Below are 70,344 nucleotides of genomic sequence, written 5' to 3'. Positions count from 1 at the left end.
GAGTTATGATCCAAGCGTGTGTTACAATTGTGGACAACAGGGACATTGGCGAGCAGAGTGTCCTGAGCACATGAGGATGAGACACATCACACGTCTGACTGAGGAAGGCAGAGGGAGGGGCGGACCCCAGAGACGGAGCACCCCATCACGGAGGAGAAAGTAACGCACCCTACACACACTCATAAACGGAACACATAGCTAACACAACTGCACACACACACACATCTTAGATTGCATGTCGAGTTATATTCAGAGATTCCCATAATTAACGGTGACGATTTGCCATCCGGTAACACTTGTAGTTGACTCAAGAGCATTTGGCATTGTGTTTGAGCTCAACATCAGATGGCACACACAAAAAAAAAAAAAAAGAGACTAAATTGCAATTATTTTAGATGTTTAACTACAGTCCAAAAACCCTCCTGTATGTATATGGATGAAAACTATTAGCATACCTTGATGCATTAATTACTCATGACCATGTAAAAATTGCGCATACACACACGGTAGAAGATTACATGCATGAACAGTCATTACATTGCACATCCCATGTAAGCACAGGGTGAGATAGAAGGTATGTGGACGTATGGCATGACCAAAAGTTGGAGAAAGAGAGATTATGGTTGAAGCATGTGTATTGGTCAGAGGAGGCTGCTGCGGTGTCTGTATCTCTCTCTCCTTCCCAAAGGAAAAAAGGTGTTCCTCGATTCTACTCCACATTTCATTGGCTAAACCATCTCACTGGGATACAGGATCTTGGTCCATGGTTGCAACAGCGTCTCGGCCTAAAGTTCAGACCGGGTGCAGAGGATCCTCATGAAGAGTATAGCGCTAGTGGTAATGTAGATCGCACTACGTTGATCACACGAGTAAGTGTACACAGAACAGTAGAGCTCGTTGAGGAATACACATAACACGCAGACTTGTATAGCCTCCCAAACAAGAAGACATAAGTTGGTTTGTTTTTTTTCTTTTTTGGGCGCGGCTATAAATGGATAGGATGTCCAGTGGGTTACCACAGAAGTCAGGTGTATTCCACAGAAGCGCTTAGGAACATCTACATAATTTATAACTCCCTGCAGGGTCGGCCCATCTAAATTATGTGGCTGATATGATGATTTGCAGCCCATCAAAGGAGGCTTGTAAAATTGGTACAATTTCGCTACTTAAACATTTGGCAGAGAACGGACATAAGGCTTGCCTACGAAAAACTTAAATTTGCTCTAGAACAAGTGACTTATCTGGGACATGTGATCACAGCTGAGGGCAAAATCCCTCTCTCCCAAACGTATTGGGGCAATTCAATTGGTACCAAAAAAAAAAAAAAAACGAATGATGAGTTTTTTGGGGATGACTTCATACTGTAGACGGTGGATCCCTATTTATTCAGAAAGAGAGGCACCTCTCTCGTTCATGGTCCACGGTAAAGGCCTTAGCGCGCATGACAAACTGACTTGGACTACTGAAGTTGAAAAGGCTTTTCAGGACTTAAAGACTTCCTTATCACAGGCCCCGACTCTGGGCCTGCTGAGACCCGACTTACCGTAGACTCAGTTCATAGACCAGAAGGACTGTTAAATGACATCAGTTTTGTGTCATCTTCATGGAGGACAACTTAGGCCTGTTGCCTACTTCTCCTCAAAACTTGACCCTGTTGCTTCGGGTCTTCCTCTGTTTGCGAGCAGTGGCAGCAGCCGAGAGAGACATTTTAGCATCATGTGACATTGTGGGCTTCTGTGATGTCCCACTCATGGTCCCACTTACTGTCTCTCATATCTTATATGCCCAGAAGACTTCTCACCTCTCTGCTCAGAGATGGTTCAGGTATCCTACAACTTAATGTAATTGTCAAACGATGCAATGTCCTTAACCCATCTACACTTCTTCCAACTGCAGATGACAGAGAGCTTCATGACTGTGTCGAAGTCTTGCAGCAGACATGCATACCAAGGCCTGATCTGTTGGACACACCTCTTCCCAATGCAGATCTTGAGCTGTTTGTAGACGGCTCCGCTTCTCGCTCACCAGACACGGGCAGCGGTCAGGTTGGGTTTTCAGTGGTTACATCACACAGCACACTTGTTAGTGGCAGGCTTCCTTCACACTTCTCAGCACAGGCGGTAGAGTTGATTGCACTTGCCGAGGCATGTAAAGCAGCTGAAGGTAAAACAGTTAACATCTTCACTGATTCACGTTATTCTTCTGGTGCGGAGCTCTTTAGAGACACAGGGGGTTTCTTACGTCATCTGGCAAGCCTATTGCACATCATACCCTTGTGTCGGCTTTTCTGGATGCCATTTTACTACCCAGAGCCATTGCAGTCATTAAACGTGAAGCTCACACCTCTTCTCTTGACCCTGTATCTGTAGCAAATAGGGGCGCGGATGCGGCTGCGAAGAAGGCAGCCTCGCAGGGCTTCCTTTTCCCCCTGGCTCACATGCCTTCCACACCGACCGATCCTAGTCCTTATGCCGATCTTTCAACACTTCGGCCTCTTGCCGGTGCACAGGAGCGTTCCCTGTGGAAACGATCTGGTGCCATTCTTGAGGGCGGAATCTACACAGGGCCGGACAGTAGGCCCTGTTTGCCACGTGCTCTCTTCCACATTTATGCTAAGTTGTCTCACGGAAAAGATCACGTGGGCAAAGGGGGGATGTGCACTGCTATAAATGAGCATGCTGAGATATTGTGCTAACCTCTCCCCTTCACTCTCAGCACTGCACGAAGAGGTGAAAGCGGCGCTTCCATCCACAGCTACAGCAATGCAGCACCACCTGAAACCAGGAGACTGGGTCCTCATTAAGGATCACTGGAGGAAGCACTGGAAGCAGAGACGCTACACGGGGCCCTTCCAAGTACTCCTGACCACGGAGACGGCAGTTAAGGTGGAAGGGAAAGCGACGTGGGTTCACGCCAGCCACTGCAAACGCATCCCGGATCCAGGAGGCGAAGGAGCACCTCCATCTGGTTCCGGTTAAGGGGTTGCAGGGTGGAGAGCCCTCCCCCACTGCAGTGTTCCAGGACACCGACGAGCCCGGTAGAGACGGCAGAGACAGCAAGGACGGCAGCCACCCGGAGAACAGCGATAAAAGACAGATCTCCAGCGCCAAAGAACACTTAGGAAGCATGGTTAGAGCCTGAGAATGAACATGTGTTTATCACTATCACTGGCCACATTTGTGCTGATCCCACTCACGATCAATGAGCTACGACCTCCCTATGTGAACACCACAGATTCCGGCCTTCTCCACGCTCCAATAGAGAATTTCAGGAAGTTTCCACTGTCCAGCAAAACAATGCGACAAGACAGAGTGTTTGCTCTACACAATCGAACATGATGCATGGGTTAAAATAGAAAGTTATGTAAATGAAATTGTGTGTGTTGCCGGGTTGGGAGAAGAATATGTACTGTGGGGGGAAGAGTTTTGATTTAGCAGATCCACCATTCTGGTGCAGTAAACCACGATCGTGTCAGGAGATACCAGCCCACACTGGCTCCAGCAACTGGAGGGAGGCATGCAAAAGAACTTACCAGCCTGTCAGCGAGACACAACCTAAAACAGTACCACCTGAAATCATTTACGAGGCCGTTAAACCACAGGCCCTGACCTCCCTTAGGCCAGAACAGCCCCCCACTAAAGCAACTGGGAGGCAAGGGTTGATCTCTTTCAAATGTCCGAGAGGGGTGTGTGGGGAGGAGGGTTGTAAAGCTCACATGTTACGGCTGAGCACGCCGCACTTAGGTCACTGGTCAGTCCTGGACTCGGAGGACGTTAGAACTCAGTGTGGGACAAATGATACTTGTACGGTGTCTGTCCTAAATATGATGCAAGTTGGGAATACCCGTTCTGGTGCGCTCTACCCGAAGGTTGTACGACGGAACCAGCCCATTTCACTCGGCTAGATTGGCAGTATGCATGCAAGGTAAGCCTACAGTTAAGGAACCTTCCAAACCGTACACCACCGTACAAGCATGATAATATTGCATTGACTATTATGAAGGATTTTGCTAACAAAAGGAATGTCTAATTGTTGGATATGTCAGCATATGCCCATTTCATCTAGAGCACCTATGCTGGTTCCTGTTCCATGGGATGTCATGGGGTGGCCTGAGCTATCTCATCGATTTGTGAGTAATGATGAAGACTGTTACACTCCTCCACCGCACACGGCGACAACAGCGCAAAGCACAGTTGCCTATGAGGGTGAAAAGGGGGAAGTTGTACGTTTTGCGTTTAAGCGGTTCAATCATGAAAATAGACCAATAGATTTTAATTAATTAATTATAGGTATTAATTTAATAATATTAAAGTGATGTTGGTTAGATTCCGGTCCATCCCTTAACCAACGTTATCACTTTCTAGGTGGTTCCTCTCTAGGTACGAGTGACTGTAGTAAATTACATCAAACACATGGTACTACAAAATAGAATGGCTCTGGACCTCGTTCTGGCCTCACAAGGCTTGGTATGCAAAGCGATTAATACTGAATGTTGCGCTTACATCTCCGATGCAACATCATCGGTTTATGATGTGGTGGTAGACACAGAACGGGGCAGTAAGGAATTGCACGACCACGACTGGAATCTGTTTGGGGAAAAACAGGCATTTGTTGGATCATAGGGACCTTCTCTCTTCAAGGAACTGCTATGGGAATTAGGGGGCATCAATCTGTCTGTAATTGTTACAACCCTAATTGTAACTGTTTTAAAGCTCTTTGTAAGGAAGGTTGTTAGTACTCATGTATCAGTTGAACACACAAGTACTACTATACGGTGTCCGGTTCAGGAATGGACTCCACCCTATCCGTATAAGCTCTGACAGTGATGATGAGTGTGAGGATTGTGTGTAACTAAACAGCATGTATGGTGTTAATATTTAGCAAGAGTTCTCAATGTACCTAGAAGTTAATGATGTGATGTTCTGAATCTTCGTGAATTTACACCACTGATGTATGTTCTAAGCGTTTTCTTTGTTGTTTAATTTTCTTTCTTAATTTCGATTTGATTGTTGTTTAGAGTTTCTTAAGTTGATTCCGGATTGTCAAAAATGACAAAAAGAGAGGGATGTTGGGGGAAAATTGTTGAGCCTGCGTGGGGTGAGGCTCTCAGGAATGTGACCTTTGATGTGAGCCGGTGACTTAAGGCAGTCCAGGGTGAGATAAGACACAGATGAAACCATACGTGCCCTGGCTGACCTTTTAGATGTTGTTGATTGTCTGGGTCCATAAAGGGAGGGTCACAGGGTCACCCCTACATCATCTGGTACTTTTCCAACACTCCTCTTTGAGGGGTGGGCTGTCCTGTCCTGAGGCACCACAAACCTCTCTGAAGTGTATATAAGCTCCTGTTCTCCTCTTCAACTTTGTCAGATCTTCCTGCTCCTTTTGGGGGAAGGAACATCTGTCCCTTTTCAGCTGAATTGTAGTCATTTGACTTCTGTCTGTGCTTACGACTTGTGCTGATGATTTCTGTATTCTTTATCTTTTTTCTATATTCTAGTTAGTAATAAATACTTAATCACAAAGCAAGCTCAAGATACTTTTGATTTCTCACATGGGCTAAATCCACAAATTTCCACCACAGCTTCCACCTTGCTTGCTGTTGGGTGAAGTCCTTGTGCATCAATTCGGTATCCGAGGTACTCCACAGAATCTTGCAAGAATGCACACTTTGATTTCTTGATCCTTATTCCATGCTTTTTCCATGACTTCATCTAATATTGCTAAATGTCTTTCTTTTGTAGGCGCTGTGACAAGAATGTCATCCATAAAGCACACTACATTCTCCATTCCATGAAGGATTTGGTCCATTGTGTGTTGGAACACTGCCGGAGCTGTGGAGACACCGTAGGCCAGACGGTGGTATCTGAAGAGGCCCTTGTGTGTGTGTATCGTCAGATACTGCTCTGATTCTGGATCAAGCTGCAATCGTTGATAAGCGAAGGACAGGTCAAGTTTACTGAAAACTATTCCGCCAGCCAAAGTAGCAAATAAGTCCTCAGCGTTTGGTAGAGGATATTCCTCTGGGAGTATGCATCTATTCACACACTTTGTCACTTTGTAGTCACCGCACAATCTCACAGTCTTGTCTTTCTTTGGTACTACGACGATAGGTGCAGCCCAATCACTCCTTTCCACTTGTGTAATGATTCCGTTCTTCTGTAAGCGCTCAAGTTCTTTTTCCACTGCTTCCCTCAACGCATAAGGTACTGGTCGTGACTTGTGGAAAATGGGTTTGGCATTGCTCTGCACTCTAATCTTTGCTCTGAAGTCTTTAATCTTCCCATATCCATCCTTGAACAAGTCTTTGTGCTTATCAAGCATGTCTTGCAGTGTGAGTGGTTCAGTTCTCTGAAGGCTGAAGATCTTGCCCCAGTTCAGCTTTATCTTCTGCAGCCAATTTCTTCCCAGCAATGGCGGTTTACTGCCTTTAACCACCACAAGTGGCAACTTCCACTCTTGTTCCCCATACTTCACCGGCACCAGGACCTTCCCCAGCACAGGTATGATATCTCCTGTGTATGAAGACAGGTGAATGGCAGCTGGTTTTAGTGGGCAATTCTTCAGTTGCTCCTGATAAAGGGACTCTGGAATCAAAGATACTGAAGCACCCGTATCCACTTGCATTTTCACTGGTTTCCCAGATAACTCCATGCTGACAAAAATGCCGTCTTTCTTTCCTTGTGCAGTGTATACTGTAAACAGTTCCAGCTCATCGTCATCACCATCTTCCGATTCATCCGTTTCCCTGGTTGCTATGACCACTTGCGCTTTGTCCCTCTGTCTTATTTTCTTGCAGACTCTTTTAAAATGTCCAACCTTCCCGCATCCATGGCATGTTTCAGTGCGGTAGTGGCATTCAGTTGGTTGATGGTTATCTTTGCCACATCGATAGCACTGCCATTTCTCTGAAACCCGTTGTTTTACTCTAGAAACATCCTGCCGGTCGTAACGCGAACTTTGACCTTTCATGTGATGTCGTCTTTCACTTGAAGTATTGAAGACTTTGTCAACTGCATCTTTTGGTTTCTCAGCATGTTCTCTCAATTCTTCTGTGTCCTTGTAGGCCAATTCTAGAGCAAGTGTAATTTCACAGGCCTTTTGGAAGGTGAGTTCTTTTTCAGAGAGTAGCCTTTTGTGATACTGCTCCCCTAAGAGGCCACATACAAACTTATCCCTGAGTGCATCATTGAGAAATTGTCCAAAGTCACAAGTGCTCGCTAGTTTCTTCAGTGCAAGGATATATTCAGAGACTGATTCATCTTGCTTTTGCTGTCGTTTGTAGAATCTGAAGCGTTCCGCTATCAAGATAGGCTTCGGCTTGAAATGCAGTGACATGGCTTTCGTGAGGCTATCGTAAGTCTCCTCACTGACTTTTTTTTGGTGCAACCAAATTTTTTAGTAATCCATATTCAGTCGGACCCAAAACACTCACGAATACATCAGCATTCTTCTCTGCATCAATGTCATTTGCAGACAGCCATCTTTCAAACCATTCCAAATATGAATCAAAATCTTCTTTCTTACTGTCAAATTCCGGAACCTTTCCGATATATGCCATTTCTGCCGTTGTAGTCTTATTTGAATGTCTCTGCAACTTTATAATTCCCCCTCTTTCAAGAATCCTTCAGTTGACTTCCCTTTCAGTTAATCTCCGTTTTTCTTTGTCAATTTAAACCACTTCCTTTTTGTCTTGAACCCCATTTTCCCTTTTTGTTACAGTCCCTCACCACAGGAGGGCGCTCTTGCACTTTCAAATGTTGTGCCTTGCTTAGCATCGATTCCAGCAGCTAGCATTTACGGTTTCTTCCGAACCAGAAAACATGGGAAATCTTGCATGTAGGAGAAGTTATACTCATCAAACCCCTTTAGTTTTCATCACTGATGTGGATTCACTTTTTTACCTCGTCGCCACTGTAATATTTGTAGGTGAAGGAAGGGCACACGGAGACAGGGAGAAGATACGTCTGCTTGCCGTTTACTTATAACTCGAATGCCGGTATACAGATAGTGAAGTGGCTCATACAGATACCGTAATTACCTTAACACTATGGCCAACATTACCGTAGTATATGTGAACTACTACAATTCAGAATGCAGCAGCTCGACTGGTCTTCAACCTTCCGAAATTCTCCCACACTACTCCACTCCTCCGCTCTCTTCACTGGCTACCGGTGGCCGCCCGCATCCAGTTCAAAACATTGGTGCTCACGTACCATGCTGTGAATGGATCGGGTCCAGCGTACATCCAGGACATGGTCAAACCCTACATCCCAACCCGCACTCTCTGCTCTGCATCTGCAAAATTACTGGTCCCTCCCTCACTGAGAGCAAAACACTCGACTAGATCTCGACTCTTTGCTGTCCTTGCGCCAAAATGGTGGAACGACCTCTCTGAAGACACCATGACCGTAGAGAGCCTTCACATCTTCCGCCGCAAACTAAAGACACACCTCTTCAGACTCTACCTCGACTAAAGACTAACAAATTGTAGCACTTAAATTGTACTTGTAACGTCACTCATCTATAGCAAATTGTAAATTTGCTTATTTGAGGAAATTGCACTTTCTTGTTTCTTGTTCTCCTGAGTTTGTACCCTATGGTTGAATGCACTTATTGTACGTCGCTTTGGATAAAAGCGTCCGCTAAATGACATGTAATGTAATGTAATGTACAACTTCTCCAAAATTCTCTGGTATGTAACATCGAGCTATGTCCAGCTTTTCTAAGTTGGCAAAGTCTTCACACCAACTCTCCCACCGTGGTTTCAGCATCTCTGGTATGGAATCATTCCAGCCAATACCCTGGTGACACATGTCTTCTAGGATCCTCTTCCCGATGAGAAGATATGGCGCAAGGAAGCCAAGAGGGTCATATACGGAGGCAACAGTTGATAATATGCCTCTGCGTGTCGCTGATTGCTCGTTCAAGGTGTTGTTGAAACTGAAGCTATCCTTCTCTAGGCTCCAGTGAATCCCTAACGCTCGCTCAGGTGGAATGTCATTGAAAGTCCCCACTCTGAGGGGGGAATGAATAAAACAGCATGGTTGTTAGATACTAATTTGTGGAGACGCAGACCACCCGTGGCACATAATTCTCTTGCCTCGTGAGCCAACTGAATGGCCTCTTCTACAGTTTCAGTACTTGTGACTCCATCATCCACGTAAAAGTCTCTTTCAACAAACTGAGATCCTATTGGAGGTAGCTGACTGTTTTCCTTGGCCAAGTACTTCAGTCCAGTTCGCACAGCCGGGAGATGACACTGCACCGAAGATATGTACTTTCATCTGATATTCCTGAGGTTGTGTGCTTATATTTCCATCTTTCCACCACAGGAAGCGCAGGTAGTCGCGATCGTCTTCTTGGACATGGAACTGGTGAAACATTTTCTCTACATCGCACATGACAGCAATAGGGTGTTTTCTGAACCGTAGGAGGACACCTGTTAGATTGTTCATCAGGTCTGGTCCTGGTAGAAGGTGTTCGTTGAGGTTTGTGCCACTGTACTTTGCAGAACAGTCAAACACAACACGACGTTTTTCAGGTTTTTTAGGGTGGTGTTACGTTCCAGCTCCCAAAAGGGAGGGGAACATGACAACTCACTGCTCCGGCCCACCGGTGCCAGCAAAAGAGGTATGGAGTCGCGGTGCGAGAGAAGGACAAACACCAAAGACAGTATAACGCTTTTATCTAACAAAATAAATACACATACATAAACAATAACTTTCTGGGAAAAGGGGAGGAGTGGCCGGACCAAAACAAAGAAATTAACAAAAAGCTCCCCACCCCTAACCTGTACTAACCCCCAATTGAAAACACTCTACCTGGCACACGGTCAAGGCGCCCTAACCAACTTACAGGTGGCGGTCCGCTCAGGTCTAAACTGGTGTTTCTAGACAGAGAAGTAAACCTACGGGTGATATATACCCCGGGGTAGCTCTAAATCTACTCCCGACTCCCTGTGAACAAAAGAGAAAACAAATAATTAGTCAAATGACCCAAACAAACAATTTCTCCCTCCTGCTGCTACAAGTTATTTAACACAAATCACAATTGATATTGATATCCTTACACAGGGTACAAAACAAAGCATATGGGAATATGCAGCGAGCATGCCGCCCGAACTGGTCCAAAACTGGGCTTTTGGTTTATTTCCTCAACATCACCTCTCTCAATGATTTCTTTCATGTATGCTGTGTAGTCCTTCTTATATTTCTCGTCTCTGTAGAACCGCCGTCGTAAGTGACTGAGCCGGATTTCAGCCAGTTTCTTGTTATCAGGTAAGTGAGGCCGTTGCTTGAAGGGCAGAGGCATCTCATAATGTCCCAGGTCATTTTTCCTTATGCCTTCCTTGAGTTTGTTCAGGAAAATGAGATCCTCTTGTGAGACTGTCTTGTCATCTTCTTTGGTGTCCTTAAAGTCTGATTCCAGGGCGCTTATCACATCCATCAGCGTGATTATAGGGAGTTCCTTTACAGTGACTCTGTGACAAAGGCTTGATCCTGTTTCATTTAGGCATGGTGATGAGCAAAACCTACAATGCTCCACCCCAAGTCCGTGAGGATGGCATAGGGCTCATTGTCCTTTCCTGCTATTATTTGTCTGGGTGTCAGTGTTCTGGGACAGTTATACCCAATTAAGAGTCCTACTTCACAATTGAGGAGAGCTGGCATCATATCTGCGATTGCTGTTAAGTGAGGCCATTGTTTTGCAGTTTTGTGCGTGGGAATGTGATCACGATCTGCAGGAATGCAGTCCTTGGTATTGTAGGATATTAGAAACAAATTGACGATCCGGTTCATAAATTAATAAAAATGCATATAGTGTACACCAGAATGCAGCCATGATTCTGAAACTGTGTAATCAATAAAGTAATGACAATATTGTAAAACCACTGTAAATCTGCAACTGTAATAGAATAATACCAATGTACAGTTATGATTGTATTTGATGTAATGTAATCAACTGGAATGCTTGCATGTAATACTTGCACAACAACTGATATTGACTAAGGATCATTCGAAATCCGAGTTACATTGAACTCACCAGAAGACTCCCAGAGGTGTGGACACTGACTTTCACACCTTTAAGCATTGTTATAAATACCTGTAGCAACCATTGTTCTCGAGTTCACTGGTGGAGGCGACAGACGGGCACTAGGGATGGTCGAAGGACTGACCTGGGGCCTGTTGGTTGCTGAGACCAGCGGCTCCTCAGCTGAGATGTTCTTTTTACCGCAACGCCATCTCCTTTATTAAATACATTTGATTTGAACCTTTCGATCAGCGATGACCTCTGTCCGTCCGGCGTTTCTTCATTTTTGAACACAACAGTATACGATGGAGGAAGGTTAATGTGAACACACAAATTATAACCTCTCACATGGAGTCCAAATACCCTTTCACTTTTCACAATCATGTTCTCGGCAAGCATAGTAGTTAGTTTAAGTTTCACAGGGTAGGCATCAGCTTGTAGGTCAATGCTTACCTCCTTGTTGATGAAGGTGCTGTGACTTGAGTGTCTAGCAATGCGTAGACAAGCTTTTCGTTGGATGGATTTTCAGCACACAGGCACAAGACACCCACACAGGCACAATCATGGAAGTGCTGCCTGACTGACTACCTCCAGTGACACTTGGCTGTGCTGTGGCTGCCATGGTTTCATTTACAGTGTTTGGAGCGGTGTTAAAGGATACAGACTGTTCTCTACCATCACGTCTTCTGTAATTCTCATCATGGAGACAGGTAGGGTATCTTCCTCGACACAGATCACAAATATGGCGGTGGTGGTGTAACGGAGTTAGAAATACGCTGTCATTTTCAATGTATTGTATCTTATTTTTGGTTATTATTCAACAATATTGTTAAGCGTGTGTGTGTGAATTTTATTTTGATGAGTTAAATTTGCGGAAATTGCGATTCATCTCTCCTGCGCCTCCTCGGCTTCCGTAGTCCCGTTTTTCCTTCACAGAAGCGTTACTCTGTTAAAGGTAAGTTGAGGGAAAAACGATGTCGCACTATTTCGCCATGTTCTTAAATATAACTGTTAACATCAGCTACCATTAGCATGGGTAACATGACCACGGTTCTCAGGTGTGGTGCGTCATTATTCTAGACGATGGAGTGGTGATAAAAGTATACGTTTGGTCATTGTTTAATTTCGCGCCGTTTGTACTCGCTACATCCGGTCGTCCTGACGTATACGTTTCCCTCTATAGACCCTGTGTGTAGGGAACTGATGTGCGGAGACCAGAAGCCAATGTCTGTGTTTTATTGTCTTCTGCGGGTATGTGTTTTCTTTTGTTTTAATGCTGGAATGTTTGCAGTTGTCACTGTTATTTATTTTATTCACTTGGGGTTGTTGTTCTCCCCTCATAATTTGGATTTATGACGAGCTATAATTTAGATTTTGCGTAAGTTACGTTTTTTCTTCACAGAAGTGTTACTCTGTTGAAGACCCTGTGTGTAGGGAGCTGATGTGCAGAGATCAGAAGAATGTCTGTGGTTTATTGTCTTCTGCAGGAGCAAATAAATGCTGAAAAGATCAGTACCTGAGTCGACTACTTCCATGCCCTAAACACATCTGTTACAGTGCCATTTCTTGGCACCGTGACCTGGTTTCACACATCCATAACAAAGCTTGTTATCCTTCACGTATGCTCGTCGCTCCTCAAGGGACCTTTCTTTGAAGTCAGGGCACTTTGGAAGTTGATGCTTGTCATCTTTGCATATCGGATCGTGACTGGTTGCATGCTATCTCTGCTTCTAAAGAAACAAAGTTAGTAAAATCTTCAAAGGTGGGAAACTCTTTACCTTCCATGAGGGCCATTGTGACCCGGCAATTCCAGCTGGTTGCTAAGCAGTCAGGAAGCTTTTGTATCAACTTCACAGTTCTTCACAGTCGCTTAATATTTCTAGACCCTTCACATGGGGTGTGGCTTGCAGGCAGGCACTTAGGAAGTCAGAGAAGGTTCTTAACCCTTCTGCATCTTTGGAGTGAATCTTTGGCCATTTTGACAGCTTATCCCTGAAAGATCTTTGGATGCCAAAAGGCTGACCGTAGTGTTGGTTGAGTTTACTCCAAGCATCTCTGTATGCCTCATCATCATGGCAAAAAAATGTGCCTTCGAGACATTTATGTGCAGGGCCACTGACGTATTTCTTTATGTAATACAGTTTATCAGCTGAAGAAATACCTTTTCGGTCGACAAGTGACATGAACGAAGCCTTCCATTCGATGAACAGGATTGGGTTTCCACTAAACACTGTGGGTGTTGGCACTGGGAGTCTGTTTAAGTCTATGCTGTCTTGGATTGCTTGGGCTAGGCAGGACATGTCATTCACTGGTGTTGGTGTAACAATGTGAGGGTTTTGATGGTATGTAGACGGTTCAAAAGGAATGATGGGGGGTCCGTTTTTCTGCTGAATGGACAGTCTGTCGGTTTCTTGTCTGAATTTTCTGTCGTAGACCTCCAGTCTAGCACGAGCAACATCCATGTCTCTTTCTACTTGTAAACGCTCTAATTCAGACTTCAGCATTTCTAATTCTTTCCTTTGGTTATCATCATAGTCGCCATCTGCTCCTGATAAGCGTTCATTGACGATCCTCATGAGGTCTTTAGTCACAGCCTCACATGCATCAACCTTGCGTCTCAACTCAGTGGACAGTGTGGCGCGGTCTCTTATTTCACTGTAAACTCTCATGACATCATCCATTCCTTCTTCAATGTTGTCTGCTATTGTAGACAATTCAGCGTCTGATATGTCTTTCTTTCAACCTCCTTTGGATGTTCTGATTTTAATTTTCCATTGATCATACAGGTTTAAGAGTCTTTTTTCCTTTTTACTCAATTCCTCCTGTTGGTAGGCAAGCATTTTCTCTGTTTGCACACCATGACGGTCTGATCTAGCATCCTCCATTTTAAGTTGAAGCTCAGCTAGCTGTTTTACTTTAGATTCAATTTCCTCCTTTAATTCTTGCTTCGACATGACTTCATAATCATCCAGATTTAATAAGCCTCTAATCCTTTGAATTTCCATTTGTAGCTTAAGCATCTGATCCTTTATGTCATCCATTCTAAACGTAGTTTTCCTTACTGCCTCTGGTGACCGTCACACTAGCTGCTGGAACTCACTGCTCCGTGGCCGTGCCGTCATCGTTCCACAAACAGCGGGTGGTGAAGGTGAAGCTCTTACTGTAGCATATCCCTCCTGTTCCCTCCAATTTATTAATTTAATCACACAAACAACCGTAAGAGCTTTTGCCTTTCGGGGGGCACTAATACCGTAGCCGTCCGTTAAGTAATCTCCGTTTTCCCGTTCCTTTTCCATTCGCGGTCTTTTGACTTCCGTTTTTTTACCCAAGCTCGGCCTTCAAAATAAAAGCATCAAACGCTAAACAGGAAACGCACAGCAAAATCTACCAAAATGTAACATGTAATAAAGAATGAATTCTTATTCTTTCTTCTTATACATTCTTCAATGCTCACAAACTGGGTTAGTTACATCCTGTTTTCCCCAGGTGGCGCTATGACTAAGCTTAAAAATGATCATATGGATGTCTACAGGGTGAGAAGTTCATGCTATATGAGAAATATGGAGCAGATTAGATGAAGTATGGTCAAGTTAAAACAACTTTATTTTTCATGCCGAATGGTGTTTTTTTGAAAATGCTCCCTACACATATATTTTCTTCTGGCATTATACACTTTTTAGAGGTAAGGTCCTCGAGATCACACTGCGCAAATTTGAAAAGAATCGGGTTTAATCCCTGGGAGGAGTTTGGTCTTTTACAATTGGAGGAAATTACTAAAATAGACCAAAAAGGCAGATTTACAACGATTAATTGCAGCGCCCCCTATTCTTCAAATATTGTGAGAAAATCGGGGTGTGTTCGGGGGTTCAATGTTCACATGTGTTACAAGTTTGGTGAGGGCTGGCCAAATTATTTGGAAGTTATGACTCTTGCAAGATTAAGCCACACCCCTTGCGAAGTTCATTAGCCCATATAATACAACATATTAAAACAAGGTTGCAACAAGATATTGATAGGGCAGGGGGACATTGACCCAACAATGATCCACAGAAGATTTTGTGACGATCGGACATAGCGTTTAGGCGAAATGGCAAAAAACATGTTTTTCACAAAATTCAAAATGGCGAAAAATCTAGTTAGGCGCATTTGCATACCATGATTGACTTTTTTGTAGAGCATGTCCAAGAGCACATGTTTGCCAAATTTCAAGTCGATTGGACATCGGGGGCGGAAACTGGCCTAGTGGGGTACTTTTTTACCTTTCTAGGGGGCGGTATGGAGACATTTCTTTGTACCCAAATGCGAAACCCCCAAAATATCAAATTTTTCACCAGTTCTGATAAGCGTGCCAAATTTAACAACTTTTTGAATATGATAAAGGCCTCAAAAGGGGAAAATTCCTTAGAGAAAATAAGAAGAAGAAGATTTCCTTGAAATACAATAGGTTCCTCTACGACTAGTCGTTGCGAGGACCCTAATTAAAGCTGCGAGCAGCGTTGGACGGGTCCTCGTAACTCTGCGCGTCGGGGCACCGGACGGACGGCTAGATACGCAGCCAAGAACCCCTGCGGCTGTCGGTCAGAGTGTCCAAGGGTCAGTCGTCGTTAACCATGTGGAGCGACGCCAGGAATCCTGCTTTGCAAATTTCATCTTTAACATTATTAAGGTCTTAGGGCACTCCCCAGCCAACCTCTGGTCAATTTCAGGTTAGAATTAAAAGGAAACTATCAATAGTTACATGACCATTTCACTTCAGACAGATAGGACTCATCCCCAAGGTGTCACTCAGCGATAAAAAGGACATTCTGATGTACCATTCTGAAATTAAAGCCTCTTAAGATCATTTCATTTCAGACTGATAGTACACATCCCCGAGGTGTCACCGAGGGATAAGCAGGACATTCTGATGTACTATTTCAAAATTAAAGCCTCTCAAAATACCATACATGAGCCAAAATGTCAATCACAAGAATACATCTGGTCAGTTTCGAATTACATTGGAAAAGGAAACTATCAATAGTTACATGATCATTTCACTTCAGACGGATAGTACACATCCCCAAGGTGTTACCCAGCAATAACCAGGACATTATGATGTACTATTTCAAAATAAAAGCCTCTCTAAATACCACCTTGGTTTTTTACTGGATACTAGAAACTGTGACTTCTGGTTACCAGAAGGTGGTGCTATGACTTGATTCTACTTTTTATCTCTTCAGGCCCAGAGTCTCATCAAACATGTGTAAATTAGAAAGAATCCGATGATGTCCAGTAGAGTTACAACGCTTTAGTTGTTGCGCGGATCAGCTTTGCCGATGCACCTTCTCGCCACCGATTTTCGGATTCTTATGACTTTCACACTAAAGCATTATTAAGGTCTTACCTCTCTGCTAGGAAATTTTGAGAGGGATCATATTGACCTTTGAGGAGCAAAACCTGTTAGGAGCAGGGTGTAAACTAAAAAAAATATTCAACTTCCTGTTTTCCCCAGGTGGCGCTATGACTAAGGTTAAAAATGATCATATGGATGTCTACAGGGTGGAAGGTTCATGCTATACGAGAAAAATGGAGAAGATTAGATAAAGTATGGTCGAGTTAAAATGACTTCAATTTTCAAGCTGAATGGGTTTTTTTCAAAAGTGCTCCCTACACATATAGTTTGGAATTTTAAAGTTGTATTTTTTCCGATGCAATTCTAGGAGCGTAGGTCCTCAAGATGACACTGCGCAAATTTGAAAAGAATCGTGTTTAATCCCTGGGAGGAGTTCGGTCTTTTACAACTCTAGGAAATCACGAAAATAGGCCAAAAATAGGCCAAAAAGGCAGATTTCCACGGATTAATTCCAGCGTCCCCTATTCTTCAAATGTTGTCGAAACATGTTCACATGTGTTACAAGTTTGGTGAGGGCAGGCCAAATTATTTGGAAGTTATGACTCTTGCAAGATTAAGCCACACCCCTTACAAAGTTCATTAGCCCATATCTTCTCAAAACAAGAATATATCAACACGATACTGATAGGGCAGGGGTGAATTGATCCAATAATGATCGACAGAAAATGTTGTGACAATCGGACATAGCGTTTAGGGGAAATGGCCAGTCATCCCCCAAGGGCATTAGGGACCTAATCGGTATGTAAGGACGAGCTCACTCAACGGAGGGTTTTAAATCTGACCAGAAATGGACCAAAAGTAGTCTCGTGATTGAGAATTTGAAAGACAATTGGCTCATGTATGGTATTTTGAGAGGCTTTATTTTTGAAATAGTACATCAGAATGTCCTGCTTATTCCTTGGTGACACCTTGGGGATGTATACCATTAGTATGAGGTGAAATGACCATGTAACTATTGATAGTGTCCTTTTAATTCTGACCTGAAATGGACCAAAGGTAGTCTTGTGATGGAGAATTTGAAGGAAATTGGCTCATGAATGGTCACTTTAATGTGTATCTCCTAACCATTTAATCCGATCAACCTCAAATCCTAGTATATAAGCCTTGAAGCTTTGATGATAGTTCACAGTGAATATTGGGAGTTTTTGAAAAAACGTGTTGCCATGACGACACTGTCTTCACATGAAAGTTCAAGCAGATACTTCAGTGCCTTAGCAAACTGACACTGACAGAAGTCTTGAAAACTTCTGTCAGTGTCCTATGTGATGACATTAAAGAGCTGATGTGGAGTTTTGACTCAAAAATGCTCAATCGCCTCCATAGAGTCCCCTGGCAGTTTTCAATGAAGCAGCCCCAGCGCCCTGTTTGAACTACATGAAAGACAATTTTTGGACATATGTATAATAGGGAGACGTAAAAAAAAAAGTCTCTTGGGACCATGCTCTAAAATGAACAGGAAGGCAGTTATAATTCTTTTGTTTGAATATTCTCTCTATTTTTCGCATATAATAGAAGCTATACTTTTGAAGACCTCCTCTCTGCGACTTTGTCACAGCCACTTCCAATTGTGACAAAACAGTCTTAAGGCCTTGGTGATTAAAAGTTATTAAAACCTTTTCGTGTTACGCTGTTGCTGTGGTAACCTGATATTCAAGGTCAAAGCAGAAGTCCTTTTGAGGGACTAAATATGCTCCAATCTTTACTAAACTTGGAAAACACATTTACAGTTGAAGATGTAGTTACTTCATATGATTTCAATGCTTCCAAAATGCATTTTGGCTTGATAGTGCCCCCTACACGTATTCATAAACTCTCCTGGCAGGTCTCCCTCCTACAGCTCTACGAACTCTGCAGCTCATCCAGAATGCAGCAGCTCGACTGGTCTTTAACCTGCCTAAATTCCCCCACACTACTCCGCTCTCTTCACTGGCTACTAGTGGGTGCCCGCATCCGCTTCAAAACATTGGATCTCACGTAACATACAGTGAAAGGATTGATTCAAGTCTACATCCAGGAAATGGTCAAACCCTACATCCTAACCTGCAAACTCTGCTCTGCATCTTCCAAATGGCTTGTTCCTCCCCCACTGAGAGCAAAACACTCAACAAGATCACGACCCTTTGCTGTCCGGGCTCCTAAATGATGGAATGAGCTTTTTGATGAGCTGATAAAAGCGTCAGCTAAATGACATGTAATGTAATCATAAAGCAGCCCCAGCAACTGCTTTGATCCAGGTGGAGTCATTGGGAGGCTACAGCTATGATCCAGCTGTGAGGCAAAGGCCCGTTTATCGCTGCTTGCAGCTTTAATTACTATTATTATTTCTCACGCTAAATCACCCTTTTGAGGCCTTTAACATATTCAAAAACTCTTGAATTTTGGCGTGGGCATCGGATGTGCGAAGAGTTTCGATATTCTTGGGGTCGCAAATTTGGGTATAAAAAAATGGCTCTCTAGCGCCCCCTTCACATGTGTAATTTTGGCCTATTAGCTTACTTTTTCCCCCCAATGACCGATTGACCTGAAATGTTGCACACAGGTTCTCTTGGAAATGCTTTACAAAAAAGTCAATCATGGTACGCAAATACACCCAACTAGATTTTCCGCCATTTTGAATTTTTTGAAAAACACGTTTTTGCGAACTTCTCCTAGACGCTAGCTCCGATTTTCACGAAACTTTCAGGGAATCATTACTGGCTCACTGCCACCAGAAGTTATTAAAAACTTGTTGATATCTCATTGGGTACAACAGTAGTAGCAAAAGGCATTGTGCACCAAACTGGGTATGTCAACTTGAGGTTTAAAACAGCTTACACAGGCGATTGTGTGTGTGCGTAAGATAACGTATGAGTGTCTACAAATGTGTCTTGGACTTTCCTCCCATATATTGAGTTGCTTTTCAGTTTGGTGGAGAAAATACAGCTTGAGTGTACCGTTTCCGGTTTTAACGCAATTAAAACCGGACAATGAAACAGTATAATGCGTAATGATAATAGCACAATAAGAAGTATTCCCTAACAGACCGCTTGATACAATAATGAACATGGTACTATATGAACTACCTCATGTTAATGTTATTTATAAGAAAAGCAGTTGGTGAAGGACAACTCGTGTTTTGGCTGATGCGTTTGTAGCGGTTGTACTCTTGCTTGCGTTGTGTTGTTAAAATCACCACCAGGACACGGACCACATTCGGCTCGTATCGGCCGTTTATTGTGTGACGTTAAGACACCTGGCGAACACACAGAAGTTAAGTTCTCAGAAGGAACCTCGTGGCATCATAACAGTTACACACCCTGCAGCAGACTAACTTTTTAGCTACAACATGACATACCTGGCGAACACACAGAAGTTAAGTTCTCAGAAGGAACCTCGTGGCATCATAACAGTTACACACCCTGCAGCAGACTAACTTTTTAGCTACAGGGTGTCGCACCCACGTCCGCAGGGACCCACTAGAGGGCACCCACGTGACACCCTGTCATGACTCTTAGCGATGGCAAGTGGAGTCAAACACCTGTTACATTCCCCCCTGCTGATCTCCACTTGCTCATCCAAACCCCCCCAAAGAAACAAAATTCAACCAAACCACGAACATACCAGGTAAGTCATTCACAACATGAATATTCAGTATAATAAAAATAAACGAAGATGTAAATGTAAATGATGTAACGTAAATGTACAGTACCATTTCAATCATTGACACCTCGTAGTCCAGCCAATGGCTATCCCTTAAGAATTAGAATGAGAAAGGGTAGCAAGTCCTTTCAACACCCACAGGAAAACATGCCCGTATACATGTTAATATACAAGATATCAAAGAATACATACAGTACAGTACAATACAATACATCCCACCCAGAGACACACACTACTGGTGGTCCTAAACAGGGCTCTACCGTACAGAGAAAATACATAAAACTCATCCCAACAGTCAAAAAGAGACATAGAACATGTCACACTCACAAGTACTCAAAAAAAAAACATTATAACCATGACAAAGCTTTCTGGTGCATTTGCTGGATAAGCCTCAAAACAGGTCTAACAGCCCTCCCACACCTAGTCCTCACCCCCAATGACCCCTCACTGCAAGCTGCGCTAATTCGAGGACAACGCTCATCCGACCTGACAAGAGAACCGCTGTCAGCAGGCTGTGCGTCAATTAGGGGCTCAGAGGCAACTGCTTGAGAGTCAGTCAAGACTGTCGGACCTTCCCGTTCAACAGGTAGGTCAATCACAGTCTCATCAGGGTCATCATTACCAGGAGCATCTGACGAAGCAGTCAGTGGATTCACGGTGGTGGCTGGGAGTCCAGAGACCCAGGACACCGTCCTGTCTTCAGGTGCACAGCTAGGCAGCGAAACAGAGCACATCTCATCTCCCAGCATGGAATCCTCTAAAGCACCAGTGTTCAGATCACTGCCACCAGAATCATCCTCAGACCCGGTCGGGAGGGGCAGGAAGTTTACAGGCATGATGAGATTCCTGTGGACTACTTTCTCCTGGTTTGTGGCACAATTCCTAATCCTGAAGGTGTGAGTGTTCTCCTGTTTCCCCACAACAGTGTAAAGGTGGCCATCCCAGCGATCAGCCAGTTTTCTTTTTCCTCGTTCACCTTTGTTGGCTAGCAGAACTCTGTCACCAACATCCACCGGGGAACCCTTAAGCTTCTTGTTATAAAGGTTTTCCTGTCTCCGCTGCTGCTTGGTGGTGGAGCACTGGGCAACCCTCATAGCGTCTGCCAAATCACGGCGGAGACACTGCACATAGGCATCATAATCCACCACCTGATCATCTAACAGAACAGAGCCAAACAACAAGTCAACAGGCAGCCTGGGAGTCCTGCCAAACATCAGTTGGAATGGGGCAAAGCCTGTGGTCTCATGTACTGTCGCGTTGTAAGAGAAAGTGAGAGATTTCAGTAGCTGGGGCCATCGGTGTTTGGCCTTTGGTGGAAGAGCTCTGATCATATTACCGAGGGTGCGGTTGAACCTCTCAACAGCTCCGTTGCCCATGGGGTGGTAGGGTGTAGTGTGAGATTTATGAACACCAGTAACCAGGAGCATCTCCTCAATCAGACTACTTTCAAAATTGGCTCCTTGGTCCGAGTGTACACGCTCAGGAAAGCCATACACACAGAAAAAGTTGTTCCAGAGTTGTTGCGCTACAGCCTTAGCAGATTGGTTGGGGCAGAGGTAAGCCTGGGCCAGCTTAGTAAAATGGTCAGTAACGACAAGAACATCTAGGGACCTGTTGGAGGAGTCCTCAGCCGACCAAAAGTCCACACAAACCAACTCCAGGGGTCTAGAGGTCGAAACGCTTTCAAGTGGTGCTCTCGCCTCAGGCTCGGGACTTGCTAACCACACAGCGACTACAGCACCGCACATACTGCACCACGTCAGTCTCCATCCCCTGCCAGTAGAATCTTTGCCTAGTCAGATAGAGTGTCCGCCTCTGGCCTTGGTGACCTGCCTCATCATGTACGCCTTTAAGAACCTTCTCCTTTAGCGCAGAGGGCACCACATACTGGAAAGTTTTCCTCTTGGTAACAACGTCCTTGGAGACACGATACAGGACACCCATGTTCAAGGTGAGTTTTTCCCAATGTCTAAGGAGCCGCAGGGCCTCAACCGGCTCAGCCGCACGCTCCCGCCTCGATGGACGCCGTCGACGTTCTACAAAGTGAAGCACCCGACTCAAACTGGGGTCTGCGCGCTGTAAATCCAATAGCTTATCTCTGGGTAGAGGGTGGACATCAGACAATTCATGTGGTTGAATGGATCGAACAAGTTGTGGCAATAGGAAGGCTTGTGATGGTAAACAGTCATGGTCCAAAGAACGCTCAAGCACCGCACACACCGCTTGGCGTGAGACAGAGGTCTCTGGGGCCAGGCCCCCCGGGTCCGCCTGCAACATAGCTGCTGGATCACATGACTGACGAAACACATCCTGTACATGGTCAGAATCCACAACACTTGCTTCTTCCAGTAGTGCGCCATACGGGACTCTAGTCAGTCGATGCAGCATACTCGGCTGAACAAAAGGCTCGCGACTGAGGGCGTCAGCAACCACATTTTTAGGGCCAGGAATGTACTTGATTCGAAAGTCATACGGAGCAAGTTTCGCCACCCACCTCTGCTCACAGGCATCAAGCTTTGGTTTAGTGAGAATGTAGGTCAGCGGGTTGTTGTCAGTCCACGCAGTGAACGGCTGGCCTTTCAACCAATGACTGAATTTGTCACAAACAGCCCATTTCAGAGCTAGAAACTCTAGCCTGTGCGCAGGATAACGTGATTGGGCATAATTGAGAGACTTGCTCGCAAAAGCCACTGGTCGTGCCACGTCATCGCCCTCCGCCAGTTGTGACAACACAGCACCAAGGCCATTGGATGAGGCATCAACGGACAGCAGGAATGGCTTACTGAAGTCGGGATGAGCCAATGTAGCATTTTCCAATAACGCCTGCTTCAACTTAGAGAAGGCTTCGCTGCATTCCGGGCTCCAATCAGCCAACGTTAGCTTCTTAGCCACAGGTCTCTTCCTACCTTTGCTATATTTCGGCTTTGTCACGCCAGATGTCAAGGCAAATAGAGGCTTGCTGATACTTGAGTATCCTTCAAAGAATTGTTGGTAAAACCCAACCATTCCAAGGAAGGATCTTATCTTGGATGGTGAGGGAATGTCTGTCCCCTCAACCATCAAATCCTCCTCACACAGATCCACAATAGCCTTAACCTTCTCTGGATCCGTGGAGATGCCTTCTTTACTCACAATGTGTCCCAGAAACTTTACCGACGGCCGCATGAAATGGCACTTCTTTGGCGCTAGCTTTAGGTTATGCGCTTCTAGCTTCTCAAACACCATTTCTAGTCTCTGCAAAGCTAACTGTTCATTGGGAGCAAAGACAAGGATGTCATCCAGATAGCACAAGAGGCTTAAAAAGTTTTGGTCACCAAAAATGGCCATCATCATCCTCATGAAGGTGGCAGGGCTGTTGCACAGCCCCTGCGGAAGCCTGTTGTATTCATACAATCCAAAAGGAGATGTGAACGCAGTGAACTTCTTATCCTCCTCATGGACCTCCACATTGTAGTATCCAGAAGTCAAGTCCATGGTCGAGAAGAAAGCATTCCCCCCAAGGGCAGCCAAAGCATCGGCCTGGTGCGGCAGAGGATGTGCATCCTTCACAGTGCGTGCATTTAGCCATCTGAAATCTGTGCAAAGCCGCAGATCTCCGTTCTTCTTCCAAACAAGAACAAGAGGTGATGCATACTCACTCATAGACTTCCTTATGATCTCCCGCTCCTCTATCTCGTTCAAGGCCATCCTCAGCTTATCATAGTGTGAGGGCGACAGGCGACGATACGGTAGTCTGAAGGGTCTGCCATCACTCAGCCGAATCCGGTGAACAAAGTCTTTGGCTCTCCCACAGTCCAAACTATGACGTGAAAAGATGGATTCATACCTGGCCAGCAGATCAACAAGTTTTGTTTTCCAGAATGGGGACAAGTCACTCGAGTCAACATCAATGTCCTGCAGTCCCAAGTTGTCGAGCACAGAGCTCCCAGACCTGTGTGAAAAGTGTTCTGAACCAACCGTTAAGCTCTTTTCACTGCCGGTACTTGTCTGGGAAAAAGTCTTAGTCACATTGCTTTTCACGTAATCCGTCTTGCTTTCCACATACAGATAGTCAGTGTCAAACTCCTCAAGTGCCATACATGGGGAAACATCAGCAATCTTGCAGTTGCGTTTCAATGTCACTGGCTTATTGGAAGGGTTAATCACTCTCACAGGGACCCATCCATCCCCCCACATCGGCGTCACAATCCGTCCCACCATAACTGTTCTTGGCACCGTGCGTGAGTTACTCTGCTCCACTATGACTGTGCTGCCAGCTGAGAGGCGAGTATGGCTAGGAAGACGGCCCCAAACTAAATGTTCTTTCAAAGGATCCAGGGTCACAGCATGTTTAAGTTTGACAGTGCCCACCTTGTCAGGAACCTCACCACCTCTCCATTTCTCCACAGTAGCCAACATCTGCAACAGGGCCCCCTCTTCACTAGAAGCTTGATCCGGGAGCGAAACTTTGGTCCAGAAATCTCCAGAAACATTCAGCACACGAATGAGATGCTTTATCACGTTGCTGCAAAGAATCAAGGCGTCGCTTTGGCCATCCACAATGAGTGTGGGAACAGAGATGTGACAGTCAAACACTTTCATCTGAAGCTCACACACTCCGGTTGGGGACGTCCTCAGACCCCCACATCCAATCAGAACAACCGATGTGGGAGCAATAGAATCCGGAGAAACAAGGTTAGCCTTTTCCAGCAAAGGAAGCACACGAGAACTTAGAGAACACGCCATCGAGCCACTGTCCAGCATGGCACGCAGCTCCAGAGCGTCCTGAATCAACACACTGGTGTAGAAAAGGTTATCAGTCGCAGCCAGTCTCTGTGCGTTCTGAAATACCACCGTGGAATCAGAGTCCGTCGAGGCACAAAACTGAGAATAAACAGATTCAAAGTCAACATCATCAATTGGGGACGTGTCATCGGGCCCTCCACTAGTCCCCTCCTCGTGTAGGCCAGCTAGTTTCCCTGCCTCGGCGAAGTGTCCGGTTGGACAGCAGGTGAGTCAGGACCAGGGTTGACAGGGCAAGCCATCGCCTGGTGTCCAGCAGCATGGCAGCGAAAGCACAAGCGTTCATTCCGACAGTGGGACACAGTGTCATGGTCATCGCTACCACAAACTGCACACGGGCCCCTAAACCTGGAGCGCCCGCTGTTCCTCTGTCTCAGCGGCCTGGAACGCTGAGAAGAGTCCTGCTGCAACAAGCGCTCCAACAGAGTGATAACATGCTCAAGGGACTGACCACCACTCGGAAGCAGCCTAGCAGCTGGTTGTGGAGCAGGAGGGCTCACCGCAGCTTGAATGTGGCTGTGCAGAGCATCTGTTGCCTGGGCAGAATGCAAACCCCTAACAGGGTGTGTGGGCTGACGCTGCTGAAGACGCTTCTTACGGTGATGTTCATCCAGCCGGACTTGAACATCAGCAGCTGTCCATTCCTCAAGTGGCTTGCAGCCGAAGACTAGAGACAGATCAGGGTCAGGACAGTGAGTGATAAACATGACAGTCACCTCACGAGAGGGGTTATCAAGAGTTTTGTTTTGTCTTTGCAGTCCCTCCACAGCAATGTCAATGGCCTTGTTAAGCCGAATCCAGTAATCAACTGCCGTCTCAGCCGAGAATGGCTTGGTGTCATAGAAGTCAGCTAGGGGCATGAAGGAGGTCACACTATCGCTAAAATGCTGTTTGAGTATGTCAAAAACTGGTTCAGGGCCCAACTGCAAGTTTAACGAGGGCCTGCAACGTAGTCCAACTCTCACAACATCACTCGCCCTTCCTTGCAGCTTGTTCAATACTTCCCCTGCTTGTTCACATAACTCAACGCCCCTTCTAGCCAGATACACCCTAACAGAACCTTCCCACTCAGAAATTGAAAGTCGGTCTGTGCCGTCCCCCCTGAAAGGATGTGGCTCATAACTCTGGTGGCTCACTGTCAGGTTAACTTTGGACAGATCAGCCACGGAGGAACGAGCCACGCTTGCCTCATTAGCTGAAATCGACTTGAGACAGGAGACAATATTTTCCCCAATACTGGTCCCTATCTTCTTAACCAAGTCACTGAGCACATCCACTGAGACGTGCCCCCCATCTCGACCTGCAGGTGGCATATAGTGCTCACCTGGACTGACATCAGCACCCCCATACATGTCATTATTTGCACCCTGAATCCCCATAGCATCATGAGGAGTTGAAGTCAAAGGCTCACTCTCTCTGAGCCCCCCTACAGTTGGTAATGTCGAGTCAAACCACAAGCCTCGCCCCCTCCCAACACCAAATAATCCTGACTGATCCATCGCGTAACAAAGTGTTTTTCTTTTTTTTCTTTTTTTTTTGTTCTTTTACACTAGTACACTATTCAAAACACACAAAAACACCACTTTAAAATGTGAAAATCTGCTAACCATGTCCAAGAGAAAAAAAATGAAAAGAAAACGAACCTAACAAACGGCACTTAAACAAAAGGAATCCCTCCTTAATTGTTAAACCTGTTGTACCGTCACCTCCAGTCCATAACACAGAGAGAAAAAAAAAAATGAGCGGCGACTCACGGAACCAAAGCGGGACTGAAATACACTCGGCAGCGCGTCGAAGCTGCACTCCCGCGACGTAACGGCAGAAATCCCGCGGCGGTGAAGAACGGGTCACGGCACCATTGTAGCGGTTGTACTCTTGCTTGCGTTGTGTTGTTAAAATCACCACCAGGACACGGACCACATTCGGCTCGTATCGGCCGTTTATTGTGTGACGTTAAGACACCTGGCGAACACACAGAAGTTAAGTTCTCAGAAGGAACCTCGTGGCATCATAACAGTTACACACCCTGCAGCAGACTAACTTTTTAGCTACAACATGACATACCTGGCGAACACACAGAAGTTAAGTTCTCAGAAGGAACCTCGTGGCATCATAACAGTTACACACCCTGCAGCAGACTAACTTTTTAGCTACAGGGTGTCGCACCCACGTCCGCAGGGACCCACTAGAGGGCACCCACGTGACACCCTGTCATGACTCTTAGCGATGGCAAGTGGAGTCAAACACCTGTTACACGTTCATATTCATGATATAATTGATCCTTTCAGCAGATGTTCAATTTCATCTTTGTGTCGTCCAGGTGAATGACTATGTGCTTCCCCTATTTAACACTTAAGGAGGGACTCTGACTTTTGTGTTGTCACAACACACATGGGGGCGAGATCCATACGTATCGATCAACAAATATCGCAGAATTAAAAACGTATTCAAAAAAATCACACACAATTGCAGATGAAAAAAGCACCATCGCACCGTGCAGCGACCGTCTGCTGGGATCATTTGACTTTCTCCCACTTCACGCATGCATCCTCCTCGAGCTTTCACTCACCCGAATGCCCTTCACAAAAGTGACGCCCCCGCCTCCCCCGTCCTCGCGAGACAGGTGACGCGAGCTGTTTTCCCCCATCCACGCGTCGTAACGGCCGCGTGCTTACTGAAGATGTTTAATCCCCAACGCGTCCCTGCTGTCAGGGAATTCAACTACGTGAGCAGCTGCAAAGACGTGCCCCGCCCACCGATGAGTGTCAACAACGGCCGCTGCTATTGCCTGCAGCTGAACAGGGCCTCTCCGGATTGGTGGAATCCCTTTAAAGCCAATGAAACGTGAACATTGTGTACCGACGTTCAGTGTTTCCAAAACTAATTCATTGATTTCAACAAATCCAATGAACTTTTTAGCGTTGGTGGGACGACTACTGTGAAGTAAAAGTAGCAACACAGCCGAGTGGGAATATATGTACATTTTTAAGATAGGGTGTGAATTACTGGGGCATTTGTTTGTGATATTGAAGACTATTTTATTTACTGCTTAATCTATGAAGATACATCATATACATGAATAAAGTGGAGTATAAGTACAATATTCTAGCTCAAAAGGAGGAGCTAAAAATATATATATACCATACACAGTACTTAAATGGCACTTTTTGTAGGTATTAAGTATTTAATTATTTGACTATACAGCTACAGAGACTGTACAATCTATATATGTAGTCAAGTTGTCGTTTTAATTTCAGTGGGCAGGGAGTGTAAAGAAGTATTGGCCTGTACAATGTGACTTTTTCATTGCTTAAATGATGCCCTGATACATCAGTCAGTTTGACAAATGAGTAAAAAGAAATACAGCAGTGACATCTCCATATATTATCCCCTCAGTATATTCTTTAAATTTTCCTGAATCAGCTCCTTAGACATTTATATTGTAAGAGGATGTATTTCCATGTGTGAATGCTAATGAGGTACTAAAGTTAGGAATAGAATAGGGATGGTGACACATTACATTAAGGGTGCAACTAATTATTTTCGAAGATTATTCTCCTTCTGTTCGTGTACGATCAGAAACTAAAGTTCAATGCCCAAAATCCAGAGGATCGCCTCCACACAGTTCTCAACATGGTGGCTAGAAGCCAACGCCGCTAACAGCGCAAACAACAACATTAAAGGCGCTAGCTGTTTATCCGAGGATGGAGACTTTGCTTCTGCACCGAACGTTGTGAATATTTGTTCGCTGCTTCATCAAAGCTCTCACGAGCGGACAGAGACACTTTCAAAACCCTTTTGAGGGTATTTTGAATGATTATAAAGTAATTATGAGTTGCATAACTCACTGCATAACATGTAGAATAAATATTTGCTCAGTTTTAGGTCTCAATAAACCATTATTTGTATCTTTAGCTGCTAAATGTTTCACTGTGTTGACCAGCGGGTCTGTTGTCTTAAATACAAAGTAATACAAAGAAAATAGAAAAAAGGTCACCAGCCTTATTTTGTAAACCGGTGTGTGTGTGTGTGTGTGTGAGTGTGAGTGTGAGAGAGAGAGAGAGAGAGAAAGGGGCAGGTTTACAACGGCAGAAACAAAATTACATTATTGTATAAAATCACTGCTGGATTGTCGACCAATAACAATCTCAAAGTCCAACGCGGCGTCTGACTCAGTCCTTTCTTCTTCTTTCGCTTTAATCCGCCTTCTTCTCCTTGACATGGGGTCCACGGAGAGCCGCCCGCACGCTGCCCCACACCTCCGTGTACAGCAGGGTGCCCAAGAACACCACCCCCGTGCCCACCCAGTGCCACCCGGTGAACGGGTTCTGGAAGTACATGATGGAGAAGATGAGGCTGAGGAAGGCTGAGGAACAGCAAAAGCTGTGTTCTCTTCAGCGTAGCAACCTCTCTCTCATTTACTCAGCTAGTTGTTTACAAGACGGCACTCTGGACTGTGGAAAATTAGGAGAATTAGGAGAAAATCCGGTCAATTTTCAAAATAAAACATTTTTCAGAAAAAAAAAATATATAAGCTTTCTGTACTGCGCCCCGGTACCAAACGGCCCGCGGACCGGTGGTTGGGGACCACTGCTGTAGAGGACTCACCACTTGTTTGGCAGACATGATGGTGCAGTTGAAGATACCTGCTGAAACTAAAGCTATCGACAGATATTTACTTGCTGAATACCTGCAGGCGAAGAACAAAGCGAGACAGAATCAACCGTAATGCTTTCAACCTGCAGACTTGACTTCCTCGCTGAAGAAGCGCTGTTGTCAGAGGAAGCAGGCGTACCTTTTCTTCAGGATGATTAATCCCAGGATCATGTTTGCGATTAGCGATCCCTGCATGGAAAAGAAGGCAGCGATCAGACCGAGGTGATGGGAAAACCCTAAACTGAAGGTGAAAAACGGTTCTTACTGATCTGAAGATCATGTGAAACGGCATGGCGATGTTGAAGTTGAGAGCGTAGTCGCTACTTTGTTTTAGGGCCCTCGCCTTTACGATTGTATTGATTTATTGTGTTGATGTATTGTATTGATGTAACACCCGGGAAGATTAGAAGCTCAAGAGGAAAGAGGACATAAGTGTGCTCACATAGGCAAATAAACAAATATACAGTATGATGATTTGAGTCGATTACTGGCTCAACAAAAACACATACAGACAGTTTTTCACTTTAACTCCTGCCCAAGGTGCATCTTTTACATCGAAGCTACATATCAGTTGTTTATTTGTATCCTAGAAGTTAAAGACGATCACAAAAAAAAAAGTCTTTATTTTTGCTTTGCACTACTTTCCCCTTATTTTATCCCAGTGATGTAAGTTTACTTTTCTATACGGTCCTATATGTGTAAATATATACATTACATTACATTACATGTCATTTAGCGGACGCTTTTATCCAAAGCGAGGTACAATAAGTGCATTCAACCATAGGGTACAAACTCAGGAGAACAAGAAACAAGAAAGTGCAATTTCCTCAAATAAGCCAATTTCCAATTTGCTATAGATGAGTGACGTTACAAGTACAATTTAAGTGCTACAATTTGTTAGTCTTTAGTCGAGGTAGAGTCTGAAGAGGTGTGTCTTTAGTCTGAAGATGTGAAGGCTCTCTGCGGTCCGGGTGTCTTCAGAGAGCTCGTTCCACCATTTCGGAGCAAGGACAGCGAAGAGTCGAGACCTAGTCGAGTGTTTTGCTCTCAGTGAAGGAGGGACGAGTAGTTTAGCAGATGCAGAGCGGAGAGTGCGGGTTGGGATGTCGGGTTTGACCATGTCCTGGATGTAAGCTGGACCAGATCCATTCACAGCATGGTACATGAGCACCAATGTTTTGAACTGGATGCGGGCAGCCACCGGTAGCCAGTGAAGAGAGTATTATTTAAGAATATGAATACAAATATTTTCAATATAGATCAAAGATCTTGACCAAAAGTTACACAAGTTCGACCCAAGTGGCAAATGGCAGCTACAGTACACACTCAATTAAATCCCTAATAATGACTTCTATTAGTGGGTAAAGTCCACATGAGAGCAGTCAGTTTGTCACTGACCTCACAAGCAGCTCGAGAGACACCACATTGCTGCAGCAGCCGACAAACACCAGCGCCACAGCAGCACCGGGGCCCATGACGGTTCACCGGGCAAAGGACTCGCGGGGAAATGTGTTACTTGATGATGCGGACTGCTAATCGACGTATAGTTGCAAACACGCGGCGTCTTTTGTCTTGGAGCAAAGCTTCTGCCTCGACACTAAAGGCCAGCGCATGCTTCTGCGTCATTGCGTCGACTCGTTTCACTTCATGGTTCTAAAAGTCTTGCGTGTGTTGCAGAGCAATTCACCGCCAGAACAACAGGCGGAGTGACTTATTTTTGTTGAAGACGACCTAGAGAGTCACGTCTATTTATTTATTTATCATAGACTTTATTGCCCCGTGCATCGCCACTGCTGCTTTTCATCGCGGACACATTTGTCCTGTATTTTCCTGCACAACTTTGTTCCTCTCGACCGGCAAACCGACGTTTGCGGAGATCTCCCTCCATGAATCCAACCCGCTTCTACAACCCGCCAATGACGGCTTGTATAAGCGGTCATATTTACGCATTTCTTCCGACAAAAGTTCTTAAATCTGATCCGTTCTCTCGTAAAGATCCATCGTTTTAATAATGGCGGTATCGGGCTATGAAAGCGGAAATGTGAGACTCCGTAAAGGACGTAGTTAGCGGACCAATCGCAGCCTGGTGCGCTGCGGGAGGCTTGCGTTGCTTGCGACGCTTTTGACGCAAGCCTAGAAAAATGGCTCGACACACGCAAGGAGGTGTGATAAGCGACGCAAGGGACACGCAAGGGGGGCTTGCGTCTGCGTCGCTCTGAAAACGCAGAAGCATAAATCAGGCTTAACTCCTGTTTCAGTTGAAAACGTCTGAAGCCGACAGAAACACTTCCTTATCACGGGGCTGTTGGGAGTTGTAGTTCTTTTCTGACAGATGGCGGGGTGATTGGTACGCAGTGTTCTTAGTGTTGTCAGTATCCAAGTCAACATTAAAAAATAAATACATGTATTGTTTTCGTGACAATATTAGCTGCAACAATATGTGGAAAGTGACAGAAAGGAAGCGTGTATAATGTATTAATGGCGCAATCACCGCGCAGTTGTGACGCACAAGAACGTTCGAACGTACATGCGCAGACAAGAACTTCCCTATATATCCTGAAGAGCTCTCACTCTGCTTGATTCTCTGGCGACCATAAACCGACTGGCCAACACGTCTCCTCCGCTGCTTTCCATTGGCTAGACCTCTCGTCCCACACTGATACATGACGTTGCTAAAAAAATATACTCAATTTGTTGATAGGTTAAATAATGAAAAAAAATGAAATCTGACGTGGACATGGGGACCAGGAGTTTATTTCAACCAACAGGTTAAATTGGTCTATGATTTGAGAGGGTTACAGGTTTTTATTGTATTTTTTATGACAATAAACGAGTTGTACGTACTAGTGTCATATATTTCTCCCACTGACGATAAATAAGTTGGAGTTTTAGGAATATAATGTGAAACATTAAACAGTTATTATTTTTATTGGTTTTATACTAGTGAATGGAGAATCTGTCGTCATTATCAGTGATGTAAGTGATCAGATCTTTGACTCAGAGTAAGCAAAAGGTTGCAACACTACCTTTGGATTACAGCAATACATGTCCTACATTCATACATAAGAAAACAAACGTTATTGCTTTAAAAATATAGATTAAAATAAAAAAGTACCACCAATTTAAATGTATTTAAAAGGTGTGCTATCTTTGACAGATCTTTTGTAGCATGGAGGAGGAACACAACCCGGTTATTCCATCTGACAGTTTCTTAGCACCTAAAAGCATAGGATCTGGTAGATCATCTATAAGGACTGATATCATTAATGAAACATTCCTCATAATGTATAGGATGGAAATGAGAGGCACAGTTACACAATTCATCATAGTACTGGGATGATCAGGAAACTGGAACAAGATACAAAAAGATGTTGGGGCAAGGAGAAAGGTTGAATGGAAAAGAAGGGAAGGGAATGTCATTGCTCGAATAAGAATTGGACATACAGGTCTTAACCACACATTACATAGAATAGGCAAGCACCCAACTGGGAAATTGTAACCAACCAGAAACTGTTCAACATGTAGCCTACTGTTACAATGCGGAGTGTTATTGTCCAGAGGAACCGTCTTTTTCAGTCACTAAGGAAGGCAAAACATCAGGACTGGTCACTGTCAGGTCTATTGGGGAATCGAACAGATAAATATATTCTCAATTATTCAGTTTTTGAGAGAAACGGATTCATTTAAACAAATCTAGAGTTGTCCTTAATATTAATTTATTTTATTTTATCGATCTATTTTGGTTCTGCATAAACTCCTGCTCCACACTGCAGTCCAGAGGGTGGCGGTAAAGCACAACACCAAATAAGAAGAAGAAGAAGAAGAAGAAGAAGAACCACACGCTGACAAACAACTGCAGCATAGACGATCTTTGTTAGAATACGTGTGCGCGTCCCTCCCGTCGACGTGGCGTAACAAACCGCTAGCTTCGCCTTCATCGCTGCTACTGTTGTACCAGTTAGCCACAACGACTGGAAGCAGCAGTCTTTAGCCTCTGCGAGCTTCGTGTAGTTCGATTATTGATACATAATCATCTCCTCCTGCCGCCAAAATGATTTCACTCACGGATTCACAAAGTAAGATGCGTTAATGTTGGTCCGTGTCTTTAGCGTTGTTTCCGCGTAAAATCCGGTTAGTTAGCTGAACATATGAGGTTAGCAGCCATTGGCTGAGGTGGTAGTTACGTCACGCAGCCTTACGTCACTGTGTGAGAACTGGAGAAATAACTCGTATAGTATTTCCTTTACATGCATTAATGTCAGCAACTAGCTTGTTATCATTTATTTAAGAAAATATTTACATTTTCTTCATTTGATAAACCATGTATTGATTGAAATGGGAATTTATCCAACTGTCCATGTGCTTTTCAGCTCAAAATACTAAATTATAAGTTTGAAATATAAATCAAATTAAAGATGCGAGCAGCGTTGGACGGGTCCTCGCTACTACGCATGTCGGGGCACCGGCCGGACGACTAGAAACGCAGCAAAGAACCCCTGCAGCCGTCGGACAAAGCGAGAGGCGGTTGTCGTTAACCATAAGGATGTACACCAGGAATGCCGCTTTGCAAACTTCATCTTTAACATCCAACTTCCTTCAAAATCCAATCATGAGACTACTTCTGGTCAATTTCAGATTAGATTTAAAAGGACACTATCAATAGTTACACAGTATTTCCACTTCAGGCATAGAGTACATATCCCAATGGTGTCGCTTGGATATAACCAGGATATTCTGATTTTAGAAATTAAAGAATCTCAAAATGCCACCTTCGTTTTTTACTGGATACTAGACTTCTGATGTGCATGCGAAATTTCAAGAGTTTTTGAATATGATAAAGGTCTCAAAAGTGCGAAACGGTAAAATAATAAGAATAATTCTTCGAAACACAATAGGGCTTTCGCATACTGACATCTCTGGTAAAGTATTGGATTTTCTAAAAAGATCTATTTTGTCACACAGATGATTTAGAATATTTAACGGTTTAATTTTGTTTCATTTCCGGTTTGCCTTTTTATCTTTATACAGTCTTCCCTTTTAATTAGTGTGTGCAGCTACTGGGTTTTAAAAATGACAGTATAATCTTACCAATAGTTTATTTCATGTTACCACATGGCCATTTAAACCACTGTCTTGTTTCTCACAGAAATTGGCATGGGGCTGACCGGGTTCGGTGTGTTTTTCCTCTTCTTTGGGATGGTGCTGTTTTTTGATGAAGCTCTCCTCGCCATTGGAAATGTGAGTTAATCAATCATACCATCACCACACTGCACGGCAGCCAAACTTCTCCCTTCTGGCTCTGATCCCACTGTGTGTCTCGCTTGGCAGATCCTGTTTGTTTGCGGCCTTTCCTTCGTCATCGGCCTCGAGCGAACGTTCAGATTCTTCTTCCAGAGACACAAAGTGAAGGCCACCAGCTTCTTCCTGGGAGGAGTGCTGGTGGTTCTCATCGGATGGCCGATCGTTGGAGTCGTTCTGGAGATTTACGGTTTCTTCCTCTTATTCAGGTCGGCTCAAACATACAAGACCGCAACATCTCGTTGCTGTCGTTATCCCGAATCAATGTGATTTATTTCTCTCACCTCATCCTCGTTCTCTCATTAACAGGGGATTCTTCCCAGTGGCGGTGGGCTTCATCAGACGAGTACCTCTGCTCGGGTCTTTGCTCAGTTTGCCATGGATCAGTGGAGTAAGTATCACGTCGAGCAACAAATCCCAAATTCATCCAATTCCCTCTGAATTTAGCTTTTATGATTGATTATTATTCATTGTTAATCAGTTATATAATTGTGTTACTGCCTCATTACGTCTTTGGGGTAAACTTTCCTTTCAGTGGTTTCACCAGATTTATTCTTGGCCTTTTTCTTCATCTGAGCTTTTAACTTATTCTACTTGATTTATAATAAGTTTGTAACAAATTGCAGCATATGAATAACACTTGTCTTATTCTCTTTCAGCTAGTGGATAAAATGGGTGAGAGCAACAACATGGTATAACAGAGGAGCATCAGAGGGCCGCGTCGTTATTTATAGTAGTTACTAATAGATCCGGAATACTTGGACCATTGCCACTCCAGATCTGAGAATCCAAACAAAGTGAATCTGTGAATGTTTGACTGACCTCCTGATGATTTCATCTGACAGCCACAATATTTTTTTCAATTATTGTTTTAAGAGCTGGAAGCGGGTCTCCCATTTTGAATTATCCCTGTCTGACATTTACGGACTGATAACGTGGGAACCCGGCATCAACTGAGCCGAGAGTCTGGAGCTCTCTGCAGCATCCTCTCCTCTGCAACGTGTGCCTGAACCGCCAGCTACTTCCTTTGATGAAACTTTACTGGAATGTTGCACATTAAAAATAAATGGTAAGCCAGGTGTTACTTTGGCAAAGACAGTTAAGGTTAAGATGCTTTCTATGGAGGTGTTTGGCTGTAACTTTTCTATGTGCGTATTTGGAATAAAGTGTATTTTATAAGCTTGTGTGGTAGTTGCTTTTTCAGCACTGCTAACAGGTTTATATGTCAAGCGGGATGTATAATCACTGTAGATTTTTAAAAGGCATGAATTGCTTCAGGGTACCAGCGGCCTTCTCAACAAAGAGCCTTTGGTTTTCCTTCATTTCAGTTCCTGCATGAAAGTCTCTGATCTTTTTGTCAAGTAGCCGTTTAACCATCACAGCAGTAATCATAAATAATGATGTAAGATCACAAAGATTACAAAATGAAATACAGCATGTTTTTAAAACCTTCCATTAATATTTATAAGTAATAAGTTGAGACACTTTGGAAAGTAAGAAAGTGTAGCTTAGCATAAAGACAGGAAGTGGGCACCAGCTGGTCTGCCTCCGTCCAAAGGGAAACATCCACTTAACGGAACCTCGTAAAGCTCACCAAAGAACGAGTAATGAAGACAAATGACAAAGTACGCGGTGAAAAGTACGGTACTGTTGTAGGGCTCTCCCTCCTCCACCTCCTCCTCCGCCCAAAGGCCTCACATGTCTACGCCCGCCGACTCCACTCACACACTGTCATCAAGCCAGCTTTCATTCATAAAATGTGACGCGGTGACCTCGCGAAGACAATCCGGTACTTTAAGGACTGTGAATGTCTCCCTCTCCTCTCTGTGCCTGATGAGTCATGACGGATTTAACAACACCTGTCAATCTCGTCAATGGAAATATAACACAAGGCCCCATTGAGGCCTTTAGCCTCATCAGTGACGCAGAGGTGATCGATTTCATAATGTGGCAGTGAGAGGAGCTCATAACACAAGTGATTAGCCCACAGGAGAGCGTACACGCAATGAACGGTAAGGTCCTTCTTATTCTTTATAATATTACTGCTGTGTATTTTTGTTATCATGATCTATGATATTAGTTGTTGCTTTTGTCGTCTGCACTCTTGTCCTTCAATTAAAGGAGAAGCCAGATAATTATTTTTAAGCAGTTTTAACAGACTATCAAGTAAATGTATACATAGTAGTTTTGTACATGTACTTGTCCACTGTTAGAACTCCTCTGTATAAGCAGATACGTGAGAATATTGTTCGAATAACTTTGACAATATAAAATCAATTAAAAAAAAAAGATTTCTTTTCAAAAAATAAATATATATTCTAATGTCACTGACTGTACTTACAGTTCAAGAATGGTTCCAACAGTCACTTTGCTTGTGGTGACCTTGGTGGCTGCGACTTGGGGAGAAGCACAAGTGGGTGGAAGAACATTTTCTGCTCTTTGACCTCAATTTAAACAAACACACTGAGGAATAGAATGATGAGATAAACTATGGTCTTTTGCATCAGCAGAGGAACTGGACTCCTCACGCCATCCTATACCTATAAGGAGCACGTAAGAATTTGCAGAGGAAATGTAAAGCTGTTGAAATAACTGGTTTTGAGAAATGAATGGAACTGTGTTGAGCGTGGGTGTTTAGAGACCGCTCGGTGTTGCGGCGTACCAGCAGCGTGGAAGGGAACACTTTACACAGTGGGCATGTGATGCCCTGCAGCTAACTTGAGAAAGGATTAAAAAAATGCTATTTGTGCAGTGGTGCAGTATTATTTTAGGCTCTTCAAAGCAGGTTCCACTTTCTAGTAACATTGAAGGGTTTGCAACTTGTAACTAATGACTTGGTAAATAAGTAATACAAGCAGTTAGTAAGGAAGACTTTGTGTAAAGTCTCTGTTGTTGACTCGTAATATCTTCATTACTACTATTAGAACCTGGAGAAAAATACATTCCAGTGCAAAGTTTTAACCAACATTTGACTTAGATTTGGCTACAAAAACCTCACAACACTTAACAATTTACTTAATTAACATTTTAAAATGCATAAAAGATGCTTTACCTTTTTTTTTTAAACAACCCCTTTACAAACTTCACCTGACTTTTTCTAAGTGGGTACTGATTTTACTGATTCTGTGTAACAGTTTAATAACAGAACATTTGAACTTTTCTTAAATGTCTCTGCAGTGACTCGCAACCAGAGCATTGAGGGACCCGGAGCATCTTTGTCTTCGTTTCTTCTGGAGCTTCTGCAGCGAGTCGCTGAAAAAGGTCAAAAAGTTTCCAACAAAACAGAGATTTATATCCAAATCGATTCTAATGAAATTGTTTCCTCAGGTGGAGGTAATCCAGATAATTACCACAATGAACAACCGCTGAATTTGAAATATATGTTAAGATATATATATTTTTGTTATCTTATTCCAGTATGTGTTACATGTTGCTGTTCGAGTTTACAAACCTTCTGAGTAAATAAAATTCCATCGCCATGTCGGTTTGCTGTGTGTGAACACGAGGGAGGGATTCCCTTCTACCTTTCCTGTAAAAATTTTCTTTCAGCTCTGGGCAGCGATTAAGAAATTCACACTACATAATGATTAACACCATGCTAAACATCACCGAGTCGTTCATCATCACACCGTCTGGGAGTTTTATTGGACATGGCAGCCTAAACTAACCGTGACGGAGTCAATCAAAGGTCACCAGCTGACAACAATTTAATCCTTAAAATCTCTAAAAAATATCTGTGCACGAAAGGCTCTCATATTATGCAACCATTAAAGCTTTTATTCTAGGACACCTAAACTGCATAACAATGTTTTACCTACGTTTAGTCGTCTTTCCTCACATACAGATGGATCAGATGTCAACATGGTTTTATAACACACATTCTTAGGAAAGAATAATCAACATGCTCATCTAATAAACACATGTGAACTAAAGCATTTATTAAGAGTTAATTTACGGGTTCAAGTCTGTGATAAAAAGTCCATTTTATGACATCATCATGTTTCGTTTTCCTTGCAGGGCGGTGCATCACAAAATGCACCCACAATAAAAACAATAAAGTCGGCGCTTTCAGTGTGTTAGCTTGTTCACGTTGTCATGGTAGCGTTTTAGATAAACCGTCCAGCACACCCGTCGGTAAGAGAGAGCCAATGTCACTAACAGACAGCTACAGCTACGTTTGACGGGAATAAACTCCAGTGGCTCTACATTGGGCAGTGAATGGAAGGTGGCGCCGCGTGACGTTTAGTGACTGCAGGGTGATGGTACGTCGGGAGTGAAGGGCCGCCGCATCGCCCTTTGCTGTGCGCTCAGACGTCCTGCAGGTCCTTCTGGATGTCCCACAGCGTACTGGCGCTGGCCTGCAGCCGGGCCACCTCGTCCTCCATCAGGGTCATGTTGATCACGCTGGCCACGCCTCCGGCGTTCAGCATGCAGGGCAGGCTCAGATACACCTCGTTACTGATCCCATACATGCCTTGCACACAACATACCAAAACCTCACCGGCAGCAGAAATGCGGGATTCTTGTGCTGAAATTTAAAATGGCTAAACATAGAAAAAACTACATTCGTAAAGGAAAAGTCATTATTAGTGGATTTGTTTTAGACACCTCAAATGTGAGATCTAGTTAGACAAAACATATGATGTATATGTATATTTAATTACTGTATGTCTGTATCAATACTGCTGACTATTGTTGTGTTCAAAAATAAATGTGTTAGAATCAGCATCAGGTCAGCTTCAGACTTCAGACGCTGGCTGGCGAGCTCTTCCTTTAAATTGAAAAACAGAAATTAAGAAAACAACAGTCCCTTTGCAGTGATATAGAAAAATGATTAAAGCATGATACACAGAATATTTGCATTCAAACAGTGTGTGTGGTTTTCAAATTCTGATCCGGGACTCTAAGACCATGTTACTCTCAACAGAACCCCTGTAAAAATAGTTATGCTTATCCCGTTTGTTGTTGTATTGGGAGACCTGCTAAGTCCCTCCTGTTGGTCAGCTCTCAGCACCCTTTGACCTCTGCCACCTCAAACCGTTCGCTGCTTCCTCCTTTTCTCCTTGCAGCCTCTCTGGGCTCCAGGATGTGATGTGATGTGATGTGTGATGTGATGATCTGTCACCAAAACTTTGAACAACTGTTTAATCTTCTAACCTTCTTTCCCATCTTTACACTTACGCTTACCATTTACCGTACCGTCAAACACCTTATGTGTGTCCTTTATCAGTTTTCAACTTCCCTTGTCCTTCTTAACTTACATCTGCCCATCAAGATCAACCATCTGTTGGCCCACTGAGGGCCCCCACCATTACAGTCAGTTTACCATTGTCTTTGTGACTTTCCATCACAATTGGACTTGCATTTGCATTCTCATCAGTCGTCAGGGCTGCAGCAGCTTTCGGGGGTTTCAACAACACTACTGTTACCTGCGTTCTGTACCTGTGAACTCAAAACTCAACTCATGGTTTGTTAGTGACCTAGAACATTCATGTGTTCCTAATGAAAATGACAGATTATCAATATATATCATGTGTAGTTACATGTTTGTATGATTTGTTGATAAAATCATTACAAGTTTTCCATCCTGCTATTACTAATGTTATCCTATGATCTAAAATTTGCTTCCGTCATCAAGATGCTGTATGAGATTTTTTTTTGTCTTACCAGACCGGGTCCACAGACGGCGTCCTGTCCTTTGTCTCTTGCGGAGGTCCCATGTGTGTGTTGATGTGTGATACTTATGTGCATCTTTAGGTGTGCTGTTGCTGTGTGTGTCTGTGTGTCATGTGTTGCAGACTCTAGAAAGTGAGAGTCTCTCTCAAACTCAGTAATTGTAAAAATGTTTAAACAATAAATGGGAAAATTGTGTTAATGTAAGCAGAGACCAATTATATACACATTAAAACACAAAGAATCACATAGAGCCTATAAAACGTCCATAGACAGTTTAAAATGCAAGCAAAATCACATGATCCTAAGAATGGAGGAAGAAAAAAAAATGTTAGAATAATTTGAAGATAGGGGCAGGGGAGGCACTGTTGAATGGAAATACAAAGTGGAGGTGGGTAATACAAATAGGGCTGCAACTAACGATTATTTTGATAACCGATTATGACTTGAAGCATATTCATTAAATTATTACCATCATTGTAGTGCAAGTTAAGTAAATGCATAAAGCTAAAAAACAACCAAGCGATATGAGATGAATTTAAAATGGCATCTGTAAATAAATGCATTAGAGGCTTCTTAGTTGATTTAATGGATCACCATGTTTCTCCCTTTACAGGCGTAACATCAACTACCGTATAACCCACAGTAAATGCGCAAGCGCACTGGACTACCGTATATGACAGCATTAAAAAGTACAACACACACAAATATATTCGTCAACAATAACCGATATGGGACACAGCACAAAATATCAGACAACACATGAATGGTCCAAAAGAGGCGAGTAAATAAAAACGTGTCTTCGTCTTGCTAACTGCTTTACTGCTGTTGTTAGCGAGCTAACGCTAGCTTGATCAGCTGGATGACGCGTAAACAGGAGGCTTGTTACGTCCCGTCAAAACGGGACAACGTGGACGGGGACCGGGACCCCCCACGCTCGCACACCTGACTCACAACAACTGCCGGCTGCTCTTTCCTCTACGTCGGCTCGGCGCCTATATTTTTGCTCCGCGCGCATCTCCGCAACTCATTGAGTGACGTAATAATCGCGCGACACAACGAATCGATGATGCAATTCGTTGCCAACGCTTTTAATAAGCCATTTTAAGCGATTTTATCGATTTGTTGTTGCAGCCCTGAATACAAAAACTGCTTCTTTATCTGTCGCCGGCTGCCATTTTGGAAATCTCCAAAGCACATGCTCTGCATTCTCCACCCCCAATAATGGTGGATAACAAGTCATTGTTCCTCTTTTTTGAGGGAATTCCAAAACCATGCCCCGTAGCCCCTCTTTAGACCGTGTGTACCTTCGTTCTCACACCCTCTGGCAATAAGAATTTCTTTTTCAGCCATCTTTTAACCGTTTTCTCTATTTATCTCCGCCCGCCATCTTGTAACGTTCCAAAAACATACGTGCTCTGCTTTCCCCAAAACCAGGTCTCATCAAATCCTTAATCCGGCTTCATTCTTTCATAAACATGTAACACACAATTATATGCAAGTTTGCAATGTTTTCAAGTGATCTATATTTATTGTAAAAATGTATCTAGTAATTTAATATTTTTGGCTCTTGGCAGATGGCCAAGTGGCCTGTGGCACTATCCTCACCTTTTTCAATTTTAAATTGTAACTCCAGCCTTGAGGGTCTTGGCGCTCTGTTCCGTGAAACTGCCTAATTTATTGTGCCGCCTAACAGAGTCTAAGAGAGCTTACGGAGACAACGAAGAACCGCCATTACATCGCAAACCTCTTCCACTCAATTACTGCTGGTAACACTCCTTGTGGACTTAACTCTGCTAGCGCGTTCTACACAGTGCATTACGTACACAATCTATAAATTGCAATACGTTTACCCTCAACCGGTTAGAGGCCTATACTAGATATCCATTCATTCCTTCTATGACTGATCAGTTAAATAACGTCGCCCATTCACTTAACGTTAACGCTACACAACCGAGCTTCGTCGGTAACACACACAGAGACGTCCAGACAAACACTATATACAATGTGCTTTTTATCACAACGGCCATTCAAGCTAAGAGAAAAAAAAAATTCTCTAAAATTTAGTTTACCTCAAAACATCGTATCTTTTCCACTCACACCTAAATGTTCTATGATAAACTATACAGCATTTCGGTTTTAAAACAACTGGTTGCCGGTTACCTTTTCGATGGCGCCGTGTGAGTGAAGAAAATCGATCGCTGGGCTTTGTTCAGATCAGCTGTTCCTCCGTCCGTCCATTGCTCTCCATCACGTCGGGGTCACCAAATTGTTGTGTTCAAAAATGAAGAAACGCCGGACGGACAGAGGTCATCGCTGATCAAAAGGTTAAAATCAAATGTATTTAATAAATGAGATGGTGTTGTGGTAAAAAGAACATCTCAGCTGAGGAGCCGCTGGTCTCAGCAACCAACAGGCCCCAGGTCAGCCCTTTTGACCATCCCTAGTGCCCGTCTGTCGCCTCCACCAGCGAACTCGAGAACAATGGTTCCTACAAGTATTTATAACAATGCTTAAAGGTGTGAAAGTCAGTGTCCATACCCCTGGGAGTCTTCTGGTGAGTTCAATGTAACTCGGATTTCGAATGATCCTTAGTCAATATCAGTTGTTGTTCAAGTATTACATGCATGCATTCCAGTTGATTACATTACATCAAATACAATCATAACTGTACATTGGTATTATTCTATTACAGTTGCAGAATTACAGTGGTTTTACAATATTGTCATAACTTTATTGATTACACACAGTGTGTTTACATGATGGTATAATTGGAATCTTTGCTTAGTCGGCTTATCCCAATAAAGATGGCAGTGAATAAATCAAATCATTGGTCGAAAGCAGGTCATATCCGATACGATAGGCGCTGTTTTCATTACAACTAGTATTTCTGCTTGACCGCTTCACCACTACCAACAACAACGAACAACAACAACAACAACATTACGAGAAAGATGGCGAACGGAGAGCAAGGTGAAGCTACATCCCTCTACTATTTGTGCATGATGTTAATAGGAGTACAGCGAATGCGAATGGCGCTATTGGCTGATTTGATAACGGAGAGAAGACGCTGTCGCCGAAGGTACATGGAGAATTTAATTCTGACCAACAATATATTATTGAACTCTGAAGACATATTAATGTATGGATAAAATCAATAAGATAAATAAATGAGTTAAGCTACTGAAAGTTATTCATGCAGAAACTAGTGGAGCTACCACCAAGCTATTGAGATTTCTAGGTATGTTACAAGCTTAAAGTAGTATGTTTTATAGAGGCTTTATTATGTTTTTATGTATACTATGTTTTATTTATGCTGGGCCATTTAGTAAGCAAGTCCAACACTGGTAACCAATTCTGTTTCTCCTCCCAGGAACCAAGAGAAATCGATGGCGTCTCAATCGGTCACTTCCTGTTGGGAGATCCAGCGTATCCTCTCATGGACTGGATCATGAAAGGCTACACCCATTCCCCAAACATCACCCCTGAGCAAGAGTTCTTCAATGTCTACTTAAGCTCTGCAAGGACCACGGTGGAGATTGCGTTTGGGAGACTGAAGTCACGCTGGAGAGTTTTTATGAAGCGTAGTGACTTCCACTTTACATTCACCCCTAAAGTGATTGCTACCTGTTGTGCATTGCACAATTTCTGTGAGAATGAGAAGGAAGTTGTGAATCCCAACTGGTCAGTGGAAGCGGCTACACTTGCATCGAACCTGCCACAGCCAGGTGGTCGTGCCAACAATCACGCAGACGATACAAATGGACAGAGGATCAGAGCCGCCCTCACAGATTACCAGAGTGCAAACTTCCCCCTGAGCAGACCATACCTTTAGACGTACTCATTACATAATAGCCAGTTTGTCATAGGTTTGTAAATACAATTCTTGTACAGTTCATGTGTGTTTCATTCCACAAATAAAGAAACTCACAGAAGTTTTAGTTATAATATTAAGAAAAGTGAAACAAGGTATAAGAGCACACAAGAAAAACAAGGTATAAAAGCACACAAGTATAAAAGGTAAAACCTTGATGTGGTTGATGTTGTGGTGGTGGTGAGAATGTGTTTGGTTGAGGTTGAATGTTATCCATTCTCTGCATCAGCTTCTCAACCATACTGTCAGTGCGGAGGATGCTGGCGATCAACAGTTCCTCCCGGGCCTCACTTCTTGCCATGTCCTCCTTCCATTGTTGAGACTTGCATCTGGTTTACCAGCACATCAACGTCTCTCATTTGCCTTGTTTGCTGGGTCCTTGTTCCTTTAAGAAATGGCAGGTATAAAGTCAGTTGTATTCCTACCGATTAGGCATGTGGTAGTAACCATCTTGACATCAGCTCTTTGTTAGACTACACAGGATGAGTGAAAGCATGGCATGAAGATTCTTTGTGATGCCCATATGTTGATGCAGTTATAATATTGCAGAACTTACCAGGTAGATCATCGGTAATTGTAGCACGCAGTGGAGTAGTTGAAGGTGGTGGAGTGCAAGCTAGAGTCGACCTAACTGAGGAGGTAGCACGCAGTGGAGTAGAAGGTGGTGGAGTTGATTTAGGTGAGGAGGTTCCAGATGAGCCTCCGAGCAGCGTCTCTTCCGGGTCCATTGTAGTATCTATAAGATGGTACAGCACAAATAATAATAAAACGTAATTTATATAGCACCTTTCATGCAAAATAATGCAGCTCAAAGTGCTTTACAGCGAATACGTGCGCAATAACGTGCACAAAGAAATTGCATGCACATAAAAATAGACAAAGAAACATAAAAACTCAACTATAGTGCAAAAACAAATGTAGAAAGTACAGTTTATGTAATTGTTACGGCCAGCTCGTTTCGACCGTACATAAAGAAAACAAGTACAATGACATGACTTGTAAGAGTTTAAATATTCTTTCAGAATAACGGTAACTTAACAAAACAAAGTCTAGGTTCAAAACAAAGGGAAAAATCATAATCCAAATGGGGAGAGAAAAGATTGGTATGAATTGGGTAACTAAACAAAGGTAGGCCAAAGTGACTTCTCCAGAGGCAGTCGCTCCCCTGGAGGAAGGTCTGTGGAGAAGGGAAATCCAGAGTTTTATCCTCTCCACAATTAAGAGGTAATCAGGGAACAGGGGTGTGCAATCTCCCACGCTCTCCCTGGAAGACACCGCCACCAGCAAGCAAGCAAATGAAGGGCGGGGTCGTAACAGGAATGTACACTTTATTACGTTTGTAACTAGCTTTCATCCTAAATTGAATTCCTTGCAAGTTAGTGGGAAGGTCTCCACGTTTGTCAAAGACTAAGGGCTAGCTAGCAAGTGGCACCCATGTTAGCTTCGAAAGTTACGGTTATCAAGTGGGACCCAGGTTAGCCTTACGTTTTATGATTGTACGTTGTTTTCATCGTCGATTTAATTCCTCGCAAGTTAAGGGAAGGTACACATGTTTCAACACATATTAGCACTGCTAACACATCTCACGAACAGCATCAGCTAGCATCTGGAATCTAGCACTTGTTTTAGTGTGATGCAACTGAAATTAACTTACCCATGGTAGTTGGCAACTGCACACCCGAATCTACGCCGTTGTGCTCTACTATAGGGACTCTTGTGTTGTCCATAGCGTTGTTTGTTTGTTTTCTGCCAGCCAGGCTCCCAGCAGTCTCTTTCGACTTCCGGGAGGGAGGAGGGCGGCGGGATCTCAAGCATGCGCAAAGTCCAGTTCCTTATCCGATTCACCGTTACATGCCCGAATAGTCGGACTAACAACTGGATCGGATCAAGTTATCCAGGGGTGTTAATCGGATCGTAGTCGGATCGCACATAGTCGGACAAAGGTGTTTGCATGAAACGGATAATTCGATTTCAGTCCGACTAAGCCAGTTATTCGAATCCATGTAACCATGCTGACAGTTTCAGAATCATGGCTGTATTCTGGTGTACACTATATGCATTTTATTAATTTTATGAACCGGGTCGTCAGTTTATTTCTAATATGCTACACTATGAACTATGATCTTTTTAACGTTAAACTTAAAACTCAATTATTAAAAAAAAAAAGAAGAATGATTTTGAAAAGAAGTAAGACAAAAGCAGTTTGGTGCCTGAGTCAGACAATGTTACAAAACAGTTTAGAGATGAGCTACAGCTCATACCTTCCGTGTGAGCTGCCTTTACCTTCACCATAGTGGACACGGGATGAATCCTGTTCATGTTCCTGATGAGGCTTTCTGTCAGGTCAGCTACGCTCAGCCCGATGGCCCAGTTGGTGTAACCCTTCTCTTTGATCACCTCGTAGGCACTGAGAGGACAAGACTTTTGGTGTGAGGCGCAATTTTGTCTCACTCTTTTACTGTCCAATTTTCATACCGACACAACACAACAGTTCATACAGGTGGCAATAGACTATATTATGGATCACCAGTCAATAGTTATCACTTAGTCTGTTTTGATATGCATTAAACTCAGATAACAAAATCTAACCTATGTGAAATACCATTTAGAAGGGACCCTAAACTAAAAGGGTTATTTATGATCTGGATGAAAATGTCAGTGTCATTCTTACGGGATTTATACGAGAGAAGAGTGAACCAGAACATTTTTACAGCTACCTTTTCTACATAAATCAAAGAACAGTGTCCCCACCTGTCAACCACCATCTTATGCGTTTCCGTCCAGTTCTCCTCGTCGCAATCAGTGCCGATGTCTGGGTTCAAAGTCTGCAAGTTGACCCCTGCTACGTTGGTTCCGCTCCACACGGGCACTAGAGACACAATCTTAAAACCGGTGACCTCTGTCCACACGCTGCACACTCAGTCTAGACGGACCATCGCTGGTCATTAACGGAACACTGGTCCTCACCACTGGTGTCTCCGTGCTCGCCCAGGATCCATCCGTTGAAGGTGCTGGGATGGATTCCCAGTTTGTCGGCCATCAGGAAGCGAAAGCGCACCGAGTCCAAATTCGTGCCGCTGCCGATGACGCGGTGCTTGGGGAGGCCGCTCAGTTTCCAGGTGACATAGGTCAGCACATCAACTGTTCGAAAGAGTTGTTGCCATCATTAGGTGCATGGGGGAAGTTAAAAACAGAGTGAAGACATGGCGTTGGAGGGTGATGATAGTGCAGTTGGGGCTGTATCTTACAATCTGAGGGGCGATGTGCTTGAAGATGTTGACATTTTTCTGGACGAGGTTCAGTCTGCTCTCTCCTTCCTGCTGCCGGACTCCGGCTGTCACCACCACGATGCGGGAGTTCGCTGACACGGAGTAGTCTGAAAGCCGAGGAGTAGACGAAGGTCACGCTTCCTCACTTCCAAAGTCCTATACGCATTGGGGTATCTTTTTGTGATCAATGTTTGCACACTCTGATGTGTGAGGTTTAAACTTGCCTTTGTTTGCGACAATTTTGTGGGTTTTGAGGAAGAGGCTGCCGTGCTGTAAGTCCATCATTTCTCCTTTCAGGTTGTCCTCCATCACGTCCACCAGGGCAAGTTCATCAGCCAGCTCCTGCACACAGCACTCTACACTCATTCACCAATCATAATCAATCAATAATGGGGAGGATCGAGGATACTTATTATATGGGTTAAGCATGTAATAATAATAAACTAGGCGTCCACCTGCTACATCCACAGTGTTATGCATGTATTTTCTTCAATAAAGTCAAATTCCAAGACCATGGAGATCAGGAAGAATCCAGCGTCGGTTCTGGGTGTTACCCTCTTCTGTGACACTAGCTGGCATCAAGGTAATCTGAGGCGAAATCAGGGGGGCTCTTAACCTGAGCAGGATGCTTATAGCACAGGCCATGCCGACCTGCCCCACGCCCACCACTGTCACTTTATTCCTGGCGGGCTCAGGAGGGCCGCTGAACAGCGGAGTTAGCAGCTTCTGCAGAATTGAGGCCATGTTCACTGTAAGTTTAAGAAGTAGAGGAAGGAGGAAGGGGAACAAGGTTACTGGTCGGAAAGCATGTTGACTGTAGAGCGACGAACACGACGCACGGACACAACTGAGGGACACGGTCCTGCAGCCGGGAAGCTGCATGCTCAAACTTCATAAATACTGCATTCATGACACCGCATTTCACAATCTGAGTGTAGAGGGATTAAAAACGATGCCACACACTGCTCACAGTAGCACTAACGGATGTAGGAATTCTCAGACATCTAGATCAATTACACAAATAAAAAAGAAAAAGAGAAGACACAATGACATCGATGCGTTATCTTCCTGCAGAGTTCACCTTGAAAGGACAAGCGGCCAGACACACACACAAAAAGGAGCAATACTTGCATTGTTTGTCGAGGCTCCGAGCTGCGAGGTATAAATACCAAGATGTAACCAGCATGGCAGAGTGAACGGATACCGGAGGTGTGATGCCACAGAGCTGCGGACCCCCTGCCTCCACATCCACCTCCCACAGCTACTATTAGTGCAAACCAGACAACCCGAGGAGGTATCCGCCGGTCAGCTGCCGCAGTAGCTTGGAGCTGCTTGGAGCATGTGACTCAAGGCCAGCCAAGGCGAGTTACTGTAATCCCTTAACGCTGCCACCATCTGCTGCACCTGAACTACATGTGGACATTCACCTTGCATTTAATGTTATATATAGAAAATATATACACACACATATGCTAATATTTTCTCTGTGGATGAATGCAGTGTATTACGTAATCCTTCCTCCTCGTTCACACTCCAATATTATTGTCACTATTTACAAATAACATAATAATGTGAAATATTTATCGTCTCGCTGCCTCTGAATTTTTACCACAATTACGCTGCAAATTGTTGATACTATAATACAACACTTTCTGTCTGTGCATGGTATCACTGCTTATTCTGAAAGACGAATTAGCTCTAACAATTTTCCACGTCTGAAATAGCAATAAAAGTGACGACGAACTGCCCATTCATTATCTTTGAATGAAGCTGAATTACCAAGAGAAGGGTGCTCTCCGCTCAAAGCATGTAAACACAACTGGTTAATGAAGAGACTTAACCTGCAAGGCCACAGACAGGACAGTGGATTTTAGTGGATAAGTATATAAAAAAAAAAGGTCGGTAGCTGAATGACTGAGAAACCAAAGCAATGGCCAATGAGCCATTTAAGCCAAATTGTCGATAACACAGCGGTTTGACAGCAACTTGTTGAATATTTGAATGATTAGGATTTATTCTCCCTTGAAGCTGAACGCAGACACAGTGACGTAAAACGTTCAACTTTGATAATGGTGTCGTAACTCGTTTTGTAACGCGGGTAGATAAAATCCAGCATTCTGATTGGTTGAGAGTGAGTCACGAGGGGTGCATTATTGAGCGATAATGTACAGTACCTGTTCACATTGACCCGAGCGCTCAGTATCACTCCACACTCACACTAAACATTTTAGATTTTCGACCGTTAGTTGACATTTTAGTTTTAGCTCGGTGGCGATCACCCCAAAAAGACCAGAAATCCCACAAATGATCTGTTTGGGACAATGTGAGCTTTAGCACCCGGACTATTGAGGTGGACGTCATCAGCAATGTGAATAAATGAGATGCTGTGAGATCTTGCAAGGAGACCCAATAACGTTTACGTGCACGTACAGGGACTATTTTTCTCTAGACTACTGAAATGCGATACACGTTTGGTGGCTACAACTATTTTGTGCTGAAAGGCAGCTATTTACTTACTATTTATAATGTTACCGCAAAGAGCCAAACTCCTTGTTGGACAATAAAATACAGCCTCTCGTACCTTGTTGCTTAAATAACATCCTTTCATTTACCTGGGGAATTATTTGACGAGTCATTAGGGAGCCAAATAAAGCTTTACGACAAGGAAACATGCTTCTCGGCCCTCAAGAAATAAACCTATTAATATTAATTTGTGAATAGTGTATACTATTTCTTGATTTAAAATGTAACTGAGCCTTTCAGTGGTTTTAGTTAACCTAGAGTTGAAATTTCGACGCAAGAAGCATGCGCCGGCCTTTACCGTAAAAACCAGAAAACGAAAACACTCGTTTCTCGTTTTTCGTTTTAAATCCCAAACGAGAAAACGTTGAAGCACAAAGCTACCAACTCTCACGGTTTCGCAGTGTGACACACGCTTTTGCATGTTTTCACTCGCACTCACGCCACACAACCAATTTCTCTCGACAAAAAAAAAATTCTGATTTTGGGCCGAAGCGCGTTCGTTCCTTTTCAAACTCCCCGACGATAGATGGCGCTGAGGAGCGCATCTGTAAACCTGTTCACTGCATAGACATCCTATTTACCCCAAAGAGTTCCAAAGTTAGCAACAGAAGATTTTCAAACAGACACAACCGCGGGAGAAACTCAGGAGGAAGACTAAGGTATGTTAATGACATGTGGTTCAACTAAGCTGAAAACATCATAGCATTGTTTATTAAGGCTGCTCACATAGCATGTATCTTTTTATTTACAGACCAAAGAAAAAGACCCTCTCAAGAATTTTTCAAACAGCGCTTTGAACAGGTAAGATGTATTCAAAAGAATTCAACATAAAGACAGGAAATTTGTGCGATAGAATTAGGCATGTTTTTGTAAATGAGAGTATAGTTATTAAAAACCATTTTAATTCTTTAGGGGGAAAGATGTCTCGTAAAATACCTTTGCCAGGCCCAGGACAAAAGGGAAGTCTGTTATATTATTTAAAGAACCAGCCAAGTCAGACAAGACAAACACACTGTCAGAACAGTCAGACCAAATTATAGAAACAACAGGGCAACAGACAGAGGAGCAACACACAGGACTTTTATTGATGCATGCATATATTGTGTCATATACGATGCAAACGATGCATGTTGTATCTGAAGTTTGTTACAGTATACTTACAATATTAATCCGAACAAAATATGGTATGCTTTTCCATTTTGTTCTTGCTTCATTTTCAATAGGTGACAGGAGCCAAAGAATTTCAGAGGCTTGCTGCCGTCGCCAAGTTGGTCCTGGTGTTGCCCCATTCAAATGCTGATGCTGAGAAGGTGTTTTCAGTTGTGGGACTGAATAAAACAAAAACCAGAAATAGCCTGGCATTGGATGGCACCCTGTCCTCCATCATGGCCATAAAGATGGCCGACCTGGAGCCCTGCTTCAGATGGGAGCCCCCCTCAGCGGTCATCAAGGCCTCCAAGGAGGCCACAGGCCAGTACAACCTTGCCCACAAATCTTAAAAAATTACTAACCAGCTTCTGATCTCCTTCTTAATACCTCATTTTTTAAATTTGATTTATGTGTATTTATACTATATGTATCCATTGTTTTGCTTTGAAAGGCTACTGTTTAAGAACTTTATTTGTTGCACTTTTTTGTTTGATAATCAACAATATTTTTCCCTAACTAAACTTGTGTAATTTTTTGCTGAACATAAATCATCAAGTGCTCTTAAGAATACAATTATTAACAATATAGGTTAGGTTTCAGTTAAGAATTAGTTGAATACCATTGTAATCAAAAGGTCAATCAACCTAAATTGGTCAAATCTTAACACAGGTCTTTTTATTAGGCAATATAGCTATATTGTGGTACATAGACAGTCATTGAGGCACAGCAATAGTTTTCTGGTTGAATGTCCAGCTCAAGTCTAAAAGGCCCCACAAGTCATGAGCAGATGAACATGAATCAGAATAAGTTCAGGCATACCACCCCAAAATCCACTAGAATGCATGAAATAACATCTACTTAAACCAAAATGTCCTGGGGGTGGACCATCAGCTATGTCTTTGCATCACAGTATGTAACCAATGTTGTCCACCTCCAGTAGGCCGCCCCTATCAATGACTTTGGGCCCCACAAACCACCAGAATGCAGGGTACAACATGGGTACTACGGCAAATGAATTACAATTTCCTGATATTTGAGCCACCAACGTGTGTGGCTGCGTGCGCGGCAAGATTTTGGTCACCCCCGACAAAATCTCACTCCAAGGTTTTTTGAAAAGTTGGCAGCTCTGCAACCACCTAATGTTCGTTAGTGGATTATCACATGACAACAAACTATTTCATTTTCAATTCTAAGGTCCGGAAAGCACAAAACTCAAAACCCTTCAGAATGGATACAGAGCACATGAAGAGGATTCGGATGAAACAACTGTTATCACCTAATAGAGAAAAGAAAACAAGCTTCATGACAATGTTTTACAAATACAAACAAAAATCGAATCAATTCTAGATCTGCGCGTCTCCTGCAGATATTTTATTGAACATTCCACATCACAGAGGAAATCATGTCTGTTCACCTGTTGCCTTGAGGGTCCAGCCACTTTGAGTGCAAGTCCTCTTCCTTTTTCCAACCCTTCAGTCAGACTTGACCTCGCTATGGCTGCTGCTCTTCCTGTTGTGCTCCCGGGCTGCAGCCTACTGGATTAAATTGACTAAGCCTCTCCATCCCCTGCAAAATTATAGTTTGGCTTCTTTGAATATATTGTACTTTCATGATGTTTTGCTAAGAGTGTTCAGGCACTTCACTGTCAGAAAAAACATCTGGCACAGAGTTAGAAACCTACAGTTTGACCTTCAAAAACTACAACCATGCATGAACAAACTGGCCTCTCCATTTGCCACCTCCTTCTGAACACAGGGGTCAAATACACACAAGATACAAACAATGCACAGATTAAATGAACAATAAAATGAGTCTCTTCTGACTGTCACTAAACAGTGTTATCCAGAAGCTACTGTATCTCCTCGTGGTCGGGAGGAAAGCCAAGTCTAGAAAGGGAGAAAGTTCAGCGTACCAATTACATCTGCAACCCTTTGTCCAACTGTGCAGTTAAGAGGACAGTAGGGCCGAGGGCGAAAAGTGGTCGGTGGAAGGTTCCTTTGTCAGGACGGCAGGTTCCGGTGGTCAGTCGCAGGTTTCCTTTTCGGAGCGGCAGGTTGCATTGGTCGGTTCTTCCAGTGGTTGGTGGAAGGATCCTTTCTCAGTGGAGACATGGACCCGCCTCCTCCTCCTCATGCAAATTACATGTTAATGAGTATCTTCACGGCCACGCGTTCGCCGTAAATCATTTTTTTCTAACTTTATTGAGAATCAGACTCAACACAGCGACCTGCAAGTAGCGCAGCGTCTTAAATAAAGTGACGTGTGTCTTAATGCGATGCTTTAGAAATGAACACAAAGGGATTCTGTATTTGTTCATAAAGTCTGAAAAGGGTCATTTGGGAGACGTTTTGATAACCGACCGCAGCGAGCAGAGAGAGAGCACCAGCGGACTGACAGCAGCCCCCCACCCTCCGCACCCCCCTCCGCACCCCGGCCAAACAAGGGTGTTCAAACAAGGACCCCTCCTGGCAGGAAAGGGACACTGCGACTGAAGACCCCATCAATGAGGTAAAATGTGGTGGTATTAAGTCTAATTTAGAATCTGCATTTTCATGAGGTCAAAAGGGGGAATACACTGATATGGATCCTATTTAAGTTGGTGGGAAATTGTTAAGGATTGAATCAGACTGACCCAACGTTCATGAGTGGTAGATGTAATCACAGAGATTGACAGGCCATGACCAGAACAGACTGACAGGTCGTTTATTACATTAACTGATACTTTTATCCAAAGCGACTAAGGTTACAATAAGTGCATTTCAAACATAAGGATGATGACTCAACATGAACATAAAAGTGCAATTTCATCATGGGAAGGTGGCGACGGTTCATGTGACCGACCGTTCACATCATAGGAAGCTGGCGATAATCAAAGAGGCAACGCTAAAACAATAAAGGGACATATGTATCGACCGCGCAAGCTAAATAACCCATTTCTAGTCGTCAAGTGAACGGTTTGGCCGGGGTGCGGAGGGTGGGGGGCTGCTGTCAGTCCGCTGGTGCTCTCTCTCCGCTCGCTGCGGTCGGTTATCAAAACGTCGCCCAAATGACCCTTTTCAGACTTTATGAACAAATACAGAATCCCTTTGTGTTCATTTCTAAAGCATCGCATTAAGACACACATCACTTTATTTAAGACGCTGCGCTACTTGCAGGTCGCTGTGTTGTGCCTGATTCTCAATAAAGATAGAAAAAATGATATACGGCAAACGCGTGGCCGTAAAGATACTCATTAACATGTCATTTGCATGAGGAGGAGGGGGCGGGTCCATGTCTCCACTGAAAAAGGATCCTTCCACCGACCACCGGAAGAACCGACCACCGACCAATGCAACTTGCCGCTCCGAAAAGGGAACCTGCCACTGACCACCGGAACCTGCCGTCCTGACAAAGGAACTTACCACTTTTCGCACTCGGCGTCACTCTAAGAGGGGGAGGGGAGCCGAGTTTGCTGCTTGAGTTGTGGTGTGCTATGCAGTGCCCAGGAGGAGGCGTGGGCATGGAAAGGAGAGACTGCCGAGGGTCGTTACTTACTGGCGATCTCTGCAGCGCGGGCGCCACCGATGCCCAAGTAGGTGGCTACGCTGTTCACGGCACCATGCAGGGGGACGACGACAAAGTGGTCCAGGGCGCCTTTGAGGGTGTCGAAGCTGTCGGCATCCAGGTTCTGGTAGGCATAGAGGAGGGACCCGGCCACCGCAACAAGCAACAGGAGCTTGAGCAACATAGAAAGGAAGCCTTGTTGGGCCGGCGCTTTGCCTGGGGAGACGGAGCTGCCCACTCTGGATAAAGATTCGAAGTAAGAGCGGATCTCTGTGTGGACGCTGTGCTGCAAACGGGACTCGTCCAGCCAGTATTCACTTTGTTTCAATGGTCGACAAGCTGCCCCCCGGATCGGACGCCGGCAGGTTACACTGACCAAGGAAACAACAAGATTAAACACAAACACATCTTAATCCAAGATCCACTGCATTTTGAGTCACATTTTGCATGAGTCACATGCTCATTACCTCATGCCTGGTGTGGCTATCTCATTGGCAAGAATATCTTCAACACTCTTGTTGGTGTCCTTGGGAGTGTCTTCACTATCCTGTTAGTATGATCAATACAATTTTTTGTTTTAATAACAAATTGAAAATACATTCTTACCACAGAGATTGTGAAGTGCTTAATGTGCCTCGCCTTGGTTTGTGGTCTGCTGCTCGTTGTGCCTCGAGTTTTCCCTCTGCTCGTTTCAGGGTTCTCCACCACAGGAACCGGTTTGGGTTCAGCGATCCCCTCTGAAAGAAACACATGTTGTAATGTCAACACAACAGTGAAACATGAAGCCATCAGTACAGAAATCCCTGTTTTGCCAACATTACATCAGGGGGGCTGTGCGGGAATCAGATTCATCAAGGTTTCTTGATAACTCTACGCAACAAAAGACGACATGCGGACATATTCAGGCCATGCTTTGGGCACAGAGAATGCGTCGTGGGAGCTCACCATCTTCCTTGTCACTGTACTGTTCAGAATTGGTGTTGCCATTCGGGTTACCGTCTGTATTGGGGAGAGCTCTAAGGTCTGGGGGAGGTTGAGGATGAGGTTCAGCTGGACGCTGGTCCAAAAGCTTCTGCAGCTTCTTCTCATAAAGCTTCCGGGTGGAGGCTGAAGGCAGACATTTTTGTTCAATTAGGTCAATTCAACAGGATTACCTTGACATAGGTAGCAAAGCTTCAGGGACATGTTTGAAGGCATCCGTCACAACAAACTAATTATATACTAACTACATTTGACGGATTATTGGTAAATGCAGGTAAATCTTCAATATTGCCAACCATAATCTTACTTTTCACACAAGTCCGTCACAGGTCTCGAGGAACTCACCAACAATGGGTCCTGGTTGCACACCATGTTTTTCCAGCTGTTGCTTCAGATCGTCATCAGTCAGGTCCGTCACCTCCACTTCCTTCGAGCGAGGCCTGTCCGTCTTTTTCGTAGCTTTCTGTAGAAATAATAAAGTGTACACATTATACAAGTCATTAACTGATCTATCCTTAACCCCCCTCCTCACTAATGAAAAAAAAACAATGAGGCGAAACTTACTCTTCCAGATCGACTGGAGCCGGACATCACGGGGAGGGGCAGGTCCTCGTCGCTGGAGAACGTGTCGGTGGGAGCGCTCTTCTTCTCCTTTAGGGCGGTTAGGTTCTTCAAGTACAGCTGTACGTACACCTCTTTTTTATGCTCTCCGCCGGGAAGCGGAACATTGTTAGCCGCGAGCTCACTCTTCAGCTTTTCTTTCGTGAGAACAGACGGATTTTCGTGGAAATCTGCCATCGTCCACTTTACTTCACCGATCGGGAGCTTTTTTTTCCTCCGCTATCGCAAATTAACGGTTAATTAACGTACCAACGGTTAGCTCGCGCGCTTAGTCGCTACAAACAACAACACCAGGGGGCGTGACCAACTGACGTCGTTGCTAGCACGACTGGCGCCAATTCAGAACAAATTAAATGGCGATTTTTACATCTTACCCCGCTGGACAAAACATTCGCAGATTGCTCAGATTTTTCGTAAAAAATACGCGCGCTTGTGCCGCAAAACGGAACCGAGAATAACAATCAAATTTAACTTGCTGGAATGTGATTGAATTAGTTTAGCTTCCAACCGGTCGACTTGCTCCTGTCTGTCCGCGGTCGCAACGGGGGGGCGGGAATGCCTAGCAACAAGAGGCTCCGCGATTGGATGGAATGGCCCAGTGAGCCGCGCTGTGATTGGCTGGCTATGAATGCCAGTCTCGCGCGCAGGCCGCCGCCACAAAGAGCCAGCGTGGGTCCGTGTACGTTTTGATAGTCCCTTTAAAGCCTAGTTTATGCTTCTGCGTTTTCAGAGCGACGCAGACGCAAGCCCACCTTGCGTGTCCCTTACGTCGCTTTTCACACCTCCTTGCGTGTGTCGAGCCATTTTTCTAGGCTTGCGTCAAAAGCGTCGCAAGCAACGCAAGCCTCCCGCAGCGCACCAGGCTGCGATTGGTCCGCTAACTACGTCCTTTACGGAGTCTCACATTTCCGCTTTCATAGCCCGATACCGCCATTATTAAAACGAAGAATGTTTACGAGAGAACGGATCAGATTTAAGAACTTTTGTCGGAAGAAATGCGTAAATATGACCGCTTATACAAGTCGTCATTGGCGGGTTGTAGAAGCGGGTTGGATTCATGGAGGGAGATCTCCGCAAACGCCGGTTTGCCGGTCGAGATGAACAAAGTTGTGCAGGAAAATACAGGACAAATGTGTCCGCGATGAAAAGCAGCAGTGGTGATGCACGGGGCAATAAAGTCTATGATAAATAAATAAATAGACGTGACTCTCTAGGTCGTCTTCAACAAAAACACGTCACTCCGCCTGTTGTTCTGGCGGTGAATTGCTCTGCAACACACGCAGAACCATGAATTGAAATTTCGACGCAAGAAGCATGCGCCGGCCTTTACCGTAAAAACCAGAAAACGAAAACACTCGTTTCTCGTTTTTCGTTTTAAATCCCAAACGAGAAAACGTTGAAGCACAAAGCTACCAACTCTCACGGTTTCGCAGTGTGACACACGCTTTTGCATGTTTTCACTCGCACTCACGCCACACAACCAATTTCTCTCGACAAAAAAAAAAATTCTGATTTTGGGCCGAAGCGCGTTCGTTCCTTTTCAAACTCCCCGACGATAGATGGCGCTGAGGAGCGCATCTGTAAACCTGTTCACTGCATAGACATCCTATTTACCCCAAAGAGTTCCAAAGTTAGCAACAGAAGATTTTCAAACAGACACAACCGCGGGAGAAACTCAGGAGGAAGACTAAGGTATGTTAATGACATGTGGTTCAACTAAGCTGAAAACATCATAGCATTGTTTATTAAGGCTGCTCACATAGCATGTATCTTTTTATTTACAGACCAAAGAAAAAGACCCTCTCAAGAATTTTTCAAACAGCGCTTTGAACAGGTAAGATGTATTCAAAAGAATTCAACATAAAGACAGGAAATTTGTGCGATAGAATTAGGCATGTTTTTGTAAATGAGAGTATAGTTATTAAAAACCATTTTAATTCTTTAGGGGGAAAGATGTCTCGTAAAATACCTTTGCCAGGCCCAGGACAAAAGGGAAGTCTGTTATATTATTTAAAGAACCAGCCAAGTCAGACAAGACAAACACACTGTCAGAACAGTCAGACCAAATTATAGAAACAACAGGGCAACAGACAGAGGAGCAACACACAGGACTTTTATTGATGCATGCATATATTGTGTCATATACGATGCAAACGATGCATGTTGTATCTGAAGTTTGTTACAGTATACTTACAATATTAATCCGAACAAAATATGGTATGCTTTTCCATTTTGTTCTTGCTTCATTTTCAATAGGTGACAGGAGCCAAAGAATTTCAGAGGCTTGCTGCCGTCGCCAAGTTGGTCCTGGTGTTGCCCCATTCAAATGCTGATGCTGAGAAGGTGTTTTCAGTTGTGGGACTGAATAAAACAAAAACCAGAAATAGCCTGGCATTGGATGGCACCCTGTCCTCCATCATGGCCATAAAGATGGCCGACCTGGAGCCCTGCTTCAGATGGGAGCCCCCCTCAGCGGTCATCAAGGCCTCCAAGGAGGCCACAGGCCAGTACAACCTTGCCCACAAATCTTAAAAAATTACTAACCAGCTTCTGATCTCCTTCTTAATACCTCATTTTTTAAATTTGATTTATGTGTATTTATACTATATGTATCCATTGTTTTGCTTTGAAAGGCTACTGTTTAAGAACTTTATTTGTTGCACTTTTTTGTTTGATAATCAACAATATTTTTCCCTAACTAAACTTGTGTAATTTTTTGCTGAACATAAATCATCAAGTGCTCTTAAGAATACAATTATTAACAATATAGGTTAGGTTTCAGTTAAGAATTAGTTGAATACCATTGTAATCAAAAGGTCAATCAACCTAAATTGGTCAAATCTTAAACACAGGTCTATTAATTAGGCTATATTGTGGTACATAGACAGTCATTGAGGCACAGCAATAGTTTTCTGGTTGAATGTTCAGCTCAAGTCTGGAAGGCCCCACAAGTCATGAGCACATGAACATGAATCAGAATAAGTTCAGGCATACAACCCCAAAATCCACTAGAATGCATGAAATAACATCTACTTAAACCAAAATGTCCTGGGGGTGGACCATCAGCTATGTCTTTGCATCACAGTATGTAACCAATGTTGTCCACCTCCAGTAGGCCGCCCCTATCAATGACTTTGGGCCCCACAAACCACCAGAATGCAGGGTACAACATGGGTACTACGGCAAATGAATTACAATTTCCTGATATTTGAGCCACCAACGTGTGTGGCTGCGTGCGCGGCAAGATTTTGGTCACCCCCGACAAAATCTCACTCCAAGGTTTTTTGAAAAGTTGGCAGCTCTGGAACAGGCGTTTTTCGTTTAGAACCAAAAAAACGAGACAAACTCACAACTTTTTACTCTGTTAATCCCTTTTGGGATTTTGCCCATAAAACTAAAATACGAAGCGGAGCCGTTCAACCGGAAGTACGTAGATTTTCACAGTAAGTGTCAAGAGTCAACGCAATGGAACGTTTGTATGCTGGAAATCCGTCTTCCGTGATCTAAAGCAGTCACGAGGCCAGCTGGACGCAGTCCTGAAGATCTGGTCCCAAGAGCGTCAGAGGTCTACAAAGCTGCAGACACTAAAGACATTTTGAACTGCCTCAAGAAAGATGTATGAAGATGCTCATTATTTGTAAATTGAAGACCATATTACATTCACTTTTAAGGTTTTTCTGTCTGAACTTTTGGTGAATATTCTGTTTAACTCCACTGAATATTTCGTTTAAATACAGTAAAGAAGTTGTTAGATATCTGCATGTATTTATTTATTTTAATGTGAGAAATAAATATGATTTTTGCAAGCAGACATGGTGTTTCTCATAAATATAAATTGTCATTTGAAATGCCTACTTTTAAGTAAAATTAACTAGGAAAGTAATTTCAACTAAAATAAGCAAAATAATGAGTTAACACAATAGCTGATAATAAGTTTATTTTAAACATACATTGCTAAGTTGAATAAACATGTACATGTGAGCTTAGAGAGCAGGCTAGAGCTGAGTTAAACACAACATTATGAAGTGTACCAAATTCTACTCAAAAATATAAGGCAGCTTTTGAACTTATGTTTGTTGAACCACCTTGATTTTTTTACAGTGATGCAGATGTATTTTCATCCATCCATGTACACAGCCAGTGCTGTAGTGGTAAAATTAGAGGTGGGTAAACTGTGGGTAAAAATTTAGTGATCATAGAGACCTCGACGCGATGCGAAGCAACGCAACACAAAGCGTCGCGACTCTGTAAGGCTGTCCTGGCTATATTGCATTATGTTATCAGTAAAAGTCATATACAATCAATGACAATGAATACATGTGTTAGTAGTTTATTCAATTTAAGAAAACAGTAAAGAAAAGTATGTCAACACAACACAACAACCCAATTGCAGATTAAGAACTATCTACATACGGAGTCTCCTTTTTACAGTAGTGCCCAGAGGGCCTCCTTGTCCTCCACGTCAGGTCCTGCCTTGCACAGAGGAGCCATGAACCCCAGAACACGTGTTCTGGGGTTCATGGCTCCTCTGTGCTTCTCCTCTCTCTATTCGACCTGGTGTTTCTCCTCTCCCTGTGCTCTCTGCATCATTGCCTGTCCTCTCACTGCCTCAAAAAATATGTTGAATTTAAGAGTTAACCAGTTAAGCAGCCTGTCAATTACACTGACAACATAAGTTAAAGGAACACTCTATGTCATCATAAATAGCCAACAGCATGTTTTGTTTTCACATTGAGAACTGACTTGTTTTCTAACGCTTACAGGCTACTCTACACCTTTCCTGACTTAAAATAATTGATTAAGCATATAGGCCTATTCAGTGAAGCAACAGCTTTGCGCCCCGCTCATGATGACAGGGGAGGCAGAGCCTTTGAACATTGACTGGATTTTCTCCTAATTGTGTGCGCGCGTCACCAGGCGTTTTTCTTGTCCTTTTACCGTGCACGCCCAGCGAACACAGAGCGCACTCTTCTAAATGAATGTTAACTTTTTGACTTTAATTTATCAACGTGCTGCGATCCTTCTCATCAACCAACTCGGGGGGATCGGAGATCCCGACACCATCCAGCTCATGTGCTGCTTCAGCTCAATGAGTTTCCGGCCAACGGTTCCCTTTTTTGTTTTGAAAATGTAGATGAACCGCGGGTGTACTAGTCCAGAGCCTCAAGAATTTCCCTCAAGATTCTTACTGGCGATTCTATTAAACTTGGCAAACACCTTGAAGAGCAGAGAGAGGGGTGGGTAGAGATGGAGAGATGGCAGAGGTGTTAACTATGCAGTGGATGTGCAGTGCTTGCACGTCCACTGCATAGGAAGTTTTTTTGTCTTTTTAAAAATCTGAAAGGAAAGAAAAGATAAGTTTAGCATCAAGGCCAGCAAAATAGAAAGAATAAAACACTAACATGCATCATCAGATGTGAAATACCAGAGCTATAGAAAAAGAAATCCTTGCAAAAATGTATCTAATAGTGAAGCTTTTAATCATTGAACTTCTTTAAGGCAAGAACAGCTACCAAATGAACACTGCCGTACAAAAGGTAAATGATAAACACTCACTTATGTGGCTGGACATCAAGGGAACTGTGGATTGATCACTAATGAGCCTGTAAGGGGACCGTTAAAAAGCGCGGGAGGGACATGGCGCTAGCTAGCATTGCACTAGTAACTAGAAAATGCATTTCCTGCTGAAAATGCGTTGGAATGCAAAAAGATGAAAGATGAAATGAACTTCAGAAAACTGCTGAAATTACAGAGCGTTGAAGGGAATTTTAATACATTTGCTGAAATTACAGATATTAGAAAAGCTGAAATTAATTTGAAATTGCTGAAAATACATAAATGGGAGAAGCTGAAAGGATTTAATAGATTTTCTAAAAAATACAGAAGTTGCAGGAGCTCAAATGAATTTAAAAAAATACAGAAATGACAAAAGCTGAGATGAATAAAAAGAAGAAGAAGAATAAAAAAAATTTTGTAGTAATATTAGTAGCAGTATTAGTTATAGTTGTAATTGTGGTATTAGTAGTACTAGCAGTAGAAGTAGTAATAGTAGGTTAAGTATCAATAGCAGTAGAAACAGCTGGAATACTAATATTATTAGTCATAGTATATGTAGTAACATTAGTAATAATTGTAGTATTAATACCAGTAGAAATACTAGTAGTACTTTCCCCTAGTCAACAGTTGCAGAGTCACTACTAGAAGAAGTAGTATTTTAGTACTACTACTAGGAGTTATTTTAATAGCAGTAGAAATACTAGTAGTAGTAGTGATAGTAATAGTAATAGTATCATTTGTAGTAATACCACTAGTTGTAGTTGTAAAATTAGTAGTTGTTGAAGTCTTAATAGCAGTAGAAATGCCGGTAGTATTATGTCTGCATGAGTCAGTGCCACAAAGGCAATCAAAGACAGCCTAGCTAGATATCTAAAGACATGAGAGATTTCACTGGCTGTTTGAGCGACTTGTCAGCCGCTTGGTACTGTTAGTGATTGTGCAATGTTAGCTAGTGCCATGTTAGTGCAATGTTAGCTAGCGCCATGTTAGCGCTATGCTAGCTAGAGCCGTGTTAGCTAGCATAGCGCCATGTTCCTTCCCACGTAGGCCTGCGTCCACTAGCGCAAGACTATAACAGCTATCTGAAAAATGATACGTTTTTACGAGACCCAAGACTCTACCGAGCGCAAATATGTCGTTTTCATGTCTGTCCGGTAATAAATACGGCTCCCATGGCCGTTTACAAAACGTGTACCTTCTGGATTTTTTGAGAAATATGTCGGCAGATTTGTATTGGAGCCTATGGGGCTTTTAGCAGAGGTTGTGTGACTGTTGGTCTCCGTAGGCCAAAACTAAAGAACTCTGGGATTCCATAGCCACATGACTACAAGCAGCACAACCATCACATTAAGCTAAAAATGAAGCCTCAAAAGTGTATATTTGGCTCTGAGGACCGAAGTTCCATATTTTTTTAACCAGATTCTGACGCTGCCCCACATTGCATCTCCAGCTCATGTAAAACTCAGAAACGGAGCGAAGAACTAGTGAAACATAATCAGTGATTATGAAAAAAGTAGAATAGATATCAACAAGCAGTCGTTTTCATAAAACAGTTGAGACTTGTGTCAACGTTTGAAAGTTTAAATGGTGTCTGTAGCTGAAAGATTGGTGAAGCTGAAAAATCTGAAAGTTGAAGAAGTTTAAGAGGATTTGAACACGATCTCCATTGGAAAACCATTAGAAGAAATATTCATGATTACTGATTTATATAAATTAAAGCTTAAGAGGTAGAATGCTGAAATGCCATAGCTGGAAAGCCGGAAAGGAGTTATTTATATATAATTAGGGATGCACCGATCCACATTTTTTCACTTCCGATCCGATCCCGATACCTAAATTTGGATATCGGCCGATACAGATAATATTCCGATACCAGAGCTGTGTTTGAAAAACAGGAAATGTTAACAGAAAAAATTCTGAAAACAAATGTGAAACTAAGGCTTTCAGATTGATTGTCATGTCAATATTTATTTAATTTCATGAATGTCAAAGACTTATTTTTAATAAGTCTTAAAAATTTAGAAATATGAAAAGTGCAAGTGCACACACACGCATACACACTTGACACACAGTCTCACTCACTCGTTCACAAATAACAGCACAAATCAAGTAAACTGACTCTTGTATCATGAACAACATGTCAAATATCTGAAGAAAAGTGCAATAAAATAACTGTAAACATCTTACACACATACACACTTGACACACAGACTCACTCATTCACACGTACTCTCTCTCTCTCTCACACACACACACACACACACACACACACACACACACACACACACACACACACACACACAATAGGTTTTAAAACATTGTGCATCAGAACAGCACTTAAGATGACCTGGAATAAACTAAACACCAGAGTCTAACTATTCTTTAAAAGAAAACAAAAATTAAATGTCTCAAAGTTGACTCTGATGTAGTGTTCAACAAATCTTACATCGGCAGGTTCTTCTTGAAGCATATGAGCATTTCTGCTCTCTGCAGTTAGACGATTCCTTTTTTCATCCACGGTATTGGATGCCGTGCTAAACAGTCTAGCCTCAGTGCTAGCCTGCTGGTCTGCTAGCTGGCTGCAAACTGTGGAATGGATTCCTGAACGGAGGCGCGGCTCAATGAGACAGTTATGAGACACGCTCAGGAAATCCATTCCACAGTTTGCAGCCAGCTAGCAGACTAGCAGGCGGGGATCACTTTTGGAGTCATTTCACCAGACGACGTTAAAGCGCAGACATGGCTCATTGATATCGGAAATCTCCAAAGGTTATATCGGAAAATCTGATACCCGAATTTCTCTGGTATCGGGACCCGATACCGATACTGGATCGGATCGGCCCCATCCCTATATATAATATTTTAATATTGGAATGGTTTTTATAGCTGAAAGTTTGAAGGAGTTGAAAGGTGCGATGGAAGAATTAGAAGAAGGCGGAATAAAGATTCAAAGAGCAATACTTGTAATGCTTAATGCATTCCAACAATAACAGGACCTAGCTGCTGACAAGCGGCTAAAACAGCCATTGTCTTTAGTTTGCTAGCTAGCCTTTGTGGCTAATCTTCACTAGCCTGCTTGGTCGGCTCATGCACAGGCACCTGCGGGAAGGCAAGGGCACACTTCCTCTAGTGCAGCGGTTCCCAAACTCAAGAATGCCGTGGCCCACTTTGAAATCTGAAAATCTTTTGCTGCCCACCCAAACCTTTAATCACAACTCTGATCAAAACATAATGATTAAATAAGCTTAAGAATTTAACCAAAATCAAACATCCGCGAGCAAAAGTCCGTCTCGAGCGAGGTATTTGCTCGCTTGCGAAACGTGAACTTCATTGCTCGCGAGGAGAATCTTTGCTCGCGCTCAAAGGTGTTTTCTACGGGCTCGCTGTTTTTCTTTTTGACAGTAAGGGGGCAGAGCCAGTCACCATAGTCTCTACACCTGATTGGTTACAAACCCTGTATTTGGATTGGCTGGAGCGAAGTATTCACACAAGGGGGTGTGGGGAGGTGGAGACGGTGCTTTCAGGGTCCGATTGATGCTGCGAGGTGCGTCCGCCCCCGCTGCCCCCTCGCCATCCACGCCTTAAATCTTCGGCTGCTTTTAGAATAACTTATTTCCCCGTTAAGATGGTTCAGCTACTGTAGAGAAAAGGGCACCGTCTCTCGCTCTTTAATCTCATGAAGTGCTCGGCGAGAACAACAGCTTTGTTTCTCCGACGCGCCTTGAAACAAGCTCCATATCTCACGCGCTTGAGCGCCGCTCAGCATCTCGCCGTCGTAGACCGAGCTTTGGCATATTTGGCAGGGCGCCTTGAGCGCCGTGTACAACCAGTATGGATCAACCGATTAACCAATTGATCCATATATATAAGGCGCTCCGGATTATAAGGCGTACTGTCGTTTTTTGAGAAAATGAAAGCCTTTTAAGTGCGCCTTGGAGTGCGGAAAATGCGGTATATTTACTTTAATACGACAAGAGGGCGCCGCATTTGTTGAACAACGACAGGCGGACAAGAGCAGCCGTTTCGAGCGAGAGCCTTATTGTTTTATTAATCTGTCCGTTTAAATTGTTTGTGCTTCATCAATTCATGTTTCATATAACTAATGTGCCGCATCATAAATATTTTTATATTCATTTCAAACTTTTCAAAATTGAAAATTAAAAACTATATTTATTCATTGTAAATGACCTCTTGCGGCCCGCGTGCAGAACCTTCGCGCGGCCCACACACGCGGGAATCGCTGCTCTAGTGTATAATATATTTCAGCTAGCGTTAGCTGACATTACTACACACATCATTCGGCTACTAGCAAGCACGAAAAACATGGCGCTTACTTACAGAAAGAAAATGGTCTAAACAAGGGTCAAATATTACTCACCAAATGAGCGTGCCAAGCACAAGAATGCTGGTAAACACGAGGTGCAGCTCAATGCGTTGCACCTCCACACAGTTCAGCTCCACGTCTCCGTCACGTACCATCACGTCCTGCAGTGAAAATTTAAATTAAGTAAAAACACAAAAAGAAATACTTGAAATATTAAAAGTAAAAAGTAGCAGGAAAATGGCTCTTGTGATTATTATTATTATATATCACGTATATTATTGCATATGCAGTGATGTAAAACATATAAGGTTTCCCTAGGCGGGGGGGTGGGGGCAATAGCATGACGCTAACATGGCGCCAGCTAGCATTGTACTAGTAATAGCAGATCTAACTACTGACAAGTGGTTGAAACAGCCAGAGAAAATTAAGGGAGGGGGGGGGGCAATACAGCTGAAGGCGGTGGGGGGAGGGGGCCACGGACGTTACGGCGGGGGGCGCTAGCATGACGCTAACATGGCGCCAAAATAGTATAGACATATGTATAATAGGGAGACTTAAAATAAAGTCTCCTGGGACCATGCTCTAAAATGAACAGGAAGGCAGTTATAATTCTTTTGTTTGAATATTCCCTCTTTTTTTTCGCATTTTCTAGAAGCTATGCTTTGACAACTTCCTCTCTGCGACTTTGTCACACCCACTTCAAATTTTGACAAAAAATTCTTAAGGCCTTGGTGTCTTCAGTCTATACCTCGACTAAAAACACTTAACGAATTGTACCTCTTAATTGTACTTATAATGACTCTTAGCTATAGCGAGTTGTAAATCAGCTTGGAATGCACTTATTGTAAGTCGCTTTGGATAAAGGTCAGTCGACCTGACATTTTTCACACAGGTTCTCTTGGATATGCTCTACAAAAAAGGCAATAATGGTATGCTATTGTGCCTAACTAGATTTTTCGCCATTTTGAATTTTGTGAAAAACACGTTTTTGCGAACTCCTCCCAGACGCTGGCTCCAATTTTCATAGTATTTTCAGGAAATCATTATTGGCTCAATGGCATCTAAAGTCGTTAAAAGCTTGTTAATATCTCATTAATCATTAATCATCAAGTTATTGACCAATGAAGTTTTGTGGTGTGGCTTTTATAATTAAAGACCTATCAAAACCAAACCAGTTGGCCTGTCCTCACCAAATCTCTAGGTTATGTTCACAATCAGTCCCTGAATATACCCTTTTTTTCAGAATGTTTGAATCTTAGGGGGCGCTGCTCTCATTCGCTGAATATTTGCTTGTTCTTTCAATTTCCATTGAATTTTGGATTTACAAACTAACAAAGTTCTCCGAGAGTTTTAACCCTATTGCGCCACCTATTGGCAAAAGAAAATGCAAAAGGTAATACTTCTCTGTGGAGCAGATGTTTTTTGATCAGTTCCCGTTCTCCCCCTTGACTGAATGGAGGCTATTGTAGGATATTAGAAACAAATTGACGATCCGGTTCATAAAATTTATAAAAATGCATATAGTGTACACCAGAATACAGCCATGATTCTGAAACTGTGTAATCAATAAAGCAATGAGAATATTGTAAAACCACTGTAATTCTGCACTGTAATAGAATAATATTGATGCAGTTATGATTGTATTTGATGTAATGTAATCAACTGGAATGCATGCATGTAATACTTGCACAACCACTGATATTGACTAAGGATCATTCGAAATCCCGAGTTACATTGAACTCACCAGAAGACCACTCCCAGGGGTGTGGACACTGACTTTCACACCTTTAAGCATTGTTATAAATACCTGTAGGAACCATTGTTCTCGAGTTCGCTGGTGGAGGCGACAGACGGGCACTAGGGATGGTCAAAGGACTGACCTGGGGCCTGTTGGTCGCTGAGACCAGCGGCTCCTCAGCTGGGATGTTCTTTTTACCGCAACGCCATCTCCTTTATTAAATACATTTGATTTAACCTTTCGATCAGCGATGACCTCTGTCCGTCCGGCGTTTCTTCATTTTTGAACACAACAATTTGGTGACCCTGACGTGATGAGGAGCAATGGACGGACGGAGGAACAGCTGATCTGAACAAAGCCCAGCGATCGATTTTCTTCACTCACACGGCGCCATCGAAAAGGTAACCGGCAACCAGTTGTTTTAAAACCGAAATGCTGTATAGTTTATCATAGAACATTTAGGTGTGAGTGGACAAGATACGATGTTTTGAGGTAAACTACATTTTAGAGAAAAAATAATTTTTCTCTTAGCTTGAATGGCCGTTGTGATAAAAAGCACATTGTATATAGTGTTTGTTTGGACGTCTCTGTGTGTGTTGCCGACAAAGCTCGGTTGTGTAGCGTTAACGTTAAGTGAATGGGCGACGTTATTTAACTGATCAGTCATAGAAGGAATGAATGGAAACCTAGTATAGGCCTCTAACCGGTTGGGGATAAACGTATAGCAATTTATAGACTGTATACGTAATGCACTGTGTATAACGCGCTAGCAGAGTTAAGTCCACAAGGCCTGATGGAACCAGAGGAGTGTTACCAGCAGTAATTGAGTGGAAGAGGTTCGCGTTGTAATGGCGGTTCTTCGTTGTCTCCGTAAGCTCTTTTAGACTCTGTTAGGCGGCACAATAAATTAAAATATGACCTAGACGACGCCAATGAGGCTAGATAACCAAAAAATAAATCAATAAATTTGGAACTTGTGAGGACAGAGCCACGCGCCGTAGTTGCCAAGAACTGACTAAAATTTTGCGGATAATTAAGTGCAGGGATAAATAGACCTAAAATAATAAGAGATAAGAGATAAGATAAGAAATAGGTCATCATATAACTCGCCTTGCAGGTGAGGACAGAGTCACGGACCAGCGCGCCAAGACCCTGAAGGCTGGAAGTTACAATTTAAATTCAAAAAGGGTGAGGATAGTGCCACAGCCGTCTGCCAAGACCCGAAAATAATAAATTACTGGATAAATTTTTACAATAAATATAGATCAGTTGAAAACGTTGCGAACTTGTATAAAATTGTATGTTGCATGTTGCGAAAAGAATGAAGCCGGATTAAGGATTTGATTGGGGCCTGGTCTTGGGGAAAACGGAGCACATGTTTTTGGAACATTACAGGATGGCGGGCGGAGATAAATAGAGAAAACAGTTAAAAGATGGCTGAGAAAGAAATTCTCAACACGGTCTACAGAGGGGACAACAATGACTTGTTATCCACCACTACTGGGGGTGGAGAACATGTGCTTTGGAGATTTCCAAAATGGCAGCCGGCAACAGTTAAAAGAAGAAAGTTGCACCAGATGTAACAGTTTCTGTATTTCCCACCTCCACTCTGTATTCCCATTAAACAGTGTCTCCCCTTGTCCCCATTTTCCAAATAATCCTAAAAATGTTTCCTTCCTCCATTCTTAGGACCATGTGATTTTTGCTTGCATTACAAACGGTCTATGGACTTTTTCTAGGCTCTATGTGATTCTTTGTTTTAACGTTTATGTAATTGTTCTCTGCTTACATTAACACATTTTTCCCATTTATTGTTTAAACATTTTTACAAATTACTGAGTTTAAGAGAGACTCTAATCAGAGTCTGCAACACATCACACACAGACACACACAGCAGCAGCACACCTGAAGATGCACATTAGCACACACACTTTTGGGACTTGGGCAAGAGACAAAGGACAGGACGCTGTCTGTGGAGCCGGTCTGGTAAGACAAAAGGGAGTCTTTCCGAGAGAGGTGCGACCCATAGGGACGTAGAGACGGTCAACAGTCCAGTGGGTGAATAGTGAATATATGTAAATAGTTAGCACAGAGGGAGACGTTTAAATGAGTGGGAAATAATGTGATTTGAGCCAAATCTGTAGACCTTGTTGTAAATAATTTGTTATTTTCTCTTAAACTTAGTGATAGGATGTACAGTGCACGGTACATCTCATACAGCATCTTAATGACGGAAGCAAATTTTAGATCATAGGATAACATTAGTAAAAGGTAGTACGGAATGGAAACTTT

General features: G+C 43.4%; 5 protein-coding genes and 2 long non-coding RNA genes across 12 annotated transcripts in view; 4 read left to right on the top strand and 3 right to left on the bottom strand.

Annotated features, from left to right (window-relative positions):
* Window positions 1-5,525, top strand: part of LOC144390902 (uncharacterized) — a 7,002-nt gene extending 1,477 nt beyond the window's left edge. Inside the window, exon 1 of the mRNA XM_078097385.1 lies at window positions 1-5,525. This exon is cut by the window's left edge and continues 1,477 nt beyond it. Coding sequence (XP_077953511.1) covers window positions 1-74 — 74 coding nt within the window. The 3' untranslated portion in view covers window positions 75-5,525.
* A 22,486-nt stretch (window positions 5,526-28,011) lies between these two features.
* LOC120812840 (UDP-xylose and UDP-N-acetylglucosamine transporter-like) lies at window positions 28,012-31,810 on the bottom strand. Its single transcript, XM_078097972.1, has 6 exons — window positions 30,892-31,810; window positions 29,769-29,858; window positions 29,643-29,692; window positions 29,406-29,537; window positions 29,296-29,301; window positions 28,012-29,239 (listed from the first exon to the last, which is right to left on the bottom strand). Exons 1-6 carry the CDS (start codon window positions 30,976-30,978, stop codon window positions 29,044-29,046), a joined length of 561 nt encoding a protein of 186 aa, XP_077954098.1. The 5' UTR covers window positions 30,979-31,810; the 3' UTR covers window positions 28,012-29,043.
* A 1,557-nt stretch (window positions 31,811-33,367) lies between these two features.
* LOC120812798 (vesicle transport protein GOT1B-like) lies at window positions 33,368-35,980 on the top strand. Of its 2 annotated transcripts, XM_040169014.2 has the most exons (6): window positions 33,368-33,579; window positions 34,650-34,741; window positions 34,832-35,010; window positions 35,111-35,192; window positions 35,461-35,476; window positions 35,678-35,980. In XM_040169014.2, the coding sequence occupies exons 1-6, from the start codon at window positions 33,555-33,557 to the stop codon at window positions 35,701-35,703; spliced, it is 420 nt and encodes a 139-aa protein (XP_040024948.1). In that variant the 5' UTR covers window positions 33,368-33,554; the 3' UTR covers window positions 35,704-35,980. The 2 variants fall into 2 exon arrangements, with proteins under 2 accessions (XP_040024948.1, XP_040024949.1); XM_040169015.2 differs by having other exon boundaries at window positions 33,372-33,579; window positions 35,461-35,980.
* A 3,128-nt stretch (window positions 35,981-39,108) lies between these two features.
* Window positions 39,109-47,983, bottom strand: LOC120812839 (L-lactate dehydrogenase C chain-like). The gene is made up of 6 exons (XM_040169049.1): window positions 47,842-47,983; window positions 47,578-47,724; window positions 47,316-47,489; window positions 47,100-47,217; window positions 46,610-46,755; window positions 39,109-39,275 (listed from the first exon to the last, which is right to left on the bottom strand). The coding sequence occupies exons 1-6, from the start codon at window positions 47,981-47,983 to the stop codon at window positions 39,109-39,111; spliced, it is 894 nt and encodes a 297-aa protein (XP_040024983.1).
* Window positions 47,984-50,851: 2,868 nt separating this feature from the next.
* Window positions 50,852-58,289, bottom strand: LOC120812581 (uncharacterized). 4 transcript variants are annotated; one of them, XR_013454718.1, is made up of 8 exons: window positions 56,378-58,289; window positions 56,159-56,276; window positions 55,778-55,939; window positions 55,472-55,569; window positions 55,300-55,379; window positions 54,824-55,203; window positions 52,704-52,855; window positions 50,852-52,565 (listed from the first exon to the last, which is right to left on the bottom strand). XR_013454718.1 is itself a non-coding variant. In XM_078097390.1 (7 exons), exons 1-7 carry the CDS (start codon window positions 56,609-56,611, stop codon window positions 52,839-52,841), a joined length of 1,038 nt encoding a protein of 345 aa, XP_077953516.1. In that variant the 5' UTR covers window positions 56,612-58,289; the 3' UTR covers window positions 50,852-52,838. The 4 variants fall into 4 exon arrangements, 2 of the variants coding, with proteins under 2 accessions (XP_077953516.1, XP_040024634.2); XR_013454719.1 differs by having other exon boundaries at window positions 55,829-55,939; XM_078097390.1 differs by having other exon boundaries at window positions 50,852-52,855; window positions 55,829-55,939.
* LOC144390907 (uncharacterized) lies at window positions 57,988-59,132 on the top strand. 2 transcript variants are annotated; one of them, XR_013454723.1, is made up of 3 exons: window positions 57,988-58,126; window positions 58,219-58,268; window positions 58,380-59,132. It is a non-coding gene; the product is annotated as an uncharacterized LOC144390907 (long non-coding RNA). The 2 variants fall into 2 exon arrangements; XR_013454722.1 differs by having other exon boundaries at window positions 58,219-59,132.
* A 7,673-nt stretch (window positions 59,133-66,805) lies between these two features.
* Window positions 66,806-70,344, top strand: part of LOC144390725 (uncharacterized) — a 6,389-nt gene continuing 2,850 nt past the window's right edge. The window contains exons 1-2 of the long non-coding RNA XR_013454565.1: window positions 66,806-68,453; window positions 69,170-70,344. The exon at window positions 69,170-70,344 is cut by the window's right edge and continues 2,850 nt beyond it. This is a non-coding gene — a long non-coding RNA (uncharacterized LOC144390725). The remainder of the gene's footprint in view (window positions 68,454-69,169) is intronic.

Source organism: Gasterosteus aculeatus, chromosome Y (genome assembly GCF_964276395.1).
Source record: "Gasterosteus aculeatus chromosome Y, fGasAcu3.hap1.1, whole genome shotgun sequence".
In the NCBI taxonomy this organism is placed as follows: Eukaryota; Metazoa; Chordata; class Actinopteri; order Perciformes; family Gasterosteidae; genus Gasterosteus; species Gasterosteus aculeatus.
This window is presented reverse-complemented; position numbering and strand designations above follow the sequence as displayed.

Excerpts from the sequence above, each read along its gene's own strand:
- LOC120812840 (XM_078097972.1), bottom strand. The coding sequence starts at position 30,978 with ATGGGCCCCGGTGCTGCTGTGGCGCTGGTGTTTGTCGGCTGCTGCAGC. Across the intron at positions 29,859-30,891 it reads TGCTTGTGAGGTCAGTGACA|ACAATCGTAAAGGCGAGGGC; the intron begins AACTGACTGCTC and ends CAATAAATCAAT. Across the intron at positions 29,693-29,768 it reads TTCACATGATCTTCAGATCA|GGATCGCTAATCGCAAACAT; the intron begins GTAAGAACCGTT and ends TTTTCCATGCAG.
- LOC120812798 (XM_040169014.2), top strand. The coding sequence starts at position 33,555 with ATGATTTCACTCACGGATTCACAAA. Across the intron at positions 33,580-34,649 it reads TTCACTCACGGATTCACAAA|AAATTGGCATGGGGCTGACC; the intron begins GTAAGATGCGTT and ends TGTTTCTCACAG. Across the intron at positions 35,011-35,110 it reads GGTTTCTTCCTCTTATTCAG|GGGATTCTTCCCAGTGGCGG; the intron begins GTCGGCTCAAAC and ends TCTCATTAACAG.
- LOC120812839 (XM_040169049.1), bottom strand. The coding sequence starts at position 47,983 with ATGAGTGTAGAGTGCTGTGTGCAGGAGCTGGCTGATGAACTTGCCCTG. Across the intron at positions 47,725-47,841 it reads CAAAATTGTCGCAAACAAAG|ACTACTCCGTGTCAGCGAAC; the intron begins GCAAGTTTAAAC and ends CTCGGCTTTCAG. Across the intron at positions 47,218-47,315 it reads CGAGCACGGAGACACCAGTG|TGCCCGTGTGGAGCGGAACC; the intron begins GTGAGGACCAGT and ends TTGTGTCTCTAG.
- LOC120812581 (XM_040168700.2), bottom strand. The coding sequence starts at position 56,611 with ATGGCAGATTTCCACGAAAATCCGTCTGTTCTCACGAAAGAAAAGCTG. Across the intron at positions 56,277-56,377 it reads GCTCCAGTCGATCTGGAAGA|AAAGCTACGAAAAAGACGGA; the intron begins GTAAGTTTCGCC and ends TTATTTCTACAG. Across the intron at positions 55,204-55,299 it reads ATAGCCACACCAGGCATGAG|TGTAACCTGCCGGCGTCCGA; the intron begins GTAATGAGCATG and ends TTCCTTGGTCAG.